This window comes from Pseudochaenichthys georgianus, chromosome 12, assembly GCF_902827115.2.
Source record: "Pseudochaenichthys georgianus chromosome 12, fPseGeo1.2, whole genome shotgun sequence".
In the NCBI taxonomy this organism is placed as follows: Eukaryota; Metazoa; Chordata; class Actinopteri; order Perciformes; family Channichthyidae; genus Pseudochaenichthys; species Pseudochaenichthys georgianus.
In genome coordinates, this window is record NC_047514.1 from 11192007 (window position 1) to 11263474 (window position 71468).

The 71468-nt window shown below is 38.8% G+C and overlaps 5 protein-coding genes across 12 annotated transcripts; 2 read left to right on the top strand and 3 right to left on the bottom strand.

Annotated features, from left to right (window-relative positions):
* Nucleotides 1-538: 538 nt before the first annotated feature.
* hook3 (hook microtubule-tethering protein 3) lies at nt 539-26903 on the bottom strand. Of its 4 annotated transcripts, none has more exons than XM_034095416.2 (25): nt 26707-26903; nt 18475-18560; nt 18120-18192; nt 17901-17951; nt 17594-17726; nt 16719-16786; nt 16201-16263; nt 15708-15791; nt 14932-14994; nt 13336-13499; nt 13112-13252; nt 12752-12839; nt 12208-12321; nt 11952-12062; nt 11674-11758; nt 11490-11556; nt 9394-9534; nt 8988-9075; nt 6579-6613; nt 6409-6491; nt 6123-6223; nt 5897-6001; nt 5668-5739; nt 4846-4982; nt 539-3426 (listed from the first exon to the last, which is right to left on the bottom strand). In XM_034095416.2, the coding sequence occupies exons 1-25, from the start codon at nt 26761-26763 to the stop codon at nt 3411-3413; spliced, it is 2226 nt and encodes a 741-aa protein (XP_033951307.1). In that variant the 5' UTR covers nt 26764-26903; the 3' UTR covers nt 539-3410. The 4 variants fall into 4 exon arrangements, with proteins under 4 accessions (XP_033951307.1, XP_033951308.1, XP_033951309.1 ...); XM_034095417.2 differs by having other exon boundaries at nt 539-4671; XM_034095418.2 differs by lacking the exon at nt 14932-14994.
* A 1319-nt stretch (nt 26904-28222) lies between these two features.
* rnf170 (ring finger protein 170) lies at nt 28223-32380 on the bottom strand. Of its 4 annotated transcripts, none has more exons than XM_034096633.2 (7): nt 32212-32380; nt 31171-31334; nt 30901-30976; nt 30439-30553; nt 30128-30201; nt 29653-29784; nt 28223-29360 (listed from the first exon to the last, which is right to left on the bottom strand). In XM_034096633.2, the coding sequence occupies exons 2-7, from the start codon at nt 31308-31310 to the stop codon at nt 29091-29093; spliced, it is 807 nt and encodes a 268-aa protein (XP_033952524.1). In that variant the 5' UTR covers nt 31311-31334; nt 32212-32380; the 3' UTR covers nt 28223-29090. The 4 variants fall into 4 exon arrangements, with proteins under 4 accessions (XP_033952524.1, XP_033952526.1, XP_033952527.1 ...); XM_034096635.2 differs by lacking the exon at nt 32212-32380 and adding an exon at nt 32089-32174; XM_034096636.2 differs by lacking the exon at nt 32212-32380 and adding an exon at nt 31997-32063.
* A 254-nt stretch (nt 32381-32634) lies between these two features.
* gpn3 (GPN-loop GTPase 3) lies at nt 32635-35460 on the top strand. The gene is made up of 8 exons (XM_034096632.1): nt 32635-32826; nt 32986-33094; nt 33556-33723; nt 33809-33933; nt 34031-34146; nt 34250-34346; nt 34858-34986; nt 35116-35460. Exons 1-8 carry the CDS (start codon nt 32779-32781, stop codon nt 35179-35181), a joined length of 858 nt encoding a protein of 285 aa, XP_033952523.1. The 5' UTR covers nt 32635-32778; the 3' UTR covers nt 35182-35460.
* A 91-nt stretch (nt 35461-35551) lies between these two features.
* Nucleotides 35552-38692, top strand: arpc3 (actin related protein 2/3 complex, subunit 3). The gene is made up of 7 exons (XM_034096637.2): nt 35552-35663; nt 36048-36147; nt 36661-36737; nt 37306-37374; nt 37548-37674; nt 38194-38288; nt 38423-38692. The coding sequence occupies exons 1-7, from the start codon at nt 35658-35660 to the stop codon at nt 38483-38485; spliced, it is 537 nt and encodes a 178-aa protein (XP_033952528.1). The 5' UTR covers nt 35552-35657; the 3' UTR covers nt 38486-38692.
* Nucleotides 38693-39046: 354 nt separating this feature from the next.
* ube2g1b (ubiquitin-conjugating enzyme E2G 1b (UBC7 homolog, yeast)) lies at nt 39047-43569 on the bottom strand. 2 transcript variants are annotated; one of them, XM_034096638.2, is made up of 6 exons: nt 43147-43556; nt 42213-42315; nt 42021-42118; nt 41548-41726; nt 39888-39999; nt 39047-39785 (listed from the first exon to the last, which is right to left on the bottom strand). In XM_034096638.2, the coding sequence occupies exons 1-5, from the start codon at nt 43187-43189 to the stop codon at nt 39913-39915; spliced, it is 510 nt and encodes a 169-aa protein (XP_033952529.1). In that variant the 5' UTR covers nt 43190-43556; the 3' UTR covers nt 39047-39785; nt 39888-39912. The 2 variants fall into 2 exon arrangements, with proteins under 2 accessions (XP_033952529.1, XP_071061077.1); XM_071204976.1 differs by lacking the exons at nt 39047-39785; nt 39888-39999 and adding an exon at nt 40194-41351 and having other exon boundaries at nt 43147-43569.
* Nucleotides 43570-71468: the final 27899 nt, after the last annotated feature.

Sequence of the window (71468 nt, forward strand, 5' to 3'; positions counted from 1 at the left end):
ACTGTTCTTGTTTGAATCCTTAAACATTTTAGCAGTATTAAAAGGTCTTGAATTACATGAACAAATTACATTTCTGTCAAGTCAGGTTTGTGTTTGTTGTAGTTTGTGAACACACCACCAAAAAAAGTCAGAATTCTGACAGTTACCGGTATTTCTGAATTTTTTTTTTTTGTTCTGAGAAAAAAGTCAGAATTCTGAGATTAAAGTCAGAATTCTGAGAAAAGTGTCAGAATTCTGAGAAAAAAGTCAGAATTCTGACTTTAATCTCAGAATTCTGACTTTTTTCTCCCAAAAAAATAAATGTTTTTTTGTTCTGAGAAAAAAGTCAGAATTCTGAGATTAAAGTCAGAATTCTGACTTTTTTCCCAGAACAAATTTTTTTTTTTTTTTTTTAAATCCTCCCAAAAAAAATATTCATGTGGCCCTAATCCTCTTCCGTATAAACCTGTGAAGAAAACAAAACTATTCAGAATGCTTGTGTTATTCGATAACAAGAATCTGGTCATCATGATTTGGAAAATAAAAACAGACAAGCGGCCTGTTTTATACAAGCTTTATTTACAATGACATTTCCAAGTTTAGCAGTGTAGGAAGCACATTATCATCCATAGGCCCTCATGAGACAGATGCTTTATGAAATCCATCTTACGTAACTTAAGTTTCATTTTCTCGATCACATCAAGACACCTCCTCTACTATCGCCACATTTAGTATGTACATAGTGTAGTTTGTATACAAGCAATATAAAACTTAGCAAATGGAAGGTTATTTGCTACTTCAATATGTAAAGAAAAGATTTCCAATGAGTAAAAAAATACAGCAAACACTGCACGCGTGGTGATAAAATTCTGACCTCATGTTTGTTCCATCTCTAATACAAGTCAAGTAACACTAGGGAACACCGGGTACTCATTTTAGCTTGGGCATGTAAGTAATACTCCACGATATGACCAGGTTTTGTAAAGAATATTGCAATCTTTGCTCAGTACTTTGTTCTGAAAAATGAATATCAAGGAAAGATTTGGAGTTATAGCTAAAACAGTACATAACCTTTTCCTTCCTTATTGAGTTAAAATGTCTGAAAGTGGTGCTAACTGGCTGTCTTCTGAAGCTAGTTCCTCCAGTTTGTGATAATCTGTCACCCAGTATCTAAATATTTGCAAGAAATATTCGGTATATACACCGACACACGTAAGCAACAACATACATTGGTTGGCTCGATGAGGGATTAAAGAGGACAACAAAATCCCTGATATAACTTTAAACAGGTCAACCACAATGTGGATGTGTTCCATTATATACAGATTTATTACCAAACCAATGACTCATGGGGATGGACGGTTAAAAGAGTTGTGTGTAATATAACTTACAACTGGATTTTAATGGCAAATGGTTTACAAAACACAGATTTGGACAGAAACAAGTAGAGAACTGGACAAATAAAAACATCACATCTTTACCTAACTGGATTCACACTGCAAATGTTTTTCCACTCTACTTCAGAAACTAATTTAAGGGATGACCAAATGTAGAAGCTAAATTGTTGTTGTAAGGTTAGTTGACCGAACAGCTAAGCTAGCTTCATTTTAATGCATTCCCAACAGCTAATCTGTCTTTTTTCTCAAACATCAACCCCATCGTTGTTGCTGTGGCTCAAACACTGGAAAATAAAATCATTTGTAGGGTCGTATGTGAATTAAAAGTGTAAAAATGTGCTTTTTTGTTAACAAGAAAACATTTTTCAAACATGACGAGACTTCCTGAAAAGACTAGAGGTGAATGGAACTTTGCACCATGTTCTCATTTTACACTGATCGCAGATAATGTAACAACCTTTATGTCATTTTCTGGAGAAAAATACTTTTTCAAACCACATCCTCCTTTCGTTGCATAAGACAAGTATTTAACAGTATCTCGAAGTTGTATGGAAACTTCACATCCATTGTAACAGTTTAAGTGATGATAAAATACTACTGCTGATATAAAACAATGTAACAACACTGCTGTACAAGCGGCAAAATAATAAATAAGCCATTAAGATAAAAATGCACGGCATGAATTAAATCAAGGTTACACAATATAACATGTATGAGTACAATGGGTTAAAATACAGAGAAGAAAAGCCCCAATCAGCCTGGTTCATTTGAGTGTTTGTCAAGAAATATATCAAGTAGACGAGAATTGATTTCTTCCCTCTTTTCAACAATAAAATAGCCTTAATGCTTTTAGTCCTAAAACGACCAGCCAGTCTTATTTATTTTTTTCAATACGTCACATTTTAAACAAAGGCACTAAAATATGAGGACCCAACCATCTCTCTCATTTGAAAAATGCACTTATTCCTGTAATATGCATATTTCCTTAGGTCCAATCTCTCGCCATATTTGTCAACATACTTTTATACAATCTGGAATACTGATACGTTAATTTGATGCCAATTTTCATTAAGTTGCAATAGTACTGTTAAATGATTGGAGGTAATGTATTACAAGTGTGACAAAATGCACCGCCAGCAGAGCCTCTTAATTTTGGCTCCATTAGAGTGCAGGTTATTTGCTACTTGATCAAATAACATAGACGACATATAGCCACGATCGAGAGATGTTGAATGCAATCTAAAAATAAATTATAAGTAGGCTTAACGGGGGCTTTTATCTTGTATAAACGCATATCTGTAACAATGTTATTCATCTTGATACAAATACTTATTTTGCCATCCTATGTTCCTACTGCAGAGTCCAACAGCTTCCAGGGCAGCACAGTAATGCCCTATACGCTACTCCTAATACTTGAGGTAAAACCACTCTAAAGATGCCATCCAGCAACGAGAGGCTGGGCATTGCAGGAGATACACACTTAGAAGTTTAAAGGGGAGCTTTTTTTGTGATACATTTGCAAGCTACACCTCTTAGATATCTCTCACATGCAGATGTAGACTCTTCTTCAACCATGAAAAACAGATTATGTGAAAGTATGTCATTGAGGTATCCTGAAGCAGCCAGCAAACCTAACCAACTGCCTGGTAAACGGACTGTACTGCGATATTCTGCCCCTGTTGTTGGTATTTGTAACAGAAATAGAATTGTAACAAGGGAGCAGACGCAAACATGTCCATAAAGAGTAAAGGGCATGAGGAGAAGGAGCGGGAAATGAGGAAAGGAGTTGAATTTCTTGCCGCCTCTGGGCTTGTGTGGAGGTTACAACGCATGACACAGCAGCGTATTGTTAGTGCTCATGCTCTGCTGCGGGGGTGCTGGTTATTCCCTGGCATGAGTCTATGCGAAAGTCATGCAAGGCGAGGATTCATGCATCGTGTGCCTCTGCCTAGCCCGGCCCGGGGCCAACGTAGGCCAGAGCCGGGCCGGGCTAGGACACACACACAAGGCTGGGCCAGCTCATTGGTGTGGCAGTCATGCAGTGACATTGCTGTTGAGGGAGGAAAGAGAAAGAGAGATAACGGTCAGACGGCGGGGAGTGCTAGATTAGAATCTGGCCTTGGTACAAAGACATACACAGCAAACAAACGGGGTTAATCCCTTCAAAGAAAATCATGGTAAAATGTTAGAGCAAACAAGGACAATGCAGGGGGGAGATAAATAAGTTAAAGAAAGGACAGTAACAAGCATACCAATGCAAGATTCCTATTTAAATTGACATAGTGTGCAGTGCTTTTATTTAACAGCCTTTTTACTATGAGAGCAAATCATTTATCTTTAATGACGGGGGAAGTCAGTCTGCTTCAATGAGCTACACTGAATCAGCATCCTCCCTTTGTTATATTATCGGCATACAGGATCATCTCCAGACTAAATCCCTTTTCAACAAAACAGTGCAAGCATCCAGAAGTCAAGGCTAGATTTCCCTTCATCTCATTTCTCTCCGTGTGTAGTGTGAGGAGGCGCGCCGGCAGTGTTCCAAAGATAACATGAACCAAATACTGCGATATATATTTCAAGTTAACACTATGGCACATCAGGTAAATGCTGGTATGTGCCTTTCCTAGAACAATGGTGGCTCCTTAATAGAAGATAATGAAAACACAGTTAGCTTGTACTTTGCCAACATCTAACGAGCTGTGGATTGTGACTCCTGGAAAAACTTCACCAACTGAAGGAGTCACTTTCAAATCCCATTAGAGATCATTTAGACAATTCCTCTGAAATGAAACCTTTTCTGTGATGACAATTCATCTTCCTATTCCTTAATGTATTTGTTACAAAACAATATAGACATAATGACGCCGCAGAAGAGCAAGTCGTCTCCATTTGAAAAACACAGTTTAAACAATGACATATGAGAAATGAGAATAGCTGTCGCCTGATTGAAAGCTACATCAGAAACAGAACATCTGTCAACTCCAGGCTAAGAAACACAATGAACCTTAAGTGATGTGACAGGTAGAGATGTGCATAAATACTGAATGAACAGGCAGAGCGCTTCCGTAAAAACAAAAAATGACAATAACTTCCAAAGGATGCAATAGCCAGGACAAAGGTCGCCACAGAGCACAGGGTCAGTGGTTAGTAACACCCTATCAAAATGCTGATTAGTTAAAAAGGGAAGGAGCGTGGCATCACAGGAGCCAGAATAAAAACTGTTAAGTTAAGGGGGAAAAAAAGTGGTGGGAGATTTTTTTTGGGCATCTTTGTCTGGCATCTCTACCTCATGGATCTGATCAAGAAGGAAAAGAAGAAAATCAATAGGGAGAATGCAGGAAAATAAGAACGTCCATTAGAAATGAATGGAAATAGTGTGCCTCAGAAAAGGCACATCTACTGTATGTGAGTTCGGGGGGTTTGTAAGGTAGTTTGTCTCAGTATCTGTCTGCCCCCTGCTGCCATCTACCTGGCGGTAGCGGGCTGGACGTGGCCGGGGTATGAGCGGCGAGTGCTGGTGGCCTGTCTCTGCCGGGCCAGGAAGGACTGACCCGAGCCCGTGTTGGCAAGTCTGTCTTCAGCCGCCTTCTTCTGCAGAGACATGCCCTGGGAGGAGGAACAGAGGAAGTCATCTCATTATAAATGTAATGGTCACTATCGGTAAAACAAGATGTCGTACGTGATGTCACAATTGGTGCAAGAAACTTGATGCACGAGAAACAATTTAGCTCGAACAAATATCAGTAACAATTCAACATCATATGAACAATAGCTATTGATCAAAAGTGTAACAGACAACACATTGTTTGTGAGGCTTATAAAAAAGCATATGCTGCCCTCTGGTGGTTGAAATGCCTTCCTGCATGAGTTGCGATGTTTTGTTTCATCGATTTGGGCCTACACATCAAAGGGTATTGTAAAATAACAGTACATTTACAAAGATTTTTTTTTGGCATTCCATATGTAGTTTCTTTTTAATTAAATTAAACATTAGATAACTGTGAAAAATGCTCACAAAATCACAGTATCATAGGGCACAATGTGACATCATTAAATGTACCCAAAGATACTATATTTTCCGTTTTTAGAAACTGGAACCATCAAATGTGTGGCAATTACATTAATCAAATAATTAACTTATGGCTTAATGTACTAATCATTGTGGTACTATATAACTTTAATGTTATGGATTTCAGTGAATTATTACACTTCTTTCTAAGTCATTAATGTGAGCCACAATTTAAAAAGGACAGTAGTTCTAAGACTTCAGGCAGTAAGAGGTTTTTCTTACCATATTGTACCAGGCTGACACAATCAGTTTCTCCTCGTAATCTCTCTGGCTTTTTGTCTTGTCCATCTCTTTCTGTTTGGAGGAAACGCCACGACACAACATTAAGAAATGCAAGGGCTTTTGAAGCTACAAAACACTGGTTATCTATGAGGGGACTGGTTGTTAACCCCACAAGCTGCTCGTCGGTTTTCTTGTCAGACTATTCAACTTTTCTAACAACTTGGATTACCTCCAAAGAGTGCAACATCCTGTCCTTCTCCTGCAGCTGGTTCTTCAGGGCCTGCACCTCTGGACCTGATCCCTGGTTCTGCTTGGGGTCCAGGGTCCGGATCACCTGGAGAGGACACATTCAATCAAACTCACATAAATGCTCCTGTTGAACGACACCTACAGCAAGCATCACAAGTAACAATACTCCGTGCAAAACATAGTTCACATTCACAAAGTAAACTCACACTCTTGGCCTTTTCCAGGTATTTCTTATATCTCTCCTCCATCTGTTTCATGTCATCATCTTTCTTCTTCAGGGCCTCCTCCAGCTCCTCCACTCGTTGGGCTGAGGCAACAACACAGACATTTACACATTTTTGGCTGAGTGTAATCCTGATTTTCTTTTGATATGCATTGAAGAATACATTTGAATGTCTCAGTGTTTGATCTGTACCACACATTAAATCAAGTTCAAACATTCAAAATAAGAGATCCGATGGTAAGAGGTGAAAAATAAGAATATAAACTCACAGCTGCTGTTGTATTTAGGCTCCATTTCGTCGATGAATGTATTCTTCTTCAGCAACTCGTTGTTCAACTCCCGTAGTTTCTCCCTGATGAAGAGTAGAAAGAAACAATGTCAAGCCTCGTTTTGTCTTATTATAAATATGAACTTTTTAATTAAATGTATGTTATCTTACATGTGCTCCTCATATTTCTTCTTCAGGATAGAAGACTGGGGGAAAAAAGGATATGTTTAATAACGTAATATTCCAGTCTATACAACCCACAGATACAATCAGAGACACTGCTGGATAAATGCAGGAGTTGCAGCAAATATCAGTCTTCTTCATTTTTTGAAGACTGACCCCGTAAACGTTGTAATCAAAAGCACCACAATATAACAAGAACCTGCACATGTCCCCTCTCATCCAACAGAGGGAAGGTTACAACCGATGAATGCTTGGAAAATGTGGAATTATGAAACATTCGTGACCTTGAATTACTCAAAAGAATCAGTGGAGACTTCAAACCAAACATGAATTCACAGATTGATAATCACAGTGAATATTTACAATAAGCGGAGAGTTCTGGTTAATTTTTATGTTTTTTGATCTATAATCAGTTGATTGCAGACAAATCGCTAAACAAGAAATCAGAAGGCATCAAGGAAAGAGGAAAGGTGTGTCGCTATAAAGAGGATACACACGTAGAGGATGCCAGAGGACTGATTCAAAAGGCAGATTCTTGACACCTAGCTAGGAAAAGAGTCACTATTACATGTGTGCAACAACTCAGTGTATCAAATGCATGTAGTCATGATTCTAAATACAGATTGCGTTGATGATATTTAGGAGTTCTTATTTCATTCTCTAAAAATGTGTACGTTAAGAAAACCTCCATTAGCATCACACTGTGTTCCGTTTTGTCACAGTGCACATTTACTACACTGAGCTGTTACACTGAGCCCTAATATCTTAAAGAAGGAACTTGGCAGGAATCACAAAGTTATACTTACTATAGTCTGACAGGGGGAGCATTATTTGAAAAGAAACATTATTTGTACTGATTGGCAAAAATCACAGACCTGTCAAATGTGGATGTTGTTTTTTTTGAGAATTTGTTTATGTTACTCAGCCTGTGTAATAGGGCTGCTCAATTAATCGTATTTTAAATCGCAATTACGATTAGGGCTTGCAACGATTACGAAAACAACGTAATCGAAATAAAACGATACTTTTTGTATTATTATTATTATTAAAAAAAAAAAATTATTATTGTTTTTTCAGTTGAGTTATACTTAAAGTTCAGGGTAATCAACTGTTAAAAACATACTGTTCACATTTTTCTTTTCAACAAATTGATGTTTTTAATAATCGTGATATCAATTATTGACTCAAATAATCGAGATTATGATTTTTGCCATAATCGAGCAGCCCTACTGCGTGACCATAGATTCGAGGAAAAGTTCCAATTTTTCAAATAAAATTCTTGATGAATTGAAAAGCAAAATGATAAAAAAACATCCGTTTACAAAAGTGTTCAGTTTAATTTACATACATTCTTCAAGAATATTCTAAATGTTATGATATTTGTTCACCTTTGATGTGTGCATGAGAAAAAGTTTCCTTTACACATTTTGGTAGTTATATACACTGTTAAAGGTAGGGTAGGTAAGAATGGAGAAACCAGCTCGAATGCGCTAGAATTTGAAAATACATGTTTTTTACAGTAGCCTACTACAGCTTCCAGAGATGACATTTTTGTATGTATTTATTGTCAAAGCATTTAATATATTCATTGCTATCGGGATGTTAAGAGCATTCCATGGAATATAACAAAAAGTGTTTCTGAAGTGAATTACCTACCCCACCTTTAAGTAGTAATCCGTTTTGTGTATTTTAAAATATACTGCGTGTATAAAACACTGGAAGTGGCTGAAAGTAACTTATTTACTACTGTATACAAGTGTTTTGTTGATATTGAGAGAATCAACTGATGGCAGGAACTGACCCCCAAAACCCACGAAAGAAAAAAAGGGTTGGTAGCATTTTAAATCAGGGTTAATTCAAGAAAAAGAAAGATGGTGTTTGATGCATGCACGCTCTCTCTCACATAAACCTTCTTGGGGGGTCCAATCCTAAATACCAGCCCCCTACTAGGAACTGGTTTCAAGGAGACAGAGGAGAAAGCAATACAAAAACAAAAACATGTTTTTGTTATGTTTCAAATATGAAACACAGTGTTAATACAAACTAAAACAGAGTTGGATTTTAAGATATTCTTATTTCTTATTTAATCAATATACTGATGCCATACAGACGAATCATGGCTATAATACAATATAAAAGAGCAGAAACAGAAAAACAAAGAATACAATCTGTTAGCAATGGTTAATATTATGTATGGTTATCTTGTGAAGAGTTAGATGCAAATGGGTTATTTTTTTAAAATAAAACATCAAAACTTCAGGAGGAGCTGTATACTGCAGTATTGTGCGCCATCTTTGTTTCAGTGTGGTATGATGGGAATCTGACCCTTTGGCCGCCAACATCTCCACTGATATGAGATGAGTTGCCACAATGCAGAACAAACATTTCATTGCTTACGTTGTCTGCTTTGGAGCCCTCTTCTTGAAGATTCTTCTGCAGCTCCTCCACCTGACTCTGCTCCTCCATCAGACGCTGATTGATTAACCTAGATGAAAAACACAAAAGGCTTTAACACAGCAATGCATACGGCCTGTTGCTGGCTCAAAGGTCATTGACTGAAATTCCAGTGAAGACAGAGAAAATCTTTGTGTGAGATTGATCCGCGTTCCCACACAGGGAAACACAATCAGCCCAGTTGGGAAGTGTGGCACTGAAAACTACATGAACACATCAAAAGGCTTTATCTTTGCTCTGTGTTTTACATTTTAAGCACAACAGAGAATACAAAATAAGGATTCAGCTTCAAGTTGTGTTTGCTTGTGCTGCTGATGCTAGGCTGCATGAATCTGGCTGTTCCTTTGACCTGTTTTCCGTCTCCAGTTCATTTTTCCTTCTGCTAGCATCCTCCAGCAGACTCTGCAGCAGCGCAATCTTCTCGTTGTCCGACCCCTCCTGAGCCAGCTTCAACATCTTGTTCTCATGCTGCAGACGAATCAGATGTTCTCTGGGAAAACACATTGGACAGTGTCAATTCAAAAAATTCACTTTGTTGAAGCAAGCACATTTTGGTTGTTATAGACATGTACTCACCAACCAATACAACCCTCATTATGTCAGTGAGAATTCAATCTGTTACGGCAGTGCTTCTCAAAGTGTGGTCCGTGAGTATATTGGTAACATTTCACATTTCAAATAAATAAATACATTTGAGTTTTCCGCACTCTCGCGGGAATATCTCCGCAATGGAGCGAGCTTAAGTTTCACTTTCGATTGCATGATATAGCCCAGCGCAACACCTTCATCACACATGTTGCCACTTGTTTGTACCATTTTCAGGCGATTTGTAATCTGTTCTAGAAAAACGATGTAATTTTGGATATTTGTGGAGTTAGGTGGTCCGTGAGTGTTTTTGTATTGGTTAAGTGGTCCTTGGCATGAAACAGTTTGAGAAACACTGTGTTATGGTGATAGACAAACAGAAGCCACCGATGTTCTCCGTTATTAATTATAACTGTTGCGGAATAATGTTTACGCACAAACTGTGTAGCATCAGTGCATATAACATGACACATTGGGGACATTTGATACATTCTACTACCAAAAAAGCTGCTGTTGGCTCAGTCAAATAAAACTCAAAACATTAAAAGCAACACAACTTTTGTATTGCTGTTGTAGTACTTCAAGGGTCTCTATGGGCATCTCTAGATCTTTAAACATGTTAGAGATGCCCCCTAAGAAGACACTTCCATTGCAAAGCTAAATATATGACTCTTCCCCCGAGTGACTGACTGTTTCCTGAAGACAAACTGTGCACTCAGGTCAGGGAAGGTAGAAATATTTGAGATACTTTTTTCTTATAATCGATCTACCAAACCGATACAATTGAATCTGTTTTGGACAGTGTTGAGCAGTCTGTCTCTTGGGTCCTGAAATGTGTTTTTCAGGGCGTGGCTGCCAACTCCCGAGCAGATCTGACTAAATGTTTCCAGATGAACTCACAGCTGCTAGCTAAGGTTAGCCCAGGTCTAACACGACTGATTAAAGCAACAGGACTGGGTTTATTCCAGCTGAGCTGCTATTCATACTCTGCAGTAGATTGAGGGAATTGCTTTAACTCCAGCTGTTTTCCTGGCTGTTTCATGGTTTACAGTAAAATGACGGGCAGAGATCAATCCCAGATGCTACGGATGAAAGCGACGAGTTTAATCTGTCAAAAAGGCCCAGCCTACGCCAGATTTTCATTCTCACTGTTGGATGATTAACTGACAAGCAACAGACATACATAAGAATGAATCATCCTCAATGTTCCCACTTAAACCTTTGAAAGCCTGCGGGATATGTCATCACCCTGAGGCACAACAGCTTTTCATTACTCTACCTCTCCAGGGTAATGATTAGTCTAGATTTAGATAGTTTAAATCATGTTTAAGTAGCTTTTAAAGGATTCAAATGTAAATCCATATTTGTCTTCATTTCATGAGTGTTGGAAAAACAATCCAGGCATAGTATACTGCCAGCGGAAAACCCAGCCCTCTTGAAAAGCAGCAGGGAGGCTGATGTAACTCGCACACCTATTACATAACTCGCTAGAGGGACTCCTCCTTTAAGGCCTTAAAGCGCCAGGGGAGCAGGCACGCAAGATCAGCAACATCTGTCTCTTACATCTCCTATCCCTTCCATCTTCACTGACTTCTGTTTAGCATGCAAATAGCAACATGAAGCGAAATAGAAATGCGTCCTAAAAACCTAAAGCCTACAGTACTTCTTAACACAGAAATTCAGATGTGATACTTTGATGTGGTATATCTTCCTCTGTAGAGCACAATATTTACAATCATTTACTTGCATTCCTGCAGAATATAAAAACATTAGATGATCTGATATGTAGTCAATCAACAACTCTTTATGATTACCTTCTCTTGTTTAATAACCAAAAGGGAAACAAAACTAAATTCATACCGAATCTCTGGGGTAGTGATCTCCGCCGCCAGTGAATCACCGTCGTTGCTGGCCAATGGGAACAAACCTAAAACAAAACATTATGAAAGATTAAACCCAACTGTTAAGGTTTGAAAAAGTAGATTATACTTTGCTTTAACAGAACAAGCTCAGCTACTCTTCTTTAGATAGCTTTTAATTGTACCTGATGTAAGCTGTCCCTCTTGGGCTTGAACGCAGTGTAGCTCTTCAATGGTTTCCTTGAGAGAGTCTCTTTCTGTACGCATTCGCTACAGGGGAGAGGACACATGTGTGATAACTTATACAGAAACAGTGTGAGGGAGGGGAAAAGTACAGGGTCTGAAATAAAAATCCCTATTGTCCAACATAATTCATCTGTCCTTGAACTACTTTTTGAAACTGCAGCATTTCAAAGTGTTTACAGCCTTTGGGTCATTCTTTTATAGTGTGAGTGGTACATACATCTTTTTCTTTTTGGAGAGAGTCCGTCTTCTCTTTGACGCGTTTGTACTCAAACTCCATCTTGTCGGCCTTTTTAGACTCTTCTGACAGTCTGTTCTGAAGTTCAACCACCTGTGCAGAGAAAGAGCATTCAATCAAAAATTGACAAGTTTGTGTGTGTGTGTGTGTGTGTGGTTATTAATCGGGGTATATCGCCCAGCTTGGGGCCATATAGATAATGATAACTGCACGTGTAGTTCAGCTCTCGGTTTGATACCTGTCTCTTGTACGTCTCCAGCTGGCCCTTGGTGGCATTCGCTTTCCGTAGCTCCTCTTCCAAACCCACGTTGCTCTGCATTAACACCGTGTTCTTCTCCTCTATAAGCTTAATCTGGAAAAGAAGAAATATAATTTTTTTTAGAACGGACACCTCGGACAGATACATATTTCTGTTAGCCTAACTATGTCTCTGACTCATCAATGGACACTCTGCAAAGCATTGTAGGGAACGTTGAATAGCTCCAACACAATACATATATCAATCCAATTGTATTTATATAGCCCAATATCACACATTAAAAATAATTCTTAGGGGGCTTTACATTACACCTTTTTAAATAATAATAATAATAATAATAATAATAATAAATTAACAACATGGAAATGAACAATCCAAATGATGACAAAGTGAACCAATGTATATTAAATAAAAGCATCTAGGTGGATTTTAACAAGCTTTCAGGTACCACCAAAGCAACATTAAGTGGGCATCAGACAGGACCATGCCAACATTTGTTTTGTTGCTACTACTGTCTTTGTACCTGTCTCCTGAGCAGTCCCATGTCCTCTAGTTTCTTCTTGTAGTGTTCCACTGTGCCCTCCAGCTTTGACACTTTGTCTGATGAATGCCTGGGGAGGGAATCAACATACACTGGTTTTACATTTAGAAAGAAAAGGAGAGGTGGCAGCTTTGCTAACGCTCTGTTTGTGTAGCAACACACCTGTAACAACAGCAGTCTGAAATAACAGGATAGTAGTGGTTCAACAAAACATTCATTACCTTGCGTCATCCCCTGTTGTTCTACCTAGCCATCCCCAACAGGCTTTTGGAATCCCTTCTCTTGTTCAGTTTACTCTCCTTAGGTAGTTTAAACGGACAACATTTTGCATCCGTGTCTTACCTGAGGACATCCATCTCGTCCTTGAGCGACTGGGCTTCGTCAGCCAGTGACGAAAGCTCTTCATTCTGCGACTTCACATCCAGGAGTTCTTTTTCAAGCTCCTCACAGCGGATCCGGTAGTCATCTTTTGATGCCTCCAACCTAGATTTTGACGTCAGCATGAGTCACTTCAACTTTCACTGTTTATATAGCGAGAAACTCACTCTATTTCCAGCAAGTTGTACCTGAACGTTTCCTCCTGAAGCTGCTCCAGTTGTGTCTGCAGCTGGAGGTGTCTGCGTCCTGCAGGGCTGTTTATATCCTCGATGGAGTCAGACTGGTTGTGTCGCTCCATCAGGACCTGGTTCTCCGCTAGCAAACTGCTCTTCTCCTCTTGCAGCGCTGCCACCTGTGGGAGGGGAGAGGGCGAAGGAAGCGCACAGAATGGAAGTGCAATAAGAAGAAAAGACAGAGAGGATAGTTCAGGAGTGAGATACACAGATTGGATGGAGAGGGAGAAGAAAGATATTTGGAAACAGGAAAGGTGAAGGTCACAATCAAAAGAAGGATGGTGCATTTGAGGTGTGGAGAAGGATGGAAAGAAAGAATGTTCAAGATAGAGAGAAGAGAGGCAGAACATGGGAATAAGTTACTTTTCAAACAATATATGTCAAGGTACTTAAATGTAGAATTTCTGTACAAGAATTCCAAAGGTTATTAAATCACTGCAGCATGAACTCTGGTAATAAAGCAAGCATACATCAAACGCACTTCAACAGGGCAGACCAACAAACTCCAGCATAGCAGAGAGGGCGACATGTGGTTTGATGTTGCCTTCTCAATGTGACAGACAGGGCATCAAGCAGAGGCAGTTCTTTAATTGTTTGTTTTAAATGTGGCGCTAATTAATTACTAACACTCAAAATATGAACTTATCTTAATATATGTTATAAGGAAATATAGCTGTAACATGATTAGGCAAGGTTATTTAAAAATAAATACACCTATTTACCAGGCATGTAAAGCTAGCACATTCCATAGATTCTCAACCCTTTAAGAATTTGCCAGGATCAATTGGATAAAATCTAAATAATGTGAATACAAATAAATGTCATTAGCCTTTTCTTCTGACATACTAGCACATCTATGTCTTGTTGTTGAATAGTTCTATGTGAAAGATGGATTCCATTTCAATGTTTGTTACATTGAAAGTGTTTTCGATGATCTAACACCCCTTTGAAAATGCTCTCACGGCAACAAGCCTGTATACCATTAGCGTTATGATCTCAACAGTTAAAAAACATGGGGTGGGAGTTAACCTAATAAAAAAATAAAATACATACTTAATTTTGAGTTACACTACAAGCAATTGTGCTGCTCGATGATTGCTAACCAAAGAACCAGAGATCCTTTTCCTTTTTTATATATATATATATATATATTAACATCACATCTGAGTAAAACACAGTTTGTGTAAAAATGTGACATATCTTCAACAGTTTAGCCAAGAAATGACCCTCCTGTGTCCCCCCCTTAGTTTCTACAGTTGCTGTGGGAAAGCAATGAAACACACCAAGGTAAAAAGGCAGAGGATAATTAGTGAAGGGGTGACAACTGACACACCCACACAAGTTTCCTGAGAGGACCACGTGTGTAGACGTGTGCACAAACACTTGTGCACATACGTGTACACACACACATGCACACATAGTTAGGAGAGCCAGGATTCTTAAAGGGGGATGCCGGTGCAAGCAGACTGAAAAGAAATCCAGGACTATTAGACACACCACACACCATGGATGGAAAAAAGAGACAGAAAGAAAAAGAAAGTTTAGATTTACCCTCTCTTCTAGCTCATTATAGTCTAACCTCAGTCTATCACGCTCCTCTTGGACATGGAGGGCCTTTAAAGCAAGGCACAGTGTTGGAAAAAGTCAGGATACAAAACAACAGGAGAGCAGGCGACTCTTTAAATTGCAGCTCCATTTCTTTCTTTTTTATTACTGTGTCATTAGCAGAAAATAAAGAGAAGTTAATAGTTCACTATGATCTGCTTTCAATATAGATATAGGGTGTTTCTCTCTTTCTGCAGCAGATTATCACAATTCAATTTAAAAATAAATGATCTGACGAGGACAGATTTAGGAGGGTACAAGAAAGGTTAATCAGTAGAAAGCAAATCATGCAAAGAAGGGTGCTGCTTTTAAAGCGTAACCAAAACTAGATATAAGAAGTACATAACAAAACCAGTTAGATAGTGAAAACGTTACCAAATATAGAGGAAAAGTAAAAAGAAAACTTGGGTAAAGGTGTTATGCAATGTTATTGTGTGGACACACTGAATGCATTGAGCCCCATTAACTACTTTCCTGACTATACATAAGGCTCATTCATCTTTTCAGTTTCAAATTGCATTGTCCTGCTGACACAACTATTTTAGATCAAGGCTATTTATACATTTGACCAGGAGTCCTAACAATAGCAAACAAAGACAAAATAGTTCCTATCTGGGGGTGTGTTGTATTTCTGGTTAGGTCAGAAACGTGACGCGAGTACCTGCAAACTGTGCTAGGATGTACAAGAACAGAGATCAAGCCGCGTTCAAAATAACACCAACCTGCATGTCCAGCTCACGACACCTCTGGGAGATCTCCTCCTTGGTAGACAAAGCATCATTCAGATCCTCTGCTGTCTTCTTCAGCTGAGAACAGAAAGAAACAACAAATAAAAACACAGAAGAAAAGATGGATCACCCTGAGATGTTTTTGAGGCAGTTTATACACAGAAATGAAACCAAAAAGCACAGTGCTCCTGCTAAGGCTATTTGTTCCCTGTACGCCCAGCTCTTTTACAGGTATGTGTCCAAAAAGTAGAACATTAGTTGTGGAGGACAGCTGGGTCAATGTATTAGGTCACAAGTTATAGTGAATACTGTGTGTACGATCACGAAAGGTGTCTGTGCAATTTCAAAGTTTGGCTTGTGACTTTAATCTAAAAGTGAAGTCTATAGCAGGGAATTTATATTTAAACTTTAAATATCTTTCGTGAATCTGTCTAAAACAGACATGCTTTAAAAGGCATCACAGTGAGGTTATACAAAGTGTCCATACCTGTCTGTCTAGATCCACATACGAGTCACTGCCCCCCAACACCGGCGTCTCTTTACTCATCAGCTGCAGGAACACACAACAACAGGTTAATATTTGGAAGAAACATACATTAAAATAAAGACAGAAATAAATATGCTGCCTGAAACAAGAATAGAAGTGGCTCTGTAAGGTGTCCTTGAGAGTTTTGAAAGGCGCCCATAAATAAAATGCATTATTATTATTATTATTAGGTTTAAGCTAGCTGCAAGTTTATTGCTCAGAAACTTGCCAATTTCAAAAATAAATTGTACACAAAATATATGTAAAGCTGTTATTTTGTGTGATGTTACAACAACAAAAAACACAATAAAACTTAACAAAACTTCAGTACTCAGAGTTGTAGGACTATTTTCCATCAGTAGACATATCTAAGTTGATTTGTAGTTGATTTTTGGTAGTTTGAATTGGAAAAATATACATGACCAATCTTGCCTTATTCTCATCATTAATCTATCATTGTAATAAACAGGAAAGTTCACCTCTTGGATGGCTGTCATGACAACATGCTGCACCGACTCCTCCATCATCATTATGGTCTGGATGTATTCTAGAGAACAGAGAGAAAGGGACAGAATGAAGGGGGGCATTTGAGGTCAGTGTTAAAGGTCACCTATCATGCTATTTTTAGGCAACAGCATAGGTCTCAGATATATAAAAAGATATAAAAAACATGTCTATGAAGTGTTTTGCTCAAAATACCAAACCGATCACCCATTCTAGCCATGCCTCATATCCCTCCATTTCACTTCCTGTTTCAAAAGTGCTGATTTTGGGTATAAAGCTCTAAAGAAAATTGATAAAAAAAGACGGGCGGAGCTTATGCGGGAGATTCTACCGACAGATACTGCCGTGATGAAACGCCATATCATGGATTATCAAGGATTATTTCTGAAACAGTATGGAGCTCAAAGGCTTTCTCTCTTGCCGGTTATACCACAAGGTGAGTTCCTTATTATTTCCTGCTTCTTCACACACATGCTCTCTCCAGTACAGGTTAGCTCTGAGTGTTAGCGATGCTAATGTAAACACAGACCATATTATGTCCAGAACAGTCGGGCATTGTTTCTGATAGCAACGTTTCCGATAGTGCTGTGGGTCAGCATTGCCGATATGACGTCATATCGGACGCAAATCTGGATCAGCTCCGTTGTACCCCCGTTTTTAGAGATTTGGGTACGGAGGAAAAGAGAGAGGGTTTTATTTTCTGACGCTGCGTGAGTTCCCTGACACACCGGGGACACATATTTATGTATACAAAACATCAAAAAGTGCATTTCGCATGATAGGTCCCCTTTAATACAAAGGGAGATTAGAGAACATTGTTTTCAGATACCACAGTATATATGATGTGCACCTTGTTTCTGTTCACAGTTGACAGCACAGCCCAGGATGAGCTGCAGCATCCTCCCAAGCTCTGCTGAGTCAGAGTGTTCTCCAATCAGGTTCACATCTGGGAGCGTGAAGTCGTTAATGTGCTGGCCAAGGATCTAGACGAACACAAAAGCTGTTTTGATAACCAAAATAAATCATAATATGCATAATAGAGAAGATTAAACAGTTTCGGCAGTTATAATATTTCGCTTCTAGCAACACATCTGCTAACATAATGGGGATGCTTGCCACTGATCAAATCAAAAATAAATACAACTGGCTCTGCTTACCTCCTGGTTAAATTCGAGGATTCCTTTCAGAACTTTCTTTAGATTACTAATCTGAAAAAAGAGATAATTTATATAGGATATTAGAAAGACAAATGCAATTTACACAAGCTTGATTGAAGCATAACATACATTGCAAATTAGAAAAAATATAACAAAAAGACGGTTCTCACCAAACCTGAACCTTGCACAAATACCAATAAAACCAAGGCTTATGCTTACTTTTAACCTCCAGTTGTCCCCAACCTCTGGCTTGACTCTACTAAGCCAAGCGTCGTTGAAATATACTGCATCTCTGGAAATGAAGACAAACAATAGAATAGGAATTAGATGTGTAGTAGTTTTATCTTTAAGGAGACTTCAGAATCTGTAAGTTTAGGAAGGAAACCTACTGAATGTTTTTATATTTTTTTACATATTAGCGAATTATTAGGTTCACATTTAATTTGGTGTATAATTGTGTCATATAATTGAATGAATGTGGAAAAATGAAAGAAACAATGTGAAATAAGATGAAAGAAAAGGAAGTTTCATAAAAACGTATACAACCGATAACGTATTTATCCACAAAACTTACATTTTCTGTAGCACTTGGGCCATGACGACACCGCCCGTCAGTTCTTCTACTGTCTTGCATGAAGCCTCCACTCCAAATGTCTGGATCTACACAACAAACACACAAACAAGTTGAGTGCTGGGTGCAGGAACAAATTATATATGTAATATGCAAAAACATTAATGATTAATTTATCAAATGCAACATTTTGCCTGACAAGCTACATAAATTGGATTGTAATGGTATCCCTGAAGACATGAGTAAATACAGTCACACGTAGGAAGCTCACACCTTCTGCTTTTATCACAAGTGCTTATCTTCATTGCTCAGGTTTGTCTTGCATCATTATTTCTTTGCGGTTTTCTTTCTGACTTGACGTGTCATTGTTCTCTTTTCATCCTCCATATTCTTCTCTACAGCGTTTCCTCTATGATGAAAGTCTGTTGCCCAGACATAAGGGAATGCTTTTCAGTCTACATGCCAAAAGTCCACATGACAAAGTTGGGGAAATTGAGACCAGGAATGTTGGAATTCCAGGAGGAGATATATGTAGAGATTGAAATTCACTTTTCTTTACATTGCTTAAGGGGGGGAGCACTCAACAAAAGATTCAGCCAAATAGTATGAGAGAGAGTTGGGGACACAGGTACAATTATTTATGAAGCATTTATTCACTAACTGGGTTGAAATGAGTCAAGCTTAAGCTGGTATTTAGTATATTGACATTGTTCAACGCTTTTTAAATAATTCTAACATAACCCTAATTGAAAGTTGTTGTGACTAAGTGTTGGGTTGGCAATGATATTCGGATGTGCTCGGTGTTGTCTCCACTGCTATTAAATGACTGACTCTAGAACAGTGTTTCTCAAACTTTTTCATACCAAGGACCACTTAACCAATAAATAAACACTCACGGACCACCTAACTCCACACATATCAAAAAACACATCGTTTTTCTAGAACAGATTACAAATCGGCTGAAAATAGTACAAACAAGTGGCAACATGTGTGATGAAGGTGTTGTGCTGGGCTATTTCATGCAATCGAAAGTGAAACTTAACCTTGCTCCATTGCGGAGATATTCCCGCGAGAGTGCGGAAAACTTAAATTGATTAATTAATTTCAAATGTGAAATGTTACCCATATACTCACGGACCAATAGGGGGCGCTCACGGACCACACTTTGAGAAGCACTGCTCTAGAACAAATCTTAAAATAACCATGACGCAAGTCATAACAACACCTTCTCCGACTACTGTGTCACTGTCATGTCAGTATCTGTTATAAACACATTGAAAAGGAGAGGTGAATTCACTGTGCTTGATCCACTGCTCTACATTAGCTTCCATAGGTCTGGGACATGGCGCAACACTTTGTTAGGCCACAGACAACTAGCTCAGAGCCTAATTATCATTGTTGGCAGAGACAGAGGTCAGTAAACAGGACGACACTTGACACTGTACACAGTTAAGGACACATCTCACATTACATGAAGGCAACATGAGCCTAACATCCACACTATCACTTGATAAATTCACATAACCAAAATGTTTGATATTGCTGTTGGACATCAAATCTAATACCATTTCTTAAGTGTGGATCCCTGAATCTTGTATACCTTTATTAAAACGTATTTCAATAGCAAAAAACCCATTCCAAATATACAAATGTAGAATCGATTATCTTCTAACCTTCAATAAGTAAGTTTCAATCAAAGCTTCCTACATTGTTGCGGAGTGACTATGTGTATGACAACATTCAGATGACTGAATTGTCAAGCAGATGACATCTGACCCAAAATATCTGCATTATTCATATTCATATTCCTACTAATCTTTTTTTTCCAGTTAGCTATGATTTTTCTTAGTCAATCTATGGGGAGCTAGTAGCTAAAGCCAAACACTGGCCAAGAGCCAACACATAACAATACCCCTGATTACATAACATCGCTTACAAGTGAGAGACTGAGAAAACCTTATCCGCTCTAATAACCCTGCAAAATGTAAACTCCCACATCAAATGTATGCATTGAAGAAAACACCCTTTCCTGTGACGCTTTGTTATTTTGAAGAGAGGGTTACATGCTGCCTTACTGTGTTTATATCCAGTGTTTAATTAGAATGGATCTAGCAGTAGGGCTGCTCAATTAATCGTGTTTTAATCAATTCCGATTATGGCTTGCAACGATTACGAAAACAACGTACCGTACTTTTCGGACTATAAGCCGCGACTTTTTCGAGATGGGTCTGGCTGCAGACCGCAGCAAGGAGGTGGATCGTATAGGGGCGGATCCTATAGGGGCGGATCCTATAGGGGCATTTCCTAGTCATTCGTTAGTGATGGGAATTCCGGCTCTTCTTGGTGAGCCGGATCATTTGGCTCGGCTCACCAAGAAGAGCCGGCTCTTTCGGCTCCCAAAGGGCTCTTCAGTTTACCACATATTATACCTTTTAATTAAATCAAATGTAGCCCTGTTTTGACTAATGATTTATATGTGTACATATATATCACTTAAATTATTCAATACATCCTTTGTACTGAAGTATTCAAAAGTAAAAATTACATGTTTAATATAAATTATTTGCTGTGGCCAATTGTTTTCATTGCATTTAGAGACCCGTGTAACTCTCTGATACCACCCAATGAATGCATTGACTTGCTTGTAGAACCACGCTACACTAAACAGATAGCAACACCTATAAAAAAAGGGGCTACTCTATCAACCTATATAAAGTATATAAATATAGTTTTTCTCCCTGCAGGAGAGGGGAGCGTGCTCTGAGATCAGCTGCTCGGCTGCAGTGGGGGGAGAAGAGGGGGACAAAAAGAGATCTCCGTCCTCCGTGTTTTATCCTTATAGAAGTAAGAAGATAAGTAATGGGGCAGAAACCCTCCTTTTTACGCAGCGGTCCAGACATAGACATCAAACGGCGACACATATTCAGTTGCCAGTTACTTTTGGCATTAGGGCAGGGATATCTAGATACTTTCCAAGGTTTTACAAAATGAATTGTGCTACTTTTAAAGCAAGCAATGATGTTTTCAAATCTGTAATCAAAAAGCTCCTCAAAAACACTATAGAAGCAGCCGGGTCGTTCGTTCGCGACACATCACATTTCGTTCTTTCAAGATGGCCGAACAACAAGTTGAAACAGCGGTAATAGTATTTTCCAGAGATGCATGTTTATATTTATTGTAATGTCATTTTTCTTAACACACAATTGTCTGTTTTTATGATGCTGGAGGCACCTTCCATGAAAATGGCTGATGGGGTTAATAATAATTAGAACAGCCAATACAATTTTTGTTTAATAAAGACTTTCCTCTTTGTATGTACTGTATATATTTTTTAATTATTCTTACCACCAGACACAACATGAACAAATGAATGATACACATCAGGACAGTAATTTAAACTTCAGTATTTTAGGTGTACAGAAACCTCTACTCATGTTGTTAAATGATATACAGCAATATCTTCCATAAAACGTAGTTGATTGATTTGAATAATAATTACTACCACTGCACAAACATTGAAAAATGATATGCCTACAATTTATGAATTTGTCTTCTCTGTGGGTTGTATACTCTTCATTCTTTATGCAAATTAATTATAATTATTATTTTTCAAAGTTTGTTTATGATTCATTCAAAGCATTCAAATAAATGAGAAACAGAGAGCGTCATATACCTTTAAGAAATACGTGGGGGGTTCATAACCCTTTAGGAAACGCCCCTATAGGATCCGCCCCTATAGGATCCGCCCCTATACGATCCGCCTCCTTGCTGCGGTCTGCAGCCAGACTCTATTGACTTTTCCCCCCATTTTTTTTGTACAGCTAACGGCCACTAGGGAACCTCCTAAATCTATGGATTTTACAGGTAAAATTAACCACCTTTAACCCTATGGGCTCTATGACCGGTCCGCGCCCGCCACCTTTAAGCGGCGGGCTCCAGCAGGAAAAGCTGGAGGCCGGAAAAGAGTGAGACAGGTAGCGCGCCAAAGTAAAAATGGAACCGAGAGACAGAACGAGAGCAAGACAGACGGACAATTTAGCTGCTGCGGCTTATATGCAGGTGCGCTTTATAGTCCGAAAAGTACGGTAATCGAAATAAAACGATTATTTTGTTATTATTACTTTTTTTGTTTTTTTTTTTTGGTTTTTCAGTTGAATCATACTTAAAGTTCAGGGTAATCAACTGTTCAAAACATACTGTTCAAAAAAAAATTCTCCAATAAATGTATGCTTTCAAAGTAAATGGATAATCGTTTTTGATAATCGTGATATCAATTATTGATTATAATTTTTTCCATAATCGAGCAGCCCTATCTAGCAGTGATGAAACTGTTCAAAATGTTGACTCAAATTGGCATTTCGGACTGGTCAGAGGTGCTATAATTAACATGTAAGCATGAGTCTGCAACACTGAATTACACATTACACAGGGTGGGACACTGCAACTACACAAAATATGTCTCTCCCAGAGTGGCATAGTACATCAATTAGCTGAAACGAGACAAGCGTCATGGTAGAAATGGTGGTAGAAAACTTGTTAGTGGCTCTCAACCGCAGCAACATTTGGTCTGCCTCATTTCCCTTAGCAGGAAACTGGTGGAAGGAAAGAAAATAAGAGCAATCAAAAACACACAGACAACCCACAGTCCCAACATGGCATCATGACAACAGCTCTCTAAAGGCTGTTATTACGCCAAACTTAGGACAAAATAAATCGATGGCTCTTGACATGTAACATGCCTGGTGTGTGATGTCATTTTGGACTACCAACAGCTATTTTTTGCTGGTGCCGAATAGTTAAGTCATCAAATCAGTCATCTTTAATCTAACAGCTACTTGAGGTCAACACATCCAAATCTGTGTGATAGTGTACACTGGCTGAACAACGGTATTTTGTCCCCTTTTAGCAGGGCTCTGTTGCTTTTGTTCCCAAGCAGAAATAGGTTCTCATGGCCACATAAGCTCCACATGCTTGACTGCATGTTCGGTCAACAAACCTGTGGTATACATACCACTGGATTACAAAGCCTTTAAACAGAACGTATGCCCCTGTGATGTCTCTCGAACAGCCACAGTGGAGCAGCGCTGATGAGTTGCTTTATGCTGTGTGGGACAATGTATGGCAATGGCTATGTGGAAGAAGCCCCTGTTTTCTAGCCCTGTTTCAATTATGGCACGTTTATGAATTGTGCTTTTTGAGGTTTGTTATTTGTGTCACTCTTGATGCCTTGAATGGTGATCAAGAATCAGATGGCCATAACAGGTAACTGGCTAAAGAGTCAACCTAGCTGAAATTCCCACCGCTAAATTAGGGTTGGAAGATTTTGAAATGAACATGATTATGGAAGCAAGAATGTTTTTTTAAATTTGTATCTCAAGTGTAGATAAAAACAACACAATGTTAAACTTTTTAAATGACATGAGTTTTTTATATAACATTTGATGGCTGAATACGGTTACCCATTAAAATCATTTGGTAAATACAGTGCCAAGAAGACTCATGTCAAACTATATTCTTTATAGTCCTTGTGCTAAACCTCCAGGCTAAAGGTCATTGTCCTGTGTCCCACAGTGTAATGTGATTCATAGCGGCTATCAACACTAATTTAATTTGAGAACACTTTACAGAAAGCTCTGGGCTAACCCATGTCCAGTATATCATCGTGATCACCTCTCAATCAGCTTCTAATGATTATATTAATAGCAAAAGCACTTACTGCAAAGGGGAAGTAGGGCCAACCACCATTACTACATCGATTGGACTCATATTTTCTGTATTCTCTCTTAATTAGTATGGATGCTCAAAGCTCCAGGGCTTGAATATTTCTTAAAAGTTGTAATCTATCTGAACCAGTAGCTGTTAATGTTGGTCACTGAAACGGCATACCACTGGTTAAGCAGCACATGCATACTTGTTGTGTACTGGATGGTTATCACAGAACATCTTGGTATTTTATCTGCAAAGTATTGTTGGTCCTCAGACCTAAGTGGAGCTGCAATGTAATGATTGAAAACCAATGCATCTGGAAACAAAGCATCATGTGATCTGAGGGATTTTCAGGTTCTAGTTCAGCAAGATTTGCTCATTTTCCACGGTCATGCCAGATTACATTCAGTGTGCTTTGATCACATCATCCATAGCAATCTGCAAATGGCCCAATGGAGTTCAGCATAAATGAGCTCAAGGAGCCTCGTTCACAATGGGAATAGTGCACTATATCTCTATTGCAAAATGACAATTTGTAAAACCAACTGTCAGGAAATGCTTCATGTCAAATAAAAATGCACTTCCCATGATAACGCACACACAATAAGTAATGTAATATCAAGTATTGTGTGGCAGCTGATCACACAAAGAGCCACTGAATAGAAAATAAATACTGGTAACCCTGATTATTTTTATTTTTGAAATTCGTAATGGTTACAATTTGTATAAGTCACAGAACTCGAGCAATAAAAATAACAATCACATCCTTGAAAATATTGGCTTAATTACACTAGAGACATACAAAACTAAAATAGGGAGCACAGAGTTCCCGAAAAGGAAACCCACACCTACCAGTTTGTGGAAACACTTACGCAAGGTGACAGTGTACTTTACCATGTGTGTTTATAACTCAAATGACAAGATCGTGCCGCTAGGGCCATGCTAAGAGCTTTGCTCAATTGAAATTAATAAAATATGGAATAAAATGCTATTCAAGTGGAAGAAAAGGGAAACTTTTATAATGTTTGTCAAGTGACTGCAACGTCATGAGACATCATTTGATCACTTGCATTTCATTATCTTCTTAGACATATTATACAACATGCAAGACTGAGCAACCAGATGAAAATTAACATTGGCTGACTGCAGACAAATTCAAAAGTCACATCAAAGGTTAATTGGCAAGATGACATATGGTTATATTTGTGGTTGTATAGTTGTGCCTAAATATATTACAATAGACGGCTTTGCATTTGTCAGTGTATGACCCCCTTTTGCATTGACCTCAAGCAGTAACAGTTACCTAGACATCACCAGGGCTATTTTGTAGGGCGGTACTGTAGTCTCCTGCGTTTTAGTGACAATCCGTCACACGCAATGCTGTGACTTCACAATTAACAGGTATATGGGAAATGTTTGCCAGCCACACCATTACAAGGAACATGAAGAAAGAACAATTTGAGTTGTTGAATACATAAGCCAAGCTATGACAACAAGAGCAGGATGCGACAGTGAAGTACATACATGTCACAATAAACACACAGGCTAAAAGGCTACCTCTCAGGGAATCAACAAATGGATTTTCAAGTGTGATTACATGACACGTCAGGAAGCACATGACTATGCAGGAGGAGGGTAGCTTGCTTGTACTTGCTGCCCTACCAAAACCAGCACCACATAATGTTTTCAGCCAACACAACTGACAGCTATGTAATGTGTAGAGCAAACATAAAGGAACATATGCAGAGTTTGCATCACGTGTTATGTCTATCAATGCATTCACACTTCAGTTTACATATCCTAGTAACTCATGTCAGTTATCCTTATTGTTGCATATTCATTGAATATAAGCCTATATCACAGTTAGGACATGTCTGGGTTTATCTCACTCTTCTTCTGTTCTGTGATCTCTACTGAGAAGAACAGTGAATGTCTGTATCTGCTTGGATATCATGTTCACATCAGCATTTCTTTGACCCTCTTTTTTTGTGGTGCTCAAAGCATACAACAATGTAAACATGCTAATATTTGTAGCATGTTTTTTCTCTAGTCTGTATTTTACATTTCTGGTCGGTAACAATAGGGAAGAGTAAGCGCCCATAATAAAACATTGGTCAACAATGAAAGGAATTCAGCCTCAGAGCAGACACCGAGCTAAAGCGTTTTATGCTCAATAATAAAGCTTTGAATCAAGGCCATCGTTTATAACGTCTGATCCGACCATTACAACATACGATGGGGCGTTAGTATAATTGAGCTATACCAAAGAGCTAGAACCAAAATTACAGTCTTGGTTAATGGTTTCCTGGCGGCTAGCAAGTAACACATCAGCAGCTAAAGCAGCAAACAGCTGGCCTGCATACGTAACCAACGTGAGCCCGTGTCATTTTCCTCTAGCCTGCTAATGTTTCCCCCGCTAGCTTATCGAGCTAGCAGTAGCCTCGAATGCTACCTACTAGCATCGCCGGGGAGCCGGAGAACTGACAGTCAGTGACATTAAACCCACAAACTTCATATTAGTCCACCTACCCATGTCAAGAGGCTTTCACAGAGCTCCATTCGATCCAAGGACCCCGATGTGGTCATGGTTACCTAACGTGAACCGACTTTGTGTGGTAAACAGAGCCTGAAGTTAAACAGTCGGCTTCATGTACTCCCGAGGTCTCTCTCGCATTCGGCTGTCTCTCAAACCGTCGGCCAATAGTCGGGTGCGCTGCTTCGCCTCTCCGGCGTCTGCCAGAGGAGGGCTGGGTGGGCGGAGTCTGGAGTGCTAGGACAAATCAACAGAAAAACTCCATCATATGAACATTTACGCGAAAGAGTCTGACACATACACAATGTGAAGTAGGTATACACGATATATGATATGACATATCCACAGAGCAAAAATAAGCCTTCATAATCTAAGTCTCAATTTTGGATACAAATGCCTTGGGCCCACTTCAGTAACGATTTCAGTTTGTTGTGCTTCACTTTTGCAAATATAAACAAACACAAAGAAATTGCCATTAGGACAATGTATGGGCACCAAGACCCTCAGGGGTTCGGGGGACCCTCAGCACAAGCAGAGAAAAAAAGGCATTAGCAAGGGCTATGTGGACACACACAACATTTAAACATGTTAGGATTCATCTGTTAAAAAGATAATTTTGTCAAGGGAAACCAATCCTTGATCCTTGACTAATCCTTGATAATATTTGTGTAGGGTGTCGATTTAAATGAGATGAGAAGTCTAATCCTGACATCATATATACAAAATCTATTTTCTTGTGTACTTGGAATATGTCGAAGGTCACTAGGGTCATGTTAAAAAAAATGTAGAAATATCATTTGGGAAATTGTGATGCAGATTATACCAAAGCACCAACTCTTGAAGCAGTGTGCTATGTGTTCCCACCATGGTAAGACTCACCTAACTGGTTCTCAGCTTGTGAACATTCACAGCACACGCTGCTGTCATGTGTTAGTTTGACATAGACAAAAGGGTGGAGGTTGCTCAAACACCCAAGAGACAAACTGGAGGAGACACTAATCAGAAAGGACAGTGAAAAGGAATGACACAGCTTGGCATCGGCCACACCTTAGGCTTACAACGTGGCGTTCCAAGAGGGAACTCATGGCTTTGTTTGCTGTTATCTGAATCTGTCAAAGAAGCTGAATGGATCATACTGTCAACTGTTGATCCTTGATATGAGCCGTCCTCAGCCGAATCTTCTTCTACTATTCTTGAACATGAAGGCCAGTGCTTGCTCAGAAAGTAGAGCCCTAAGAAAGCAAATGCAGCAAAGAAGCAGAAAATAAAAATAAATGTCTACAAATGCAAGATATTATGTACTATTAATTTTTCTGCATGCATGGCAAATAATCTTTGGCTTATCCTCAAATGTTAAAAATGTTGATAACCAGTAATGTATCTTTACTGGGAATCAGCATAAATCCATACCACCCATATAGTCAAGGATGAAATGATACTTCCCTTAAAAACACAGTGCAAGATACTCACAATAATTTGAATTGAATCAATAGTGTACACATGTCAATTTCATTTTTAAATATTGATTTTTTTAATTGGCCAACGGGTAAGCAAACATTAATTGTGTTATTTGAAAAGCATTCAGTCACTCTGAGCCGGATTAGGATCCTGTACAGAAGACAAACGTTCAAACTCAATATTATCTCCAAGTGTCAAGGGAAGTCAACATTCATATAAATCCATGAGATTACATTCAATGACCTTTAATTTCTCTTTGATTCTTTTGGAAAAATTAAAGTTGTCCTATGCATGGTCAGTTGGCTCAGATTCAGCTTCCATTTTCATCAATAAATGTAAACAGTTGGAAGTAACATGATCCAGTGATTTTCACACACGCATGTAAATCTGTTATTCAAATGAATATGCATAGTAGTCACAGATGACTTAATTAAGTGCATGAACAGTTTCATTGACAGAGTAGCCTGTAATAGCCACAGTATGGTTTAAAAACACTAATTCTGCTCACAGACGACCTTCTGGACGCTGACGACCAACTTTAAATGCAATATAATCAAGACACTGCCATTAATACAGTAAATTAAAGATCACATTATGTTACACAATTGTTTCCATAATTACAATGTACAATTATCTGAAACAACTTGTTGTAATGCCTTCATTCATTCCCTTTAATTGATGTTTTTTCGCCTTGATGTCATTAGATCTATCAACCATACTGTAGAATTATATATACAGAGCCAATATCCAGAGTTCCTTGTTTGTCAACCCCTCTCCAGTTAGGAAGTCACATCCCAGGCTTCAAAGCAAACCTGAGACCCAGCATTTCTTTTTGAACCGCTCTCCTTTTATTCAGTCAATACATGTCCCGTAGATGCTGCGTTCGCTCTTCCCGCACCAAGCACAGGCGTCTTTTGAGCACCTAACCATACAGTCTCTGTGTAACCACCTCCCTGTACATGATAGAGATGTACACAAAGAGAAGTAGGATCACAAAGAAGTCGTCCATGAATCCCAGCAGACCGAAAAGCGCCTCGGGGATGATGTCGAGCGGCGATGCCAGGTAGGTGAGCGCTCCCACTAGGCAGAGAATAATTCGAATCCTAAACATCCAGAAGAGGCCACCCATAGAGAACATCTCCCTAAATGCGTGGCGGAGCAGGGTGGGCACATCGCGCAGCCTGTCCATGTACTGAGAAGAAAAGAGGAGAGAAAATATTGAAAGGAGTTCTAAATATGGTGAAACACATGGTGTGCAGGGAATTTATAAGAAATGTGTTTTTTAATATTGAGAAGAATAGTGACTGCTTTTGAAATATTAATACAATTCCAAACACCACTAGCATCTTGAACTTTACTATTTCAAGAACTGTTGGCTATCAAGCATTACTTTACTTTGCATTTAGCTGACGCCTTTGGTTCAAAGCATGCTTAGCTAACCAGTAACTACTGCAGCCTAAATATGTATCTGGCTGTATACTCACAGATCTTGGCTGGCCTGAGAACCTGCGGTTGTAATCGTTAAGGTCTCTTAATATCAGCTGAGGTTCTGCCTCGCCATCCTGGACCCTCTGAGGAGCGGCGTTCTCATGAAATAGTGGAAAAAGCAGTGTTACCTAGGAAAGAGGAAATATTTAACATATAAATATCGATGCCAAAAAAGGAAATGTGTGGTGCACACCTACATTGATAAAACAATTTAAACAATTAGAAACTATTTGAACAATTAGAAAGAATAACTCGTAATTGTGAAAATAACCAACAGAAAACAATTGTACTGAAAATGTAAAGTATTTCAGATTAAGCGACAAACACGAGTCCAGATAGATGATCATTTAGCATGTATCATAATGGGCGCAAGCGATCCTTACAGCTACCTGTATGTCTGGTAGTTAAAACATGGGCATATAAAAAGCTGAGGTTAAAAGTTATACGTCCAGAATGTATTACAAGTCTCACCATTTGTCTGCAGATGGGACAGTGAATGGCACCCAGCCATGTGCCATACCTCCAGTAGGCTATAATGCAGGAGCCTGTAAAAGGGAAAAGATAACACTTTGACAACATGATCACACTGCATACATACTAATAAAATAGGTCCCATCTATTTTAAAGCATATATTTCTCAATTATGCTTTCATCGTTTTAAAAAGCAAATATAATCCAGTAGTGACAATTACTGATTTGCATCACTTGTTCTTCTTCGTTTCATAATGTAACATCTTGGTTTTGCTGAGTTCATATTACTATTATCAGTACTAAAGCATTACCACAGAAAAGGTGTCCGCAGTTGGTTTCTACAGGCAGTACAGCCTGCTGTAAACACACAGGACAAGACATGTCTGTGTAATACTGTTGCCTCGCCTCCGACTGTGAATTTTCATCCTGACAGAAAAAGCAAACACATAAGTAAACACATATGAAAGTTTAAAATGTGAGAAATGGTAGAACAGACAATTTTAAAATGAATCTACTTTTGAAAGACATTTTTAACTGAGATAAAAGCAGCTTACAATCCTGCAAAACCATGCAGTTTATGATCTCTATATATACACAGTCTGTTTATGACCCTATTTCCTACCTGCAAAATATATTAATTGTGTTCAAATCTCTTTGAAACATGTACGATTAATGGTAAATAAAAAGTGCATTTCATGTCTTGTCGTTGTTTCTAGACTTTCTTTGTGAACTGTATTTTGGCAGAAAGGCTAGACCTGTATTTTCTAACATACCTGCTCTGTTTGGAGCTGCTGTCTCACTGCTCGCACATGCTCTTGATTCTCAGGATGAATGTTCTGCTCCTCTTGTCTGCAAGAAGGCCAAAGGTTAGAAATGTGGCTTTGTATTAGTCCCCAGCTGAAGGTAATGAGTGTAAAAGCACACAAAGCAAGGCAAACAAAAGGACATTTCTTTTAGAGAATGTATTTGGAAGGCTAATACAAAACACCACATGTATATCCTACTTTACATAAACATCATGGTCAATTTGTATATTAATTTACCTGCAGAGCAGAGTGAGGAGGCCTGCAAGGAAAGTGATAGTGAGTACCACAACAAATAAGACCTGGTTGCTGATACCCTCAATGAAGGTGTCCTCATCATGGACCAGGTAGTCCAAGTCCCCACATTCATTGTCCTCCATCACCCACACTCATAGCCTACAACTCTAAACCAAATGGATTAAAAAAAAGTGGTTAGCATTTCCTTAGACAGTGTTTCTGATTATATCTATATAACATGATCAAATAGAATACTAACTTAGCTATAACTGCATAAAATAACACAATGTAGTAACATGTTATTACTGTCATGTTCCCTCTATGACAGCTAAGTAGGAGAGTTTTCCATTTCTAAAACGTTTAAACTCATTCAGCAGATCTACGGTATGAAAACCAGTTGCATTATTAGTATTTGCAACATTAGAAGTATAACGTACTTTCAACACAAGTTAACTAGCTACAAAAGGAGTGGGTCTTGCAGGCTGCTTAACGTTAGCTCATCTAACAAACTAGCTATCATACATTTCAATATATTACCTTATATATATAATGTCTAGTACCACTAAAATCCAAGATCACACACTATAAGGAAGTCGTTGCTGTTTATCTTGCTTACATTATCAACTAGCACTGTCTGCCATAAACTCAAAATGCCACACAGCTAGCTTAGTTTAGTGTTAGCTCGTAGAGTAGCCTTGACTCGCTAATAATACGCTGTAAGTATATTTATGAATACTGCTGACGTTGATGGCAAAGGGTTTTCGTTTCGATAATGTTAGCACATCCGCTAAAGGAAAGTAGCTAACTTAACGGTAGCGTTATTACATACTGATAATAGACCAATGGCCGAGTCTTCTAAATACGAGTTTAACCTGGCCATAATAGCTCGTAGCTAAATCATAAACATAGCTATCCTTTTACCTGGTTACCCAAGAGTCAACGTGTGGCACAAGAGCACAATCCAGTACAGTACACGTAGCCTAACAACTACATTACAATGCGTTGCAATCATGGTTGCAATGCAACAGGGCGAGGATAACATACCAACAAGAAATCCAGCTTTTTCTTAAGGCTAGACTTGCCCAGTCCATTCAAGGTCCTAAATCTTGAAACAATCTCTTTCAATAGGGGACAGATTTCATCAGTTTTGCATGTTGTTTCGGGTAGTTGCGTCTTCTTCTTCTTCTTCTTCTTCTTCTTCTTCTTCTGGGATTACCTGCTATCAACGTTTCTAGCGACCAACGCCCTCCACGGGTCAGCAGGTTTCTTGTTTCTATTGGAGAAGCAATTCAAAATAATTTCTTAAAAAGTTAATTCATTTTAATATTACAGTTGAAATACAAAAATATTGAACTCATTTGCATACACAAGTTAAATATTTAAACCATGTTCTACATTCATCCATCTATCTTTTGTCCAATACATTTTTGTTTCACACTCTCACCAGTAGGGGGCAGCAGTGACCAGTATAACCAGCTCACAGCCGGTTTGACTGACCCTAAAAACAAGAAGAAGGAATAGTAAGGCATCAGTAATTAATCCAAAAAAACTATAGCTATCTACAGCTAACGATTAAGAGGATTTAACGTTTTCACAACACACTGAGGCAAAATGCCTCGTTTTGCACAGCTTGTGATTGGCCCCGCGGGAAGCGGGAAGGTAAGTTACTCAGTTACACGTGTTGAGATGCCTTGTTATGCTATTCGGCTAAAGCGCTATGCTAAAGCATGAGATTGTCTAGTCATACACATACATGAAGTTGAAGTCATATCGTTTATTTGTATCTGTTTATTGTTGGAATTTTGTGTTACATTTCAGAGTACCTACTGCTCCACCATGCTCCAGCATCTAGGGTCCATGAACCGCTCAGCTCAGGTGGTCAACCTGGACCCAGCAGCTGAGCACTTTGACTACCCTGTCATGGCAGGTGAATACATCATGTTTAGGTTACAAAGTCATTACATTTACTTATAGAAAGTAGCCCCATACAACCCACAACAGGGTTACAAAAAAGTAAGTAGAGATTAAAGAGTTATGTTATTACATGCATTTAATGGGTTTAATCTATGATTTAAGAAGTTGTTTTCTAATAACAGATATATAGTTGACTTGGTTCACATACTGTACAGCAACACACTAAACAAGGATACAGTGCAATGTGATCACATCAATGCACTCAGTAATCCTATCAATACAAAAGCATAACAAAGCAATAAACTGGGTATGGTTCCTACAGGCTCATTTAATTGACTTTAGTATATACCGTATATAGTACATACATATTGTGAATGACTTAATACTCATATCATTTAATACTTGTTGTCACATTTTGCATACTTACGCTTAGTGTTATTGTGTACGGCACCCTCATTGTTTCTGTGTCTGCAGACATCCGAGAGCTCATCCAGGTGGATGACGTGATGGAGGACCCCTCTCTCAGATTTGGCCCGAATGGAGGCCTGGTATTCTGCATGGAGTACTTCGCCAACAACTTTGACTGGCTGGGCGAAAGCCTGGGTCACGTAGAGGATGACTACATACTGTTCGACTGCCCAGGTAAACACCTTGGCACGGAAAGCACTATATTCTCCTAGTTATGAAGCCACAGCTTGAGCACAGTTTCTTCTTTTTTTTTTTGCAGGTCAGATTGAACTGTACACACACCTCCCTGTAATGAAGCAGCTGGTGGAGCAGCTCCAGCAGTGGGAGTTCCGGGTGTGCGGGGTCTTCCTGGTGGACTCCCAGTTCATGGTGGAGACTTTTAAGGTGACAGATGACCTTGCCAGTTCTGAACTAAAGTACACTTGATGTAATTATGACAACAACCATGAGGTCTCACATCTTCCCTCTTCTCTAACTGCAGTTCATCTCAGGAGTCATGGCTGCCCTGAGTGCCATGGTGGTGTTAGAGATCCCTCAAATAAACATCATGACAAAAATGGACCTGCTCAGTCCCAAGGCCAAGAAGGAGATTGAAAAGTAAGTCTCACACCAGGTGCAGTACAAAAGTCTGGTCTTTTCATCAATTCAACGTTTTCATCTGGAAGCACCTGTAGTTATGTATCCCTTTCTTTTTCACTAGGTACCTGGACCCAGACATGTACTCAATGATGCAAGATACCTCAGATAACATCAGGAGCAAAAAGTTCAAAAAATTGACCAAAGCCATTTGTGGTCTGGTAAGTGACACCCTTAACGTTTGGATAAAAAGGAGTTGTGTGAGGTACTTTAGCATAGTTGGTGTATGACCTACACTATATAGTGGTCAGCATGACTAAACCTTAATACAGAAGTCATACATTAACACAAATTAACCAATTGATGAAGCGAAAGAGCAGCAGCTACCATGTTTTTTTTTTTAGGTACAATTCCTGTTTTTGTCGTAAGCATTGATATCGGCTCCCCGTCCGATGGCAGTGAACATTTTCCAAAGATAGCATTACTTTTAATCTGATTATGACCTTTTTTTCAGTGGCTAAAATACATGTTGCTGCTAACCCCATCCACAGAACCACATGTTGTACTTGTTTGCCATTACTCCTGTCTTTTTCTAAAAACTAGGTAACACACTGATTACAGTATAGTACTTCATACAACTCCACTTCAAATCACTGAACTATACTTTTAATATGATACAACATTTGATTATAATTTGATTTTTTTTGACATTCTCTTTGTCTTTGTGTCCAGATTGATGATTATAGCATGGTGAGATTCATGCCTTTTGACCGCACAGATGAGGAGGGTATGAACATGGTACTGCAAAGCATTGACTTCTCAATACAGTATGGAGAGGACCTGGAGTTCAAGGAGCCCAAGGTGACGAAACAAGCAAAAACAACTATATCAAACATAATTTAACAACATGATTTAAACTACAATACTTCATATTTTAATATACTAAATGATTCCCTTTGTTGTTTTTCCATTCTTTCCTTTTACCTACAGGAGGTTGATGAAGAGTCGGCTGACCTAAATTATGATGAGATTTTTCAAGGCAAAGGGGACAGCTGAGGATACAAAACCAAGAATCATGGGGAAAAAGAGACTAGAGTTGAACACAACATTTGAGGCTGAAGACGAACCTGGAATCACAATATCAATTCCTGAGGATAATTACTGCAAGCAAAATAAGAAAAAGGATATGGGCAGAAAAACTGACTCACAAGATCAATACCTTGCTTCATATTATGTTCCGAAGTTTTTGTTGTGCTGTATTGTCATTATTTCAAGACAACGTTTTATTTTAAAGAGTTTTTCTTAAATACATTTATAAATGCTATATATTTTAAATAAAATATTACACAAAATATACCATTTGACTTCCTGTGTAATGAACCTGGTGTGCTAGCGCCCCCGTGTGGACGGTACGCTACATTACACGTGTCCACTTCCTGTAAAGCTGAAGGGTGGGACAGGCGGAAGCTAGGTCCTGCAGTGCTAGTATTTTTTATTTCGCTGAGCAGTTGGACTGATATTTATCACTCAGCATGCCGGTGAGTAAATCTTACACGATAACTAACGAGCAAAAGCGTATTTTGTAGGCTAAGAGTGAAACGAATGCATATAAACTCCACTGGATGACAAGGGCCTCCGAGTAAACGATAGCTATGATGACGAGTCTCGTTAGCATATTTGTCTAGCTAAGCTAACATTTGCAATCTGTTATTGATGTTCTTCAAGTCAGAATTATTGCATTTAACGGGTTTAACCTAACTTACTTTGTTATTATTTATGTATCTATTAAATACATCGTTAGTTGTCGTCATAGTATAGCCGTAAGAGCGGATGGGTCTGAAGCAGAGATGTCACTGATGCTCTCTGATAAAAATATACCTGGAAAATAAATATTAGTGACAGCACCTTTCACTTATTTTCAGGCGTATCACTCGAGCCTGATGGTCCCTGACACCAGGATGGTGGGGAATATGGCTTTGCTTCCCATCAAAACTCAGTTCAAGGGTCCAGCTAGAGGAGACGGTAAGTTTTTACGGTCGTTGTAATTATTATAAAGTGGATCCAGTCCCCCATGATTACATAAACAAACATGTATCGTTTCTAATGGCTATTTTGCTATGTTTTTGTCACCTTATTATGACACCTTCCTCACTTCCTGATAAATGCATTACCCTAATTTCCATATATGGCCCGAAGAGTGTATCCTTAAGTTGCACTTCTTCATTAATGTCTTTTAGCTTTTCATTGTCTGTGGAGCTTGATGACCCTCAACGATTTTGCAGATATTTTAGTATTGTATAGATCAGTTGAAGAGGTAATAGTCAACAGAACATAATATGTGTATGGTGGTCGTCGTGTGGCGATGGTTTACTTGATTTAAAAAAAATGTATTGCATTAGTATGCCACTTTAAAGGTTACTGGAAATGGATTTTATATTCAAACTGCTTAGTCACTTGGCATCTTTTCCATCAAGTCTGTATACAACACAAATCAAAATCAACCTTTCAGTTATTGATACCTTTATTCCATGTTAGGCATGGAGACTGACATAGTTGATGAGGCCATCTACTACTTCAAGGCCAACGTTTTCTTTAAGAACTATGAAATCAAGGTAAGCAAGTATTTAAAGTTCTTGAACATTTGTTTGCATAAAAGCTAAGGACTCTGCTGCCTTTTAGATATTCTTCAAAGCAAAAGAGGAAGAAAATAAGTGTCCATTTGTGCTTGTTCCTGCCTCTCTGTCTGTCTAAAGCAGCTCTGCAATTAGTTCTTCCACATGCCCCAGCTTGCATGCGTTCCCCCATTCCCCTCAGCAATGCATATTTGCTTTGGGTTCAAACTACATTACCCTTTGCTGAACTTTTATGGAATTTCTTTACAATAACATTAACGCTTAAGAGAAAATACTTTTTTCAGTCTAATTCAAAGTATTTCAGCAGGTAATGTGATTTTAATATATCTAATAATATAATATGTATATATGACCCAAATATGTATATATGTTCATTTTAATTCATTTATTATTTTAAAGGTTACTTACCTGTATATAATTTTATTTGTATCTTTGATTTTATCTTTAATGTTATTAATCTATAATCTGTATGAATCTGTGCTGTCCTGTTGCTGTTAAACTACTGAATTTCCCCACAGGGATTAATAAAGGTCCATCTTATTTTCAGAATGAGGCGGACAGGACGCTGATCTATGTCACACTGTACATTTCTGAATGCCTAAAGAGGCTACAGAAGGTAAGTTGTTCATGTTTACACAGGAAGATGTCTGCAATCCAACTGATTTTAATAAAAAAGTGGTATGAGTAGCATAAATTAAAAGACTTGTGGTAAATGAGAGTGGCTTGAATGCCTATTTCAATAGTGTTACTTACACAGGTGATCTAACCCTTTGTGTTTGCTCTTTACAGTGCAGCTCCAGGAGCCAGGGAGAGAAGGAGATGTACACTCTGGGCATCACTAACTTCCCCATTCCTGGAGAACCTGGCTTCCCTCTCAATGCTATGTACGTCAAGCCTGCAAACAAGCAAGAGGACGGTAAGATCAAGCACCATCAACTAATGCTGTTTCACTTTCATTGTACCCTTAGCATTATGTCCTTTAATTCCATCAGCTTAAAGGAAGTTAGAAATGCTGTTTCATTTCCTTTGTGGTAACCCTCAACCCCAATCTTAAACATTGCGCCTGGAAATGTAATCATCCAATAATTGTAGTGGCAGGGACTTTACATCTATGCTAAGGCTGCACAATATATCGTTTCAGCTTTCTTGTCAAGTTAGGCAAAATACCCATGGTTAGTATTTTCTGCTCACCTACAAGAAGAGTTAATTAGTTGCGTGCGGACTGTATGTCGGTACATACACAGCAAACCACAAGTTATCAAATAAGCGAAGAAGGCAAAAGAAAATGGTTGCAAAAATAAACAGTCATTTGAATCCACTCCTTCCTAATTCTGATGTAGCCGTAAAAGATCAAATGTTCACTAGCAAAAGTGTTTGTTAAAATGTAAAGGAGGGTGTTAGTGGCTGTGGTGACAACCTCTGCAACCTTTTCCAGAGACCATGAGAGCGTACCTCCAGCAGCTCCGCCAGGAGACCGGCTTGAGGCTATGTGATCGCGTGTTTGACCCCCAGACAGACAAACCCAGCAAGGTGAGGCCAACATCTCAAATCAAAACAATCTGTTTCCTGTTTCTTTGTGACCATTAGATCACAGGGTGCCTTGTTTGCTTAAACAAATGTGCCTTCAGACATTTTCTTAACACAAGTGTTTTGTTTTTTTCCAGTGGTGGGTGTGCTTTGTCAAAAGGCAGTTCATGAACAAAAGTCTGTCCGCCCCGGGACAGTGAACACCTCAGGACTCAGGTTTCGATTCTACACCTGCAAGACGGATCGATTTTTTTGTTTTGGTGGGTTGGGGGGGGGGGTTGTGATTCTGCATTGATAAAATGATTTTATACTCTTTAACATTAGGCAGATGTCTTCACTTGTCTGGATGTTGACCATATTGAGCTGTTGCTTAATTCAATAAAGCAATCATGGAGATTAGAATATAATTGTGCTTTTTTGTTCTTATTGCACTTCACTCAGATCAAGGAATGTATTCAAGGAGTTGAAATTATTTTTACAGTGAGTAGCTCTGTATGAGGCTTTTCACTATTTATTAAAATTAGACCGGTAGATTATTTTGGTTTAGGCCTTCACCACAGCAGACAAAGGTTTAACAAACAATGGCTCAATTATTGAAACTGTCCAATTGTTATTTACACCATGTCAATGTCTTCTGTATAAATTGCCTTTAAGTGCTGCTGTACAACATCACACTGTCTCTCAGACAAGTTGAATTTGCTCTGTACGTGTACAGACGAGGACAAACAGTTTACATCCAAAGTAAAACAGAATGCATCACGTTCATTAAAAATATATTTATTGGTGTATTCTCTTTGGTTTGTCCACAATGTTATTTTCTGGATTCCAAACAAGCTTTCAGATGCAGTCCTTATTGACGATAAGTTTCCTTCGCTGGCAGTCAAAGTTAAGGCAGCGCCGGGTGATATGTTTGCCCCCCAGGGAGAGAAGGAACACTTTCTTTGCAGAACTCTTCCAGGAAATAAGAGCCAGTGTCCGTATTTCCATCTCTTTAACGACTGCAAAGTTGCATAATTGATGAAATCACTGTAGACTGGATGGCTCAGTGGGGCAGGGTGAAAAACAAAAAACCTCCCTAACAGAACATATGCATCCTAAAACAGTCCCTCTAAATAAATAGGTAAATATCAAGTAAACTATTTAAACAAAATGGAGCATTTTAAAGGGGTTTCTTCCTCAACATCTGATGAGTATATACAAAAAGAAAGAACGAGGCTGTATAATTCATCTTTCTGTGAGAGAAATCTTGATGCTTGACCAGAAACCTTTTCAACTGATGGTGAAAAATGGAAATTTGTGCAGCGTGAATGCCAATGCCCTTCAGCGAAATGCATAACCATCGAACTGCAGGACAGAAATGAATAGAGAAATATGAGAACATTAACTTTTTTTCCAGCGAGTCTGTTTTTTGTTTCCGGGACTAGTTGACAAAGTTAAGTCCTGGGATCATTTAGCCATCTTAAGTGTAACCAGTTGTCAAATCCTTTGTGCAGTTCCAATCTGAAACAAAACAAACACACTTAATACAAATAACAGCACCCTGAGGAGTAGCAACAGCAAGTAACTGTTTTTTTTTTTTTAAATTTTATAAATAGTACTTACTGTGTTGATGGCTGTAGGAAAAGCCTTAGTCATAAGCCATGTCTTGACTCCTCCGGACACAGCGTGCTACCTTTTTCTTAAAAATTCCTTTAGGATCGTCTCTCCATTCCTTCTGCAGAATATAAGGTAGACAGATATTCTATCAACAACCTGCTCAGTGCAACCGTTCTTCCCCTTGTGAAATGTTTCTCAATACTTCTTGGCCACACAATTTACTGAAAAAGGTTGCCAACACTGTACATCTGAATAAAAAGATGTTTACTTCTTTTAAAAGTTGATTTTGAACTATGGCCTTTATTATCTCCAGCAGGAAACATTTAAGATTAACTTCGACCTCCGGGGGGGTTTTACTATGGAGGAGTGGATTGAGGAGTGCCTATCTCCAGAAAAAAAAAGCACCTAAACGACGACACGTGAAGAGCAGGTAGAACAACTGGAAAAGTACCACCATTCAAAAGCTTTCTGATGCGGGTCTTGAAACAAAGCAGAGACATGATGAGCGTTAGTGGCCACAGGTGCGAAAGCTCTCTCCAGAGCTACTGGAAGCCGAATCTCGGGGACCGGAGAAAGTGGAGCAATATTCTCACCACGCCAAGCAACAGCCTCGAACAACCTCAACAAGTGACCACGTAAGCCATGCTACTGATGCTGGACAGTTTTTCAGTGGGTGCACAATAAACGGCAACATACAAATGAATGTAAATAAATAGCCAAATAATGGATCAACGCTCTCTGTCTAATATGTTCGCTAGCGGTTAGTGTTGTTGCATAGCAACCACCTCGCACTATGTTTCGCGCAGAAGGCAACGGAGGGACTATTTTATTTTGAACATCATTATTTACTAATAAAAACTTGGTAACCATTTTATAAAAGCAATAGCTTCGCGTCGGGCCGAACCTCGCCCCTTAGCTGTGATATAATGAGCATATACCACGGCCTGTCGTGAGCTATTGCTTAAATATATATATATATATATAAACTCCCCAAACAGGCGAAAACCTACCAGTTTCACCCCCTGTCTCTGCCACCTCCCTCCATGCCTGGTTCCTCCGGTTTGTATCCCGTTAATAGTTCTGGTCGTAAAGAACCGGGTGATTTGCTACCGTAATTTCTCGTTTGGAATATGAGGAAATGAACTGCGGTCTGGTTCTCCCTGCTTACACGCGGTTTGATTGGCTAGCGCTTCTACTGTCAGATTTGCATAAACGTGTTTGATTGGCTGGCGCTTCCAGCTCAGCTTCAAAAGTAGAACATTGCTCAACTTTGGAATCCTGGAAGTCCTGGACATCCTGGAAATCTTCGCTTCGCTCCCCCACAATGCAGTTCGGCGAAAAGCGAGGCAAAGTGACGTCATCCCCATTCAAAGTCAATGGGCAGAGAAGCGTTGGAAGTGGTGGTAGATTCTTCTGAAGCTGCTGTGTGGACGTACCGTTAGAGTCACTCAGCCCACTTTTGACTAAACTCTGGTGAAATATAATAAGCATTTCAGATACCATTCTCCAAATGTAAACATATATACGCGTGACAGATTTTGGATTAAAAGTCTCATATTGCTTGTCAGAACCACGTACTGGAACATGTATATCAAAGGTTTTTCTTTAAAGGCTGCAAACTAGCTGCAGCTTGAGAGTGTTATTATAAGATAAAATGGACACTTACAGCTGCATCTACATTGGCAGCAGAGTCTCCATTAGGGTCTGCCAACATGGAGATAACACTGATCATGATGGTCTCTACTGTATGGATCGGCAGCCAGCGCTCCTCAGGCTTCTCGTAGCCATACTTGTCCTCGCCAGGTTCATGAAGGATGGAGATGCAGACGTCGCCATTTTTTGCCACTGGCAGAAAACAATAACACACAGGTTACCGACACGTTTGTACTGAAGCGGCAGCTCAACAGAAAAAGTTGGTTATGTATTTAAAAGGGCCCAGGAAAAAAACGATTTATACATGATTGAAGATACAAATAAACAGATCTTATAACCATTTACATTTAAACAGCAGTAGTTAGTGTACATTTAGGCTAACCCAACAAATGTTCACACCCACTGCACACAAATAAATATTGATTTCAAAATTATTTCTTGGATATAAATGAAATAGAGATGATGGCCTGTTATTTTTGTTCTTACCATTTGGATGCCAGATTTCTGTGACAAACTTCAACTTGGGAGGCCTCAGAGGATAGTCCCTGGGGAAGGTTAAGGTCGCTTTGAAGAAACCTCCTTCACTAAAAATGGCAAAAAGGAGGTGTTAATATGTACACTGGTGACTATGAATGAATATACAGCTCAGCCACAAGAAAGTAACTTCATTTTTCTCACAATAATGTGTCCTGAGGTCCAATTACGACCACTTCCCATTGGTATATGTCGTCATCATCTACAAGACCGGCAGAAAATCCTTCCACTGGGTTCTTGTTGAGCTCTGAAAATAAAAATAAACACAGTTAAATGAACTTTAAAAAGGGCTTTAAATAAACAGTGCAAACATACAAGTAAAAGTCCTGCATGCAAAATATCATATAAGTATTAACATCAAAATAAATTACCTATTGTTCATAATATCCCTGTTTAGGATTATATTTATGAAATAACTGCATTTTGATTATTGATGCATTAATGTGTTCATATCTGCTGGTAAAGGAGGAGATATAATGTCTTTATATAATGCTGCTGGATATCTTAACCTATCATTTTGTATCATAGTTTATGTATTAATTAAAGTTATCTTATGATGTGAATATATACAGTAATTAATAAAAGTAGTAGAGTCAAAAGTACAATATTGGCTTCCAAAATGAAGTGGAGTAGAAGTATAAAGTAGCATACAAGGGAAATACTTAAGTAATATAATAATAATACATTATCACTAGGTTTAGGTCGAACGAACTATATCGATATGGACACAAACCAATCAGTTTGTTGACCATTAAACGACCGACATAAGAAATACTGATGAAAACACGTGTGGCAGTGCTGAGCTGGTAGCTAATATCCCTGCGCATGTATTGGCCTGGGCTGTGCTTACTAAATGCCTGCAGTGATTATTGAGCAACAGCTAGCCTTAGTCATATCCTCTCTAACAGCTGTCTAATACGCAATTTGTACACGTGCACCTCAACTGTATTATGCCAAACGTATCAGTACGTTAAACCTAGCCGAATAAAATAAAGATCAATAAACACAGCTATTGCTATAATGTGATAACTTGCTGATACAGTGAAATAGCTAAAGTAGCAAGAGTTAGCCAACTTACCTGCTAGTTGTTTACGTAGAAGCAACGAGGACTGTTCCGTCATTTTACAGCTATATATGTTTACCACCGTTATTTGTATTAATTAGGGCCAAATGACTGTCGAACTGTCACCACGGTTGAATTAAACATTGAACAAATAATGTAGCTAAAGCACACCGTCCACGTTTTGTTCTTTTTCTGTCTACCAAGACCAACAACATGAGTCCAAAGCGAAGAAAAAACGTGTGTGGGGTTTTTGCCCTCAGCGTAACCTCACAGGCAAGCCTTTTTGTCTAAGCTGTGGACAGTCCCCCCAAAATATCCAACAATTAAATATAGGTTAAGGTCAAACGTAGAGCTTTTATTGTGCTAAAGAGCTGTTGATTTTGGATAAAGTAATTAGTGTGTTGTATCTACATCTCGGAAGTGCTGCCTGTAAAGACAAATCCAGGGTATGACATGCCGATTTTGACCACTTCTCTTCTTCGTGTGTTTGGCAGCAGGCAGGATGTACCCCCAATGGCCCGTTACTGACTCACACAGTTTGTAATGAATACTACACGTTCTTTATTTGCATCCCCAGTGGTAGATTATACATCCATGATATAAACAGACAGGTTTATAAAATAAGGCACTCATATAAAATAAATAATACAAAATAAAAATATGATAATAAAGTAATTCCCCAACACAGGTATACATTTGATTAATTTTGAACGCATTTGGAATAATTTAGAACACAGATTCAAATGATTCATTATTCACCAGCATATTCACCTTCATATGTTGTGTTTGAATTGGGAAAAATCACTGACTCAAACTACATGTAGCCTACAAAACAGTGTCTCAGTATAAATGTGTTTTATTGCTATCACTTACCTACAAAATGTGTTCCCGGCTGAAATTATGCCAACTCGCCTTCCCACTCCCTGCCATTCCTTGTAGTTTCCCCTTATCATATAGACGTACTGCTTTTTCAGGTGGTCTAAGGCCACTTTCAAATTCACTTCACATCACTCCATTCATAACCTGCCATATCCACATCCTCTCAGCTTTCAAAAAACAAAAGCCCCCCCTGTATCCACTCCATTCAGAGCCATTAAAAGCTCTATAACGGTTTCAGGCATGACCAAAGATCATCCCTCTAGCACAGTTGTTTTTCTGAAAAAATACCTGCAGCAGTATATTTCAATTTCTTTACTTCTGCTTTTCTCCGGGTGAACCCAAGGCTTGTACTTTACTGTATCCATAACACCTTGTTATATATGCCTAAAATATTACTCATTACAGGCTCATTGTCTTAGCAAATATAGCACAATATTGGTGTTTTATAACCTCATATGTGTCTCCCTTTAGCTTCTAGTCTCCTGCATTTATTAAAACATACTGGTGGGGAAACCGAACCACTTACTACTTATTACTATTCTCTTTATGATCTTTAACATAACAGCTGCCTTTGGCCCCATGTGGCTCATTTGATCTGTTTGAACCTCCGTATCCTACATCCTTTCCTCGTTTTACCTTAACATTTAACAGTACATCATCTCTCAAGCATCCCATAGTTAAAGTCATCCATTACTTAAATGATTTTCCTTCAGCCTTGTATTGACCCCTGTTCAGTTCAAAACATGTTAAAGGTTTTCTAAGTAATTCTTTATTGGGTTTCTCTAACATTTTACTCCTCGTCCGCACCCGCACATTTACCCAGGAATTCTTGCATGAAAATGTATTTATTTAAAGGGTGTTCTAGACTAATATTCTTTTACATTATTCTGCATTATCTCATGCTGTTTTCTCCATAACATTATGCAACAAAATGCAGTGATATTTTATTATAATATGTTTTAAAATCTTTGTCAATTCATAAGGGAACAAAATAGGTGTGCCATATATATAATACATGATTTGTAATTTGTAATTCTGATGGTGAGGTTAAAAGCAAGGCGAATATGGGACAATTTACATTGACAATGCAGTTTGGATGGGTAGAAACCTAATTATCTAAGACCAGGCTACAGTTGTTTGTGTTCCGCGTGGAACCAAAAGTGAACATTGACATATTTTAACTTATTTAAAGTCCATCATTTAAATACCATAGATGAAACTTCAAGCACTAAAATAAACTATTGCCAAGGAGCTACACTGACTGCTTATATGCTGCTCTCAAATAGATGATGCTATTAAATACTCATATCATTAGGGAAGTGACAACATACTCATAATAACCAGTGTTAGAAAATAATACAGAGATCTGGTCAGTGCAATAGCAGGTCATTTTTCGCGTTGATTAAAGCTGTCTCATGGCTGTTCAGAGGTCAAAGGGACTTTTAACTACGCTATTTATATTCCTTCAACTGGGAAAAGGAATATTTTGCTGACCTACACTGGTGAATGAAGTGTATCTGAGATCAAATATATAATAACTGTATTTTCCCTTTAAAATATCATAAAGGTCTGATAAGAAATAAATCATGTTAGACACTGGCTGTGAAAATGATTTGAAAGACTTGTGTTTACTTGAAGATAGATCTGGTCAGAACTTCTTACAGTGAAAGCCATTTATCACTAGTTTAGAGACAGACACATTTCCTCTCCTGTACTTTAGGAAAGGATGTATCAAAAGAACGATTTAGTGTATTTATTGCCCGTTTAGAGTTGGTACTGAACATGGTCTGATCTCTGAAATTCACATTTATTTGAGAGTACATTTCAGAAATCTTAATAAACAAACCCTGTTCTCATCCACCTTATTGATTCTCTAAGTTTGTTCATGCCCTATAAAAGAGGTTTTGTTTGTTAAAGGTCCCATGTCATGCTTTTCCGGTTATTACCCGTCCCCTTACTCTTACCCGTGTGTTATGAAGGTTAGGGTTAGGGTTCAGCCACCATGTGGTGAAAATGACGCTGTAGTCATTAGTTACTCATACTTATTTTTGTCTGGGAACTGCCTTGTTTAATGTAGATGATATAATTACGTGTGTACTCATGACCTGTAATTACTTTGGTTCAACAGACTGCATCTTTGTACATTTGCAATTGAGAGAAACTATAGGCTACCTGTCCTTGATTAATTTATTATGTTTATAATGGGCTAATACTCAATTAAACTGGAAAAAGGGGACGTCAGGAGAAAGTCATCGTTACAACGCTAAAGCAATTAACGGAAAGGTTGTTACTATTATTGAACTGAGAGCCAGTGGGATTTCTCACTCTCTTGGGAATATGCAAGTTGTAAAAAAGGGTCATAACAATTTGTGGCCTGGAACCAACAGTGTTTTTCTCCCTCAGCCAAATAGGGGATTTTGTTCTTAGAACACCTTATTTTTTAGTGAACAAGGTAAAGTCATTAATAGATTCAAATCTCAAAGGAGAATGTGTCTCCATTCAAATGCTGAAACAACTGTTGGCAAGGAATTTGCAGCACACATTTCAAGCACCAGCTAAAGGAAAACTATTGATTTTTGCGACCTTTTATACCTTTCCTCTGGCAGTGTTTGTTAAGTACATCTACAAGTACTGCAGTCTGTATGCTCAAGAGTCCCAATTATTGTCTTGACAATACAAATAAAATAAAAGTTTGTTCAGTATAACAAAGCTTTATTTAGCTGAGAAAGGTGATGAATGTAGAGAAATGTATTGACTAGTATTCATGATATTCTGTCGTCAGAATGTATTAACCCATTGGCCTCTGTTTAGAAATACTTTTTTGCCTTTTGAGTAGCAAGGTTATGAAGCAAAATGTCCATCCTGTTTAGAGGTTGTTTGGTTGTAAATACTTTGACCCTCTGTTGTGTTAGTTTCCCCTCCCTTACTTTGGTGTTCGTGGTCAAATTTGACCGGTCCTGTTTTAACTGCTATTACATTAACACAAAAACCATTCATCATCACCACATTTCATTTAACACCCTTTCGAACTGTACATTGTATCAGACTACTGGTATACATGAACAACGGCAGTAAATATACATAGAACAGACACTGAACATGTATTGCATGTGCCAGGTGTGATCATAGGGTGTGATCCATGTGGGGGGATGGGCACATAAGAGCGGGACATGTATCAAATTGGTCTCTGTGTGTGTGTGTGTGTGTGTGTGCGCGCGCATGTGTGTGTGTGTGTGTGTGTGCCAGGTGTGATTCACATGGGGGGATGGGCACATAAGAGCGGGACATGTATCAAATTGGTCTCTGTGTGTGTGTGTGTGTGTGTGTGTGTGTGTGTGTGTGTGTGTGTGTGTGTGTGTGTGTGTGTGTGTGCGTGTGTGTGTTTGTGTGTGTGCCAGGTGTGATTCACATGGGGGGATGGGCACATAAGGGGGAGGGGGGAAACACATCTAGTTTGTGTGTGTGTGTGTTATCTGATCCGGATGGTTACTAATTCCATTTCTTTATGGCGGTCATTTTTGACTGGAAAAACCATGGGTGTTACAAAGTTGACTCAATCATCCGAAATGCAATGACAGTGGTGGTCAGCAAGTGTATATGTTCAAATGTCTAATGTGAAGGATATCATGAAGCCTTAATGCAATCGAATGTAAAATAAAAAACTTATGATTGATGAAAGTAGTAAATCGGTCAGATTTGACCCGAACACAACAGGAGGGTGATATGAACTTCAGTTCATCCTTTGCTTTTCTTTTCTTTGCTAAGGTTGTATCACATTGCATCACTCCGGGGCTCTCTTGGCTGAATAAGGTTGAAATGTTTCAGCACCATGGAGAGAGATAGAGATGGAAATTGAAGCTTTAACTTATCACTAAATAATATACGGTATAATCAATACAGTGCGCTTATGAATCTTTATGTTGCTCTATAACTGACAGGTGTAGAAATGTACAACAGGGTCAAAGCATCATAGAAGGATCATAGAAGGATCTTTTGAGAAATTGTCAGTATTTTCACATTTCTTTCAACACTGTATTCACACACAAGACCTTCTTTCTTAAAAGACAACCTATAATAAAAGCTATTTATGGACTATAACAAATACATATTATATAACAACCTCGCATCCATAAGTCAACATGAGCCACTTACTGGCACAAGTAAACACCATTATCTTCATACAATACTAATAATACACCATCTCCAACAACATCCAATTGGCTTATTTGTTCATTTTTGTTTGTTGAGTGTTTATTTAAGGAGTTTAATGTCCTTAGTATGGGAAATGAGAAATATTATACATGTAAAAATCATTACTGGTTTATTATAGGTGTTGCATGCAGCCCACCTGAACACTCAACTACCAGCAAGGAAAACAACCATCTCTGGGAATAGGCAGACAACAAGAAGAAATGGATAAATAAATACTGTCCAATCACCCAAAACTATTTTAGTTACCCCTTTATCAGTTATCATTAACTTCAGAAGGAAGGAAATGTTCATATAAATCAGTGTTGGACATTTGTTGTGAATTGCAAGCAGCCACGTGTTTGAGTTATACATAGATTCATCAGAAAAACAAGAGAATGAGGTAGAAAGAAAAATGTTGTCCGTTTTCAAAACGTCTACATGCTGCCTTTCAATAGATGGCAGTGTGACCCACATTTTCAAAGGGAAGCGTTGTGTCTTCAAAAGCGTATGAGTGTAAGTTTACAACCTGCAACTCCTGTGATTTCAATTGTTTGACAGCTTACCTATTTATCTATTTTTTTCTATCAGGAGAAGGCTGCTGAGTGTGCAGTTTTCTGATCAATCTTGCAAGACAAACACACAAGAGAGCATCCTGTACTGTATACTGCAGCCTACAGTGATTCCTGTAAAGTAAATGTGTGATAAGATCGTCTCTTCCCCTGTCCGACATCCTTTCTGATCATGGGGATATGCATCAGCTATCATGCCGTTGGAAAGGCTTTTCCCCACTCCTCAGGACACAGACTCTCCTGTTTCTCTGAAATGTTAGACTATACAGAAGGAATCACCAGAGCTCATTGTCCTTCCATAGAAAATACTTGGCAATTATATGAATTAAACTCTAATGTGAAAGACACACGTTTATATAATAAAGTAATACATGACAATAATTGGTAGGTAACAAGTACATGAGACAAAGACAATTATAATATATAATACTTATTTTATGAGGAAATTATTTAATTCTAATTGTATTTATGCTGAAATTCACAAAATAATGACAAGAAAAAATAAAAACATATTTTAAAAAAAACAATTGGTAAAATCACAAATTTTACTTTTTAATTTCGACTTCTCTGTGTAACTCACATCAGTGTGTGTTTTATTTCCCCATTGATACGCCCTGCTTTAAATAATGGAGTATTCAATCCCCCAGGGACAGCTCAACACCCTGCATGGCTGATTACATCCTGCTTTGATTTAAACACGCTCATCCCTCACAAACATCACTGGAGTCCCCTGGTTCGACCCGGAAATTAGTGGGCCCGTCAAAAATGATTAATAAATGGCTGGTAAATAAATCTGATTCTGTCACAGTACACCAGAAACATCACACTCGGGGTTCCAATATCACCCTGCCTGTCCATAGTAGGGCACAATTATATATATGTGTGCAATATAATAATAGGGATATGTAATTCACTTTGTAAGGGGAATTACATATCCATAGTAAAGGACTTATTTGACTTGAAACTGCTCATTTTTAACGTTCGGTCTCTCAAACTTCAATGTAGCAGATTCAAGTGGTGGAAAGAAAGTCATAATTAATTACAATGCTCAGAATATCGGAATAAATATCGGGCCGTTGGCTATATTTCTTGGGTTTCAATATAGCCAGCGGATATGTGGGCCAATACCATCTGTTACATGCACCACTGATTGTTTACATTCCAATTAGTAACTTGAGACACAAGAATGGAGTTGGAGTTAAGAAACAATTTGAAACTTGATCGTTTCACAAGCTGCCAGTTTAGAAGCTGCCAGTTTACAAAGCTAAATCACCAAGAGACAACAGCCAAAGACTTCCAAGTTGCATTTCGGACAATTCCTTCTGCCTCTTTTGGAACACTTACCTTATTTGAACCAAAGCTAGCTTGAAAATGAATCATCAAAACAACTCAGACTTCTAACAGAAAACCAGAATGTTTGAGGTACCAAAATCTTATCCTGTCACCTACAGATTCTACGGATTCTATGCGTTCATAATATACAAAATCTGTTTAAAGAGACTCTCACAGCATTGTATAGCCAAAACCTGCGAGAGGGGGTCACAAGCAGACTTTGCTTCATTCTAAGTGGTATTAAGCCAAAACCCAATTGAGTCCAGCTTGTAATGAAAAGAGACTGCACTCTATGCAAAACTGAACTTTGATGAGTTTTATTAATGGGGCGAAGCCTGCGAGCTAATTCAGGCAGTCAACTCGAGCACTTATGCTGCATTCATACATAACACCCCTTGCCACTCTACAACCAACCAAACAGAGTTCTCCTAATACATCGCTCTATTTTACCTGCCAGATCTCTCTCCATGCATTGCTTGCTGCTGCTTTGCTGCAGCTACTCTACGTCGCTGCTGCTTGCTGCCCCACCACCACCCCAGCTTCCACCTGTAGGCTCTGGGAGTTAGTTATTTAATCATCACTCATCGTGCTATGTATATCTGTAGAGTGATGAGATCCGAGCCTAGACGCCAAACTCAACTATATGCTGCTTCTAATAAACATGTTAAAGAAACACGTGAGTTGTCTGACTGAACTTCCTGTTGACACTTCAGTGCAGGACCTTTCATACCGCCTCTGTAGGTACATGCTGTGGAAAACCAGGACAGTACTGCTTTGTGTAAAAACCAATTGCCCCATCACTGAGCATTGTCTGTTAAAGTCATCGGCACAGGACCCCCTCCGGCTCCGACCAGGAATAGCTGTCCTGTTTGTTCTCACAGTTGCTGGCCTGTGAACGAGAGGCTTCATGTGATCAATGTTCATCAATGTTCCTATTTATTCACATATACGGATAACGCAACAAGCCGTGTCACAGGCGAAAACAGAATTGATTAACAAGATTAAAGAATGAAAACATGATCGGCCCAGATAACACGACATCCAGCAGAGATCACTCATGCGCGCTAACAGGTTGAAAGAGACACAGAGTGTAACATTAGTTCCTATTATACTCTATTTCTGGGCAAAAAGTACGATTACATTGTATTATCTCTAGTTTTAAAGGAAAAAGCTCTTGATCTATGGTTTAAAGAGCCTGTGACACCATCCCAACAACTGTTGTGCAATGAAATATTGGGCTACTAGTAATCTCGAACCGTCAGTTTAAAAAAGAAAAAGCGATACCGTTTCGTTAAAAATCAATAATTTCGAACATCGCGGGGAAATTCCTTGACTCATTTTGAAGTTTTGGGGGAAGCCGGAAGTGACGTCAATGCGGGAACGCTTCGAGAGCCAAACACGGACAAAGTGTGTTGTGTCATGCGTAGAAATGGTGAATTACTGAGTTTAGGCACGTTAATAACGTTTTAATGAAGTTGACTACAGTATATTCATATTTGTCAGTGCTTTCATGTCAATTCGGCGACATAAACATAAATGATCGTGGTGAAGATGATGATTACATTAGGATTAAAAATCGGGAGTGAGAGCTGCTGAATTTCCTCCTGTCGGATGTGATATAAAAACAAATCGATTATTTTTGTGGTTATAAACTCAAGTGGATGAAACTACATTTATTAGTGCTTTCATGTCAATTCGGCGAACATATGATACATTAAATGATGAGTGAGGATGATGATTAAAAATCGTTTGTTTGAGCCGGTCTGCATTTACTGATGAGAAAACAAACCGATGCTTTTTGTAGTTGTAGTACACCAACGTGGATTAAACGTGTGGTTTTTTACCACAATGTTGGGGAAATTAATGGATAAAATGCACGGATTATTAATATTATTCCCAATCCGATCGGGACACTAGGTCCACCGTTTCCCCGCAGCGAGGCTCCCCCCGTTGACAGTTTACGTGGGCTGGGTGCAGTGGCGGACTGGCCATCGGGACGAATCCCGATGGGCCGGTACCGAAGTGGGCCGGTCGGTTAAGTAACTAGCACATCCCCCATAGGCGGCGCGTGAGGCTCAGGTTTGAGAAGGCTAAATAACTTCTTTTACCTGACGCTGCCCGCCTCCGGCGTCTATAGAAAAGAGATCCACTCAGTGTGCGGAGTTTAAATCTCTCAAGTCATATTACAGGATAAAGGAAATACAGTTTAAACTGCTTCATCAATCAGATCATCGATCATATAATATCATAATATATCATATATTTCCTTATCTGAGTCAGCTTCTCCAGCCTCATCTGGCCGTGCAACACTCACAGTGTCACAGACTGTATGCAGAAGTATTATTTAACACATTATGTTGACGAAACACTCGAGACAAATGTAATTAAAGTCAGATCCACTCGTGTCTTAGACGTGAACGCGCTCTCAGCTGGAGAGAGAAACCCTGGCTTGATTTACCGAGTTGATAACCAGCGTCGTAGGACCGTTTAGCGAGATCTCGTTTGTTAGTTTGTTGTTGTTAGTTTGTTTGTTACTCAAACATATCCAGGGTCTGTTGAACTGGCTTCGTAGTACAGGGCACAGGTGGCTCGCAGCGCTGAGGTCAAAGACACAGACATTATACATTATATTTGTATTTTACATCCCCCGCTCCCCCCGTTGACAATTTACTAGCGGTACCGAAGTGGGCCGGTCGAGAGTCCCGGGATGATTTTTAGTCCCATTCCACCACTGGCTACATGACCATATGATCGCCCATATTGACGCACCTCATTCCTAAACTTAGAAGATACAACATAAACCGATCCTTCAGCCTCATATGAGCTCTCAGACACGTTCAACATTAACCTGTCATCGCTGTCTGAGCTTGCTGCTGTGTGCGCCGTCGTGCGTTTACATCTGACTGTATATATATAAAGGTTTACATGCAGATGCTGGGATCCTGGACGGTGCAGCTGGAGCGCTGTGCCCGCAATGACGTCACCCATCATTTGGCGGGACTTGAAGAATCCGCGAGAAGATCCAGAAAATTGTCAACATTGAAGGCAGATTAATGGTTATCAAAGTACAAATATCCAAAATCAGTTCAGTAACGGTTTTCAAGGGGACAATATGTACTCAAATGTATGGGTTTGGATGATGGGGGAAAACCGTGTCACAGGCTCTTTAACAGGAAGTGTCCATGTTATGGTAATTTAGTTCTTTTAATTCATCTGTTAGGCAAACAAAAAAAAGTGTAGAATCTCTGATGTGCGGTGAAAACTAATGGTCTAACCTGTGTTTGTTGGGAGGAGAACATTCTGTTGTGTTTATTTATAGCTTCCGAGACCTCGGCGCCGATTTTTAAAGAGTTCACTCAAGCTGAAAAGCTTTTGGAGTTGAACATTTAAATCGGCACTATTGATGTAGAAAAGAAAGGCATGATGAGAGTTGTAGAGAATGGAGACTCTTGTGTGTTGTTGCCTTTATTGATGAATACTATAAATATAGGAGCTAATTTAATAGTTTTTCATTTCAGTAGGTTTTATTTTCCATCTCATGTTATGCTTTCTATGTCTTCCATTTCATTGTAATGTCATCTTATTGTATCAAGTGTTTATATCCTTTTTTAAGAATAATAACATTGTACTATCCATTTCCATTCTGTCTATGTCCCTTCCTGCAAAGCCCAAAGTGCTGCAGTTCTTGTACAAATACAGTTTACTATCATGACTATTATGATTATTTACTTTCCTATTTCCCCACTAAAAGCAATCATTACTTGTAACATTCTGTAAGGTCTCCAATTTACTTGAGTCTTGAATTCACTCGAGAGTAATCGACAAATATTGTACGTATTTGCTCAGGCAGAGATTCCACATGAACGCTGTCACCGACATCAAGTGTGTTCTCTACGCACATTTGAAACTTTGTCAGCTGCATTTGCATCCTCCAGAGCAAGATGACTGCGTGCACAGAGATATGATTTACATATTTTGATGTGGTGTAGGTGGAATGTTAACTTAAAAAAACTCTATAAAAAGGTGAAAAAAAGTAACTTTAGGCATACTTTCACAAAGCCTGACATGAAGGTGTCTACCAGTATTCAATGTATTCAATTCTGCCAGTAAAAGCACATATGGTCCTCATTACCATGAAGACGGTCTGGGACTGAACAAAGAAGAAAGATAGTGCTCCCAAAGGCTTTTGGCAATTTTGGGCGCTTGACTTTTTGAAATTGAAAAGATACATATGCTACGTCTTGACTACATCTCTCCAGAGATTTCAGCCGGTGTGCCTGGGCTTTTTGTGCAATCTGGAACCTGGGAGCTTTGTCCGGGTACTTTAGAAGTAATAGTGGGAGATACTCGCTTTTCTGCGGGGCACAATTAGAATGGACTAGGCATCAAACCTGCAGATTTATGATTGTCAGCCTGGGTTGACACGTCTCCCCGCTTGTCATTAACACTTTTCCTGAGTGAGCTAGGGGAGAATCGACAGGCGGCTGAAGTGGTTCTTTTTGTGTCTTATTATACTGCAACTGAATTGGACATATCGATTGGGATAGTTTATATTCCTTGCGTTGAGCAGCCTTGGTCCATCCTGAAAGTTTGTATTTAATTTTTTGACTTTCATATGTTGAAATCTGACTGCTGCTGTTTAAAAAAAGGCGGAACTGTGATCTAAGACAGCCTCTGCCTGTTTTGACTGTGCCTGCTTTGCATGATGTGGTTCGCTCCGTCCAGCCCTGTTTTCCTATGGATTGAGGAGAGGACAAAATAAAGGCGACTGCTGCAATTTCATCCCTATTAGCCCCTTGGCAAATTGGCCCTTTATCAAACAGGGGCCTCATTTATCAAGCCAAAGACGGGTATTGAAATTGCCCCACTGGCCACAAATCAGACCAATGGATCGGCCTTAATCTCAGACAAGGCCGTCATCAGTCTGGAGTGGCTGGAAGGGGAGGAACCAGGACATTTAAGAGTCTATCCTGCGTTTCATTTCTGATGGATGTGGCCTGCCTGACCTCCCTGTGACCACGAGCTGCTGGGCGAGGGCCAACATCTGTGCTTTCCTCAATCTTTATCTGGCTGCATGTGTGTGTTTGATTCTTTTTCACTCCCGACACTCGGACTTTGTCTTTCCTTTTTTCCCAATCCTGACCTGTCTTTGCTGTTGTGACGAAGGTAACGGCTTCAGGGCCTTGTAACTCAGCACTTTAGTGAACAGTTTGCACTTTATTAGCGTGATTGCACAGTACAGTTTGGCATTACATATTTGCACATTTTACATAATTTATACTAATTATTGAGGTAGTATTTATTAAATGATAAACCGTATTGATTGGAATGTCGTCTGGCAGGTGCTCGTCGGGTCCTCGGCTCCGCCTGAAAAGATAGGGGAGTTAGCGAGAGCACCGAAAGTATTTATGCTGGTGTAAGAATGACAGCGGTTGAGAATAATCAGGGTGCAAATAATATGTTCAGGGTGTATAAATGATGATGTTAAATTGCAGTAATTGTACAAGTTACCACTGTGTAAAGTTGACATATTTTTATTTTTTATTTTTATTTATCCTTTATTTATCCAGGAATGTCCCATTGAGATACAAGATCTCTTCTTCCAGGGAGTCCTGACCAACACGGCACACAACAAGTTTCAACATAAAACAAAGGCATTAAACAAAAAAAACATATCACTCCCCCATGTCTGTTGCTGCTGATTGTGTGCACCTGGGTTGTCTCCTCCCCCCTCACCTGTGTCTTGTTGGTTTGATTGGTCTGGGTGTATTTAGGCTCTGTTTTTCCTGCAGTGTAGGGTGAGGTCCTTGTGGCTGCAAGATGTGTTCAGGGAGAACAGCAGGATTGAGGCTGTGAGTTATGTGTCTATGATTTTAATAAATGCCCACACCGGGTTGTATTTGGGACGTTTTGCCTCTGCCTCCTTGCTTGGTCGGGCCGCTCAACGGTCAGTCTCACAGCTGTCTGTTTTTTTTCCACCTCTATTACTGTGAGCTCTCGTGTCTCTAACCTCTGTCTGCTGTTGTCTCTTCCCCATCTCTCTTTTACTCCCTCAAACACACACACAGACACACCATTTCTTTCTTATTCACCCTGTTTTCTTTCCCTAAATCTCTCCTCTCACTGCAAATCAATGCAAATAGAGGAGGACTATAATGAAGGACAAGACAGATGGGTGCAGTATTGTCAGCTGAGCCTTCCGAGTTTTAAACATTAGGCTGCCTGCTATGATTGATGGAAAGCTATGTTCAGATAATAATCCCATTCTTGCCATTTTCCACCCAAGCAGCTATCCGTAATGGTGAGATATCCAAACGGCCTGGGTGGAATAATCCAACTGCACGTGCCTGTCTGTATGAATAACCTAAATTGTATTCTAAATATTGCAAACTGATGGTTCTCCTCTCCTCTTCTCATCCACATTGACACCAAGATCCATTTACCAACAGGTCAAAAGTTATGACAAGTCGGCAACTTTTGATTGCACAAGTTCCTTTGACAGCAACACAGAGCGATTATTCCGACCTGTGATCTATCATTCCCCGCCTTGGCAGCCGGCGTCTTTGCTCTTCCTCTCTGATCAATCTTGTGACTTATGCGCTTCACTAAAAGCCCATCCATATTCTAATCCTCCTCTTAATTATGTTTCAACTGCTCCGCTCTCATTCGATTACATTCAATCACAGTGCAATTAACCCAATCAGAGATATTATCTTTAAAAGCACATTCATTAACACAAACCTGCTTTGTGTCATTGGGCTGATTGGACAGTGTCATGGACATTACGTAAAATAGAAGACACGTGCGTGTAAGAGATTCAAAGGATTCTTTTGGTGATGGGGCGAGAAACATGAGAAGTCATAGTCAAATCAGACAGGTACAAAAAAAGCAAAAAGTAAAGCACAACAATGGCATGGATGGATTAAAAAAAGGATACGTTGGGGTTTAAATGTAGCAACCCCCTTCTTTTCCAAATAACGTGAGTTTACTCAATGGTTTAAACTAACATAATGGTCTGGCTGGTTGTGTCAAGATCTATGCAGTAAAGGTAAACGACTTTATTAAGATTAATATAAAATTCAGTTTTCCACGGTGGCCCAAAATACGCACGCACGCACGCACGCACGCACACACACACACACACACACACACAAACAGGACCTATAGACATGCACTAATGGAGAGGATTCAGAGTTAAGAGACTGCCAATGTTCAGGCATCTAGGAGTGGTTGGGGGCTCGGTGCCTTGCTCGAGAACGCTTCGTCAATGCCCAATGAGATTTGTACCAACGCCCCTTTGGTTTCCAAGCCAAGTTCCTACAGACTGAGCTACTTCAAAAGTAAAGTGGGAAACTGGTAAATGAATACCCAACTTGCAATAATCTGGAATTTCCTTTTAAATCAAGCAGTCTGGTACTCATTGTAGGTGTAGTGTGGATTACACCACTTTACCAGTCGTTTTATTAAGCTATTTTCACGAACATCCGGTACGTGTGAACCAGACTGCATAATCCCAAAGCTTGCCCTTGGTACAGAGCGAGAAAATGGAGCACCATGAAAAGCTAATCAAATTTAAAGGGGAAACCAATTCTGAAAGCCTTATCCCCCCCATCCCCTTGGCTCAGTATGTGTGAGGTGTTATCAGTCCCTCAGGAGAAGCGAGGGAACCTTGGCCTGCACAGTGTAAAGGAAGGGAAAAGCGGAAGTCTTCGGGGGGAAGGACACCCACACACAATGGACGCCAGCAGAAAGTAAAACAGGTCAGGGCTCCAGTGGTCTGATAAGGCAGAGGACTCATGAATTAAAGAGTGGTGGAGGAAATATGACATTTTATTTTCCATTCTGTCTATCGGGACTACTCGCTTGCCAGTGAAATTACCTGGAGAGAAGCTGGTCCGATAATGGACTGCCAGAGACGAGATTCACTCTTTTAATTTCACTCTGCTCGTGAGGGCAGATTGGCATTGAAAATCCAAAACACTTTTTCTTCCTTTTGGGACATTTGAGAGACAAGGGAGTTAAGTTACATTATCATAAAAGATCATTTGTATCTGCTTAAATACCTATTTTCCTATTGTTTTATAGAAGCCATTCTCCAGCAAATCATTCCCTCCTGGATGAATATTGGATTTACAAGGCTCATTGCGCTTAATTAAAGCAGCCAGTGGGAGCCTTCATCATTCCCACAGGTTATTTATGTTATATGAGAGTTTCACAGTAACATATTACATCCGTTTGTATTCTGAGCAGCCCAGCTTACAATACCGTAATATACTGTTGTTTTGGGGGTAAATGAGGACTTTTGTTCTGTTTTGCTTCTTCCGCAGAGAAAGGGATGATTAATATGGGAGTGGTAATGGCAGAGGGGGGCAGGGATGCAATGGGTCTTCTTCCTCTAATGATTGGTTTAAGTGAGTGCTGTATTGGGCTATGGTGCCGGGGCCGGTGATTTACGGGACTCCTTCCTGTCGTCATGCCATTGAAGCAGCCTTGAGGATTGAACCAAAGAGTTCAGCCCTTATATCTGGAGAAAGTATACATTTTCACAAGATATTATGCATGTACAGCATTTTACACTTTATAATGCCTGGATACCAAAGTAACGTTCTGCATATTTATCGCAGAGAGAAAGGGAGATGGGTGGCCTTGTTCCAAGCTAACCTTTAACTGAGAGTGTGGGTGATGCCACGGGGGTGTGAGCTGGCAAAATGATGAATGGCGCTCACAGAGCAAAAAGCTAGATGCAGTTTCTTACCATAAGCCCCAAAGTTAAAACTTAAAGTTGATCCTCACTGCAGAGGTACCTCGATACAGAACTCCTGAGTTATCAGATGCCTCTGGAGCAATATACAAGAACCAGTTATTTTTCTCTTTGAGAAAAGGTTATAATGTCCTCCATGGGGTCTTTTGGTGGGCAAACAAAGTGAAGGGGAGCCCGAGGGGAAAGAAAGGTGGGTAAATAGCTTTACTAATGGAGTTCTAATCTGTGGAGGCAATCTGCAGAGAGCTGCCCGTGGCTATGCCAGTTGGGATGATGGGACAGAGGTGACAGCGGTGACAGCGGGGCAGTTATTATTAGTGATATCATTGATCAGACAGCCGCAGCGGAGTTAGAAAAGAGTGATGGATTCAGTGGCCCCAGCCTGAGACATGAAGGCTGACGGGGTCGAGTCAGGGAAGGGCTCAATACGGGGAAGAAACCAAATGGATGTGTGGGATGTTGTTCTGTACTTTCATGTAAATCAGGTGGGGCCTTGACCACAGTTCAGAGATGGGTTGGCTGTATTTGACAAAATTCATCCATTAGAAACTGACATGTTCCAGATGAACGATTTTGTGTTTGAAATTGGAGTACACACAACTTGCACTTTATAAGGGTTCGGAAGAAAAGCAATAATAATCAGTATCTTTCCATTTCTCTTTCTGACGGTTTGTCTGTTTTGATCCTTTTTTTTCAATTGATCTGTCTTTCCCCTCTGTTAATGCTGCTTATGAACTGAACCCAATGACCTTGCTGGCTCTATTCTCAATGCACCTCTGCTTAAAGCCTTCAGCAGTACAGAATAGAACATATATTGGGCCCACGTTGGAAGGATTGTCTATCATTGGGTATTTTGAAATTCATGTCAACGTAAAGAGAGAGAAAGTAAAAAAGAGAAGAATATGACAAATAATCTACAGGTTATTTAGCTTTGATATGAATGCTAACATACTCACAATGGAAAAAACAACATGCAAATGTTTAGCTGTGAGTTTTGGGGGATTTGGTTATCATCACTAAACAGAAAGTACAGCTGAGGATGATGGTATGTCATTAGATTTGCAGGTATTTAGTCATAAACTAAAGCAGAGATTCTCAAAAGGGGGTACTTGGATCCCTAGGGGTACGTTGGGATACTGCAGGGGGTACGTGAGATTTAAAAAAAAAAGTTAATTAAAAAAATACCATGCATGATTACAAAAATAATCTTAGTACAATAAGTTAAATAGAAAACACAATTTTATATAACATATTCCTAGAACCACCTGATATAAACATGTCAAATGTGTGTATTGTATAGTTTTGCATAATATATCATTTTGTTCATTGGTTTGTTAAACTTCAATTGAAAAACTCCTTGGAAAAATCTGTTTACATTTTTTTTCGCTATGTTATTATTTTTCATGCATAAAATGAAAATATCCTTAGTTTGTTGTAATGCATGCATGAAGGAGTAAATAAATCACACACTGAGGGGACATCCCTATATTGGAATTATTTGTATAGGGTTTTTCGATCAAAAATGTTCGGGGTCGTTCAGGGGGTACTTGGCTGAGAAAATGTTTCAAAGGATGTACATTACTGAAAAAAGTTTTGAGAAGCACTGAACTAAAGTATTGGACACACCCTTCTAACACGATGATGGCGATAAGTGAGAAGTTAAAGGATCACCCACATTACTACAATTTTACATTTGACTTAAAAGCACACACTTTTAGCTCATGGCAGAGGTGCCCACCAAAGACATGTGGATGTATCATCAGGCAACAACACAATTGTCAGTAAAAACTGTTGTGCTAATGTTTCTAGTAGATGTTGACATATTTCAGTGGATAACTAAAAATCAACAGTCATTAGGATTCACCCTCAGGGGATAATGAATGTCTGTGCTCAATTTTGTAGCAATCCAATTGGTATTTTCCTTTTTGTCTGACAAAGTGGTAGACAGGCCCACTGACAACAGATCAATGTTGCTATCCAAGAGAAAGAGCTTAAAATGGGAACAGAGAAATAAAGATTATAGAGATAATGAGAGAAGAGGATAAGAACCATCTCTTTAACTTTCAAACAGGCTTTTTTAAAAACTTTTAAAGATATTTGTTTTTGGATAGTTTATTTGACGTTTCTCTTTGAAAGTAACAAAAGCCTCCCCCATGGAGAATAAGGACACTGGGACTAAAATAACAACGGGGACGACAGCATGCTCGGAATATAAGTATGTATTCTTAAATGCCTGCGTATCATGGTCAAATTCAGCAGTTAATACATTGAAATCTACCAGAAATGTGCAGAGTTTGATCGATTGGAAAGCACTGTTCTTAAAAATACCCGAAACTTACTTTTGTGTCATATTGATTACTTTACACATTGTCCAAATTATGCAATATTGTTGTTGTATATTTTGAATTCAGTATGAGTAATGCAATATTCTGCTAAGAGCTTTGCCACTGTGGAATAATGTAGTTCAAAAAGTCAAGCATATGCACTAAGTGAACTGAAAACAGGATTTCAGTGCCAGGGATTCAGACTGTATTGTCAAGTTTTGTAATCATATTAAATAATGGAATAGCTTCAGGGAGCCTTGTTATATCTCAGATTTTCATCTTGATTTATGTTTTATACAAATCTGATTAAAATATTTTTCTAGGAACATCTGTTAGATATCTAGTATATTAAGTTATTAAACACATATTGTATTTCTCTTCTCTTTATGAGGTTTTACTACGATAGAGTTTTTCATTTGGTGCTGGTGGTCTGCCTCAGATCTGCCTGTTCATTATCTCTCTCTCTCACACTCACATTTATGATTGATTTTCTGTCAAACCCTGAAGTTCTGGAAAAAACGATATACATGAGTTTAATAGCCAAGTAAGAAAATCAACTTTTAATATCCCGATCCTATTTGACATATTTCAGTAAATGTGAGATGTATTAGAGATTCAGAAGAAAAAAACGCATTTTCTACTTTTTGGGAGGAGAGATATAAAAAAAATTTGACAGGGTCATCACTATTACTGTTAACTTGTATAATATATATAATATTCTGATTTAACCACCAGTGCGTACTGATGTTAAAGATAACAAAGATGCAAGGCTGAAATGTGGCAATGTGTAATGATGCTGCAAAAGGCATAGAATAGAATAGGATATATGTTTATTGTCATCATACAAAGTACAACGACATTTCTTTGGCAACTCTCACTGCATAATAAATAATATATCATTGATGAAGCCAGAACAATGTGGAGAATTGGGTTTTTTTATATTTCCCTCATTAAAGAAGACCGAGAAAATGCAGATATAATGTCAAACAGAGCCAACCATAGAGTGTAAATCAAAAGGAACTGAATGTGAACGGGTTAAATCAAGAATCTCAAATGAAATTGGATATTATAAATACATACATAAACTAATAGACAGACAGACAGACAGACAGACAGACAGACAGACAGACAGACAGACAGACAGATAGCAGACAGACAGACAGACAGACAGACAGACAGACAGACAGATAGATAGCAGACATACAGACAAACAGACAGATAGATAGCAGACAGACAGACAGACAGACAGACAGACAGATAGATAGATAGATAGCAGACATACAGACAGACAGATAGATAGATAGCAGACATACAGACAGACAGACATACATACATACATACATACAGACAGACAGGCAGGCAGGCAGGCAGGCAGGCAAGTACTTTATTGATCCGAATTTGGGAAATGTTTGCGTTGTAGCAGCATAAAAAACAAGGCAATGTCCATAAGAGAAATTAAGGCACTAGAAATAAAAAATCCAAAATATTCCTGAAGTAGAAATAAAATAGCATTAAAAAGTGATATGAAAGGAATGATGAAACCATGTAAGAAATTGTAAAATCTTAACCCATTACTATAAATGAATATCCCCGCAGTCCCATTATTCAGAGTTTCATTGATCTTTATTTTATTATAGCAACGTTTCATGCAATACAAGTATCTTCCAAAGGGAAGGCTCCTGCCCTTCTGGATCTGAGCTCCACCAGCTAGAGGGCAGAGTTGCTCTGAAGCCCAGACATCAGAGCGGGCCACATCGATTCGGCTGACTCAAACCAAACACGTGTGCCACTTTGATGCGATCACTGAGAAATGTATTTTCTTGCCATGCAGGGGAGAAGTAAATAAAAAAACAGCACTCGGTTAGATCACTGTTCTCTTATTTATCTGCTGACCCCTCAAATAACTCACCCATCAATCAAAGCAGCTGAATCCGGCCGTGATTACACATTTGGACACCTTAATAAACTAACACATTTCAGAGCCTCTTATCTCTCTTGTTGCTATTTTAAATTGTAATTGAAAGCACCACAGTTTTAAAAAACCTGTCTGGTCACTTGTGTTTCCTTCCCTGTCAGACTTTGATGCAGTGACGTTGTATCGTGATAGCTAAATGTCACTTAAAATAATGATGTACAAAGAATCCAAAAAAGGGAAGCCTTTTCCTTTAAATTGCCAGGTGGCTTTGTCGCCTCTGTGCCCTCAATTATCCCTGTGTACCTCAAACTGTCCCTTGCCGGATCTCCCAAAGCCGCTCCTTGTCATTTAAGCTTCACACCATCTTTTTCTAAGACAGTTGGGATTGATTTTGCCTGGCTTTTACGTGACAGTTTTTCTGTTAGCGAGGTGTTAGAGAGGTGATGAAGTAAAGGGCTCTCTCTTTATTATACTTGGCTTAGTGTTTGGTAAAGGCTTAGGCTGTGATCCAATTTATAATTCCAATTTACATCCAGTGTTCACCCACTTTGTTCGGTAACCTTTTGTACAAGATCCTGCATGTGATAAGATTAAATCAAACGTGCTTATCTGCGTGGAAGGTGCAACCCTCACGGAAGCCCTTTTCCTGCCTTCAACCTACTACAATGCACTACTTATTGCTGGAGGCAAAATGTTCACCCGGTCGAGACGCTGCCCTTCTGTACTGATATCTGTTATTGTGAATATCTTAAAAATATGCTGTCTTTGCCCATTTTACTGAGGAGTCCAAACCTCCCACAAGAAACTATTGGATACTCACCCCAAGGCATTGGCATGTTCACAAGTGCTCAACGTGGAGGTCTCTTTCCTCTACTTTCGGCTGGTGTAATTTGATGCAAACTATGTGCGCTATGTGTCAATACAAAAATCATTGAAAAAAAATCCCATTTCATTTTCGCACTGTTTAATGAACAACATTATATAAAGGAGGACCTCTGCACCCCCATGGCATCATCTCACATTATCATCAATTGGGCAAAGTGCCTCCTGTTCTTCGCCATGAACTAAACTAACCTGAATAAACCACTTTTTTGTAATAACCCTATAGGCTTACAGAAAATTCTCAATGTATTTCTTTCTGCCTTACATTAATGGCACATGGGTCCATTCGATGGGAGGCTGATAATGCACCTTAACACATTTCTCACCTCTTCTCTACTAAAGTAGGTATGATGCATTTGGTGACCTTCCACTGGTCGGAGATTTGGCATTCTTTTATACAGAAAATGGTGAGTCACAATTGACATTACATTTCAACATGAGTAATTTATATTTTAGCAAATATTTCTTGCTACTCTAGGTGAGAAATGTTAACCTTTAAATCAACAGTATGAATTAGACTTTTTTTTTACCTTTGAATCATGCAGGATTGGTGTCATGAGCCTTTCTTTTTGTGTGTCTAGATATCCTTGACTCAAACGTAGGACAACATATTTGTGTGGTACAATTTTTCCTTGCAACAGGTCCCTACAATTCAAAAGCAAACCACAATGAAGAAAACATCATGTTATGGCCTCACAGTTTCCTAGAACTCAAGTATACAAACATACATATTAGCGCTGTTACTTAAAACCCAAAGTGATTTCTGATTCAAAAGGCAATTTCAAATCCGCCAGCCCAAGGACAATGTACACATCACAATTAAAAGGTCAACAAATCCATACAAGCAGCAGAAAAACATTTAAAATGAAAAAGAAAGAAACCCCGAAACAAGACACGCTTTTTATAATTGCAGATTAAAGCCAGGGGGGAGAGCTTATTTAAAACAGATTAGTTTTCAGTAATGTCTAAAACAAAACGAACAGACGTGTTGTAACGCTCCAGAGAGATCCAGAGGTCGTGAAATGCTAACAACACTGAAAGCATTTCCCCCATAGAGGTAAGGCTAAACAGAATTTTACGAGCTTTGGTAGGGGGAGGACAAATGCTAAATGTTAATGTCTGCAAACTAGGATTAGGAGGGCCCATGCATAGGCTCATTGCCACACCATCTATTGCAGGGGTGTCCAAACCTTTTTCTCCGAGGGCCACATACAGAAAAATATACGAAGGGCTGGGCCACTCACTAGGGGAGGGGTGGCTCATAAGTTGAGTTATAAGTTAGCAAAATCAATCAAATGTAGGCAAATTATGCTTTATACTTGAATATGCTTTAAGAAAAAACAGCCAACATCACAGCTCTCCAGAGGGTTTAATTTCTTTTTTTTGCATCTTATCCCTTAAAACAGAAGCCTCAGATTGCTCATAATGGGAAATATGAAGGGTATATTTCAAGCTGGTTATGGAAATAAGTTATTGCGCTTTTTTTTATCAACTTAGATTTGTTAGTAAATGTTTTCAACTTTGGAATTAATTTGAAAGTGGGCGTATTAACACATGAATACTACTGTGTAATAGATGTTTACATATATATATTAAAGAAGTACAATACAAGACAAGCACAAGTTTCATTTGTGGGCCATATTTCATTATACTTTAGAATTAGCTGAGGGCCGATTCAAGATGGCCTGCGGGCCGAATTTGGCCCAATGGTTTGGACACCCCTGATCTATTGTATCAACTGTTTTAAAATATCAACATGTATATTTGGGTCTGTTTTGTTACTTTTCTTCTACTATACTGTTTTGAGTTAAACAAAAAAACACATGGTGATAGCTTTTTTCTGGCTTTATGTGTCATGCGTCTTTGAGCATTAGGAAAAGTCCCATGTATTATTATTCATATTATTATTATTAAGCTGTCTGGATATTTGTTGGTAGCTAATACATGAGTCTAAATTGTGTCTGCACTCCCCCAGACGGTTAGGATAAATACCTGGAGGAAATTTGGTAGGAATCAAGAAAAAAAGACAAAAATAAGAAAAATATTTTTGCCTTATTGAATAATATCCAATATGAAGTCACTGTGAATGTGTATTTCTGAAAGACATCGTCAATAGACTGGAATTGTTTTATCCTTATGATAATCTCTTATAGGATGTATACCTTGATCAATCAGAGTATATTCTAGTTTAGGATTGAAAGACTAGAATTCCTGTATTTCTAAATAAATGTGATGAATTAAGTCAATTAAAACTCAAAAAGCGCTAACCACCCTTTTACTAATGTACAACATTGGTGTATAGTATGTATGTACAGTAGTGAGTGCGTAATTAATGACATAAACAAGAAAAAAAACCCTGCATTTAACACGCTTTGTACCTTTATAATTAAATGTGTGATCAAGACTGTATCATTACATTTAAGGTAGATTCATCTACCTCGAGTATACAAGCTGAAATAATTGAAAAGAGGCAGTGAAAGGTAAAGTGTTGCCTGTGAAGATAATTGCACGGGATTCTGAATAAACTGTCTGATTAAATCTTGCTTTTGTGTTTGTGTCAGACTAAAGCAGGAAACCTGTTTCATCTTCCTCCCGCAGGAGCCTCTACTTACTATTCAGCAGGATGCTCCCTGTAATGAATGAGACTCTTAATTGCCCCGAGTCCTCCAGAGCCAAATGAATCATAAAATACATCCATATGTGATTGTGTCAACACTGTGCTGACTAAACAATAGGCTGATGTAGGCTGTATTCATGACATGGTGACATGGTGAGTGGTTGCATGGTAACATGGCTAATGAGCTGACGGTGTCGTTACACTGTACACTTCATTTGTTTTTCTGTGTCTTTATACCGGTAAATGTCCAAAAAGGGACATTATCGAGTGCTATTAAGGAAAGGTTTTTATTGATAAGCTCACGTTAAAGTAAAAGCAGAGAAACCAGCTTCTATTTTAGTATTTCTTATCTAATAACCTGATATTCACCTATCTTACATATGCTAATCAAAACTGATGCAGTACTTCTTGACACTGTTCGCTTTCACTCTAAACTGCGACAAAAGTAGCCTCCAAAAGCAACAGCCAATGCACTTTTTCTTTGCAGATCAAGCATGACTGTATCAAAGTAATTTACATTTATATCTGGAGAGATGAGTGACACGCATAACATCTATTACTGCAATATCAAAAATCCCTGCTCAAGCTCTGTTTTTTTAAACCAGAACAAAAAGAAAGATCTATGCTGTTTATTAAGCTAAACCTGGATGATTGTCTATGGTCTTCGCTTGAAGGATACTGCGCTCCTGGCGAATGTGATTAGCCGGGGGCTTTATTACCTCTGTAAAACATCCCACACTTTAATGTGCAAGAGAGCTATTCTTTCTTTATGCTGCCGCAGTACTCCCTCTTCTCTCCTCATTGCAAACACACTGCTCCTGCATTTGAACACCTCTCCAACCTCATCTCCAATGGCCCCACCACCTCCTTGAGTTTAAGCACTTTCATATGTCACTATGACACATCCAGCGACTGGAGGGTAAACACTTTGGCAGGCCATTGCTTCCACAGTTAGACATTTCATCTGATACCGTTTGATGTCGTGATTAGTGGGGTGGACAGCGGGCCTTGTATCAACCTGTCTGGACCAACTGACAAAAACATGGCAAGACTATTTCCCGGCAACAACATCTGCTTTTGAGAGTTTTTGAGGTTCAGGACACATTTTTTCTCTCTGTCCTGTTGTTGCAGCTGCACACATAACTGTGATACATTTCAGAGTAGGTTGTTTTCATCTGTTATGATTTTAGATTTCATTTAACATGCATCTCAACTTACATAATTAAAACTAAGACATGAATTTCGGTCTTTGGGGCTTTTGTAAAGCCCCGACCAGCTTGCAAAGTCTTAGCTTGCATACACTTTAATATGGTGCAGAGACATGGACTACATTCAGTAGGCATACAAGCCCTTTAGTTGGACCACAAGAGACTCCTACTGCCTTGTGTATCATCAGGAAAGAAAAGCACACTAACTATCACATTTCTTGAAAAAGCAAACTTAGACAGCATTGCCACCACCATAATGAAAAGAGGAGATAGAACCAAACAGGTCCTCTACTAAGTTGTAAATGCTGGCCAACAAGCACTTGGAGGTCATAAAAAGCATTTCAAGGACAACATAAAGAATCCTAAGCACCTCGCCTTAACATCCTCTAACTGGCAAGATTTCAAACAGGTTGCCAGAAGAAAAAAGCAGCAGCTAACAAAGGAAAGAAATATCACCAACAAATCTCTCTCCCATTTCACTTCCATGTCCTTTCATCAACTGCATCAACCAATCCAGAATTGGCCCCTTCAGCCATTTGAAGACCCCGGATAAGGACCTCCCCAGGAGAACCATCATGTTCGACTTGGAGTGGTCGCCAATGGATGTCTTCAGCAATGCATGTGTCTGCGGGGGCTTCTTGCCATGCTTTGAGACATAAGAAAGTGGTCGAATGCCCACTCAAGGACGACTTCACTGGTAATATATCGAATTGGTCTCCAGAGCACCTTTAGAGCATCTTAGAACACCTTTAGCTCAGTTTAATGGATAGGATTGGGTCCATTATATTTCAGTCCGCAAGTTAAGAGAGTATGAAAACACTTGTGTTGTGGTTATTTGAGATTGGATCATGATTGGCGCATTGATTAGATTAGTTTCAAACAGGACTTGATTTGTTCTTAAGTCGGTAATTTGGTATCGTAGCCTTTTGAATATAGTCTTGACTTGGACTCAACTGTACCTTGTCTTCGACTTGATTAAGTTGGTCGTGACAAAAGCCATGTCACTTGAATGTTTTTTTAGGAAACCTAAAATGACCTCTTTAAGGGTGGTAGTGATTTAATACCTTAAATACTTGAAGGATTTATACTTATTTCTGTACATTTACCGGAGCAATTTAATTTTGACAAATCTAACAGATCGAACAATTTGTAACGAATACAATACATTTTTGACAAAAACTAGTAAAAATGACTCAGCATTTATTTGAAGTTTTTACATTATATTTTCATATATAATAGAACATAATAGTTCTCATTGTCTTTACAAATAAATCTACTTAGCAGTCCATGCGTGTGTGGATTTTAATCACAGCCGGCTCAGGAATAAAAGTGCCTCTTGTCATATTAGAGATAATGTTTACCAATTACCAATGGAGCTGCAAAGTAATTGAAACCCCAATTGATTGCATTTTTGTAAGTGCATCCCTGAGTTGCATTGGAGGTTAAAGGCACGCGTGTTGCAGTTAGCCTTCTGAATAGCTCCGAGTGGATCACAGAGGCCTTAGCACTGCAGGTAAACAAGCAGCATGGCAATCTGTGTTGCTGTCTATCCAACTCAGCCTGGGACTGCATTGGGGAGCTGATGTTTGGCATTGCTGCAAAGGCTGGGATTACAGAGACACTGAAGGGGCTTTTGCCAACTGGGCGAATAACAGTGCTGCTTTCCATGTCACAAGGCAGAAAAAGGAAATCTACAGGCTCCGGGAGAAGCCTCTTACAAAGTTGATCTATTAGCAGATATGCCAGCAGGTTCGTTTTCTCTTCTCACAATTGCCCTGTGATGAGAAAAAACAATCAGTACGTTTTCCTGTGCAGAGAAAAGCACGTCCATGATACTGTCAGCGTGTTGAAACAGTATTAACATACATTCCAGGTAGCTGTCCAACCCCTGTAGTTGCAGTAACACTGTCAGTGTGTCGGCTTTGCCTTGCATACAAATCAAATACAGATGATTATCTCCTCCTATCTGACATTATAAGATATTAAGTTTCCCTCTTATAGCGATGTGAATAACTTTACTACAATGATTCATCAAACGCTCTTTAGGGGTAGGTAATCAGTCTGGAGACGTAATTGACTGGCTGGAAGATTATATTATATTATATATATTATGCAGTTTTTCAAATACACTTTGATTAAACGTACCACTCGTTTTAGTAGTTAGTAGTACATTTTGTATTGAGAGGTTACCACCAGAGGTGCATTATGTTTTTATTTGTTATTACTTACCTATATAAAAGGGTTTTGCGTACATTTGTGGGAAAACAATAAATCAAGAAATATTAAAAAAGCAGTTTTACACTCTGTTAGTAAATATACATGCGGCACAAACATACACTGTATATATAAAGGGCACACATACACACATGCACAGGACCTATACACACATGCATTTGTATGGAGGTGTCAGAGGGAAGAGTGATATTATAATGGTCTTCTCAATCAATGTTTCAAAGAGTATTGAAATCAATGTTTCTATTCTCTTTAACCTTTTACAATTTCAACAACGATACTACGATTTGGTAAATAAGCATTCAGCCTTGTCAATATAATCTGTCAAGGGTTTTTTAGGAAGTGTTAGATTTACTGTCTTCATGAGCTTCACGCCGTTAAGTGATTGTATTTATGTCGCTTGTTATAAGTACGAAACACTGTGATTTAAAATCCAAAGTTGTGATATCATTGTGATTATGCATCGTCAGAATGGGGAGACCTGCTTACAATTATCTGATTGCTTAACAAGCACTCACACTGCACAGCCAAACACTGTAGAAACCAAAAGTATTCTTTCTGAAATGTTTGTTTCCAAATATATCAACCATGTCAGGCTCACTAGAGGGAAACACTTCAACTGAAGCACAGCACTGTAATATTTCTATTTGATGAATCAGCGCATACATAAAATAAAGAGCATGGAGTCTTTTTTGGCAGTTGTGGGATTGTCAATAAAATCTGATCAAACTCATGATTAAGTAGATTAGCGTTAGTTTTTGCCAGATAAACCTATAAAAAAAAAAGTTTGTGACTTTCTTGCTTATTTAGTCATGAATATTTGATATTATGAAGAAGTACTTTACATTTGAAATCATGTTTCCAGGGCCTTTAAAGCTTTGCTCTTACCTTTAAAGATACTAAAATGTTGCTTAGAAGCTCGAAGGCTATGTAGTCTTTTGATAATCGATTTCATTATTTATCATTATCCTGGGCATAAACAAGTGTGTTGACTATAGTGTTAAAGAGAATGAAAGACTAAACAAATGGAACACTATTGTACAACTGCATTATATTCAGATGTGTAAAGCACTTCCATACTACACATAATATAGTGTGTACTAAAAATGCACGTGCATATATGCACCTACCTGTGAACTGTGTAGTTAATGCATGTATGCATGTAAAAACAGAGTCAAAAACTGAATTTCCCCTATGGGGGATAAATAAAGGTCCATCTTCTAACAGGAGAATAAAACACATTAGGTTCAACCTAATAATATTGCTTTCAACTAACCTAAAACAGTTATGTGAAATGTGTTGATATAGTACATTATATAATATATATATAATACATAATTAAAGTCAATGTTTTAGAGTTTTCAGTGTAGTTAGAAAACCAATTTCTGCCATAGTGAATCAAATGTAGACCAACTAACATAACCATA

Excerpts from the sequence above, each read along its gene's own strand:
- arpc3 (XM_034096637.2), top strand. Across the intron at positions 37,375-37,547 it reads GCCTAAAGAGGCTACAGAAG|TGCAGCTCCAGGAGCCAGGG; the intron begins GTAAGTTGTTCA and ends TGCTCTTTACAG. Across the intron at positions 37,675-38,193 it reads TGCAAACAAGCAAGAGGACG|AGACCATGAGAGCGTACCTC; the intron begins GTAAGATCAAGC and ends AACCTTTTCCAG.
- ube2g1b (XM_071204976.1), bottom strand. The coding sequence starts at position 43,189 with ATGACGGAACAGTCCTCGTTGCTTCTACGTAAACAACTAGCAG. Across the intron at positions 42,316-43,146 it reads TCTACGTAAACAACTAGCAG|AGCTCAACAAGAACCCAGTG; the intron begins GTAAGTTGGCTA and ends TTTTATTTTCAG. Across the intron at positions 42,119-42,212 it reads GGACCTCAGGACACATTATT|TGAAGGAGGTTTCTTCAAAG; the intron begins GTGAGAAAAATG and ends TGCCATTTTTAG.
- rnf170 (XM_034096633.2), bottom strand. The coding sequence starts at position 31,310 with ATGGAGGACAATGAATGTGGGGACTTGGACTACCTGGTCCATGATGAG. Across the intron at positions 29,785-30,127 it reads GTCCCATCTGCAGACAAATG|GTAACACTGCTTTTTCCACT; the intron begins GTGAGACTTGTA and ends CCTCTTTCCTAG. Across the intron at positions 29,361-29,652 it reads TCTCAGGCCAGCCAAGATCT|TACATGGACAGGCTGCGCGA; the intron begins GTGAGTATACAG and ends TTTTCTTCTCAG.
- hook3 (XM_034095416.2), bottom strand. The coding sequence starts at position 26,763 with ATGACCACATCGGGGTCCTTGGATCGAATGGAGCTCTGTGAAAGCCTC. Across the intron at positions 13,500-14,931 it reads ATAATGAGCTAGAAGAGAGG|GTGGCAGCGCTGCAAGAGGA; the intron begins GTAAATCTAAAC and ends CCCCTCCCACAG. Across the intron at positions 6,002-6,122 it reads ACCTGGAAAAGGCCAAGAGT|GTGATCCGGACCCTGGACCC; the intron begins GTGAGTTTACTT and ends TGTCCTCTCCAG.
- gpn3 (XM_034096632.1), top strand. The coding sequence starts at position 32,779 with ATGCCTCGTTTTGCACAGCTTGTGATTGGCCCCGCGGGAAGCGGGAAG. Across the intron at positions 33,934-34,030 it reads TCATGGTGGAGACTTTTAAG|TTCATCTCAGGAGTCATGGC; the intron begins GTGACAGATGAC and ends CTCTAACTGCAG. Across the intron at positions 34,347-34,857 it reads CCAAAGCCATTTGTGGTCTG|ATTGATGATTATAGCATGGT; the intron begins GTAAGTGACACC and ends CTTTGTGTCCAG.